Source organism: Symsagittifera roscoffensis, chromosome 7 (assembly GCF_963678635.1).
Source record: "Symsagittifera roscoffensis chromosome 7, txSymRosc1.1, whole genome shotgun sequence".
In the NCBI taxonomy this organism is placed as follows: Eukaryota; Metazoa; Xenacoelomorpha; order Acoela; family Convolutidae; genus Symsagittifera; species Symsagittifera roscoffensis.
In genome coordinates this window covers 26559773-26621720 of record NC_087068.1, presented here as the reverse complement: position 1 = coordinate 26621720, position 61948 = coordinate 26559773, and the positions used below count along the sequence as shown (strand labels likewise).

Below are 61948 nucleotides of genomic sequence, written 5' to 3'. Positions count from 1 at the left end.
TTGCCCAAGGTTTTTCGGAGAGGGATCATTCAAGGTTGATCTTCACCATCTGGGCTATGTCGCCAACCCTGAGGCAGGTGGCAAGAAACTTCGAACTCTCAAATGGGGAAGGGATGGTTTGACAGCAGAATTGATTTCCCCTCACAAAGATAGTGAATGTGAAAAAAGAAAGGCTGCTTCCCCGAACAGCACCAAAGCCTTCAAATGTAATTTGTTATTCTTGAACACAGCGCTTATGGCATGATTATTTAAAAACATTTTGAAAGTCGCAAAATAAAAAGAAACGTTTTTTAAACTGTCAGGCTTCCGTGATTCAAGAAATAACTCCTTGAAATAAGCTCAGCAAACGGCTTCAAAAAGTAACTGTATAAGTGCTTTTTTTGTTTCAGCCAGTATCCGACGCCTTTTCAAAAGCCGTTCGTTTCCCAATGCGTATGAGAGGGCAAGAAAATCAGCTAACAAAGCCGGCATGGATAGATTTCGTAGGATAAAAAAACAGAAAGCGCAGTCTGCAGAGAAACGGAACAAACGAAGGGTAAAATTGAGTACTGCTTCGATCTCTGAAAACTTTGATTAGAGCATAAGCAAAAGTTTACTTTTGAACCGTCTGTTTTTTAATTTGAAAAGTTGAGTGTCTTTTTGTTGACTGATTTTATCGGTTCTGGTTGAATTGAGTTCTTTTAGGATGTTTGTTGTAGCAGTTTCAAAAAATTTTTGCGAGTAAAAACTTGTTCCTGTGTAGTTTGATTCTCAAGATTTTTTTAAGTTTCATACAACTGTTTGGTTTTTCAAAAGCTGAATGTCGTGGAAAGCTAGTAACTGCCCAGTGTTTTTCAAGATAATTTATAATGAATACGTCGCAAAGTTCTAGAACGCGAAGAAACCCGGAAAAAAATTAACGAATCTGACACGGATTTCGAAAACGAAATCATTGTGAAACAGTCGTTAATAAAAGGAAACGTGTTTGGTTCTTCGAGAATAAAGGGTTGTATAAATTGCGTGCTACTGGCGAAGCGTGGGTGGGACAAGTTTTGATGCCCGGAATAATTTGATTCCTGGGGAAAATACTAATTTAAACATTGGAGGAGAGTTATTGAGTGTTCGATTGCTATGCAGAGGGCAAAAAAAAGAAATAGACAGGGCCGAAGCTGGCTATTTGACAGAGTTACAAAGAGGAAGAAAAGCTAGTCAACTCCGTCCGAAGCATTTCAAATCAGAAAAGAAGCGTTTGGTCATAGACGATATTAATTTCCTGAGCAAATCACAGGATGCCGTTACAGAGGAACACGCGGCAATCAAACTTGGAGGAGAAGGCTCTAGCTCCACTCAACGGAACTTACAATCCACGTCTTCGACCGCTCATCTATCACTGCCGGACGCAACAGTTCGCGGGGATCTGAGCCCTACACTGTCGGATTACGCAGTAGAGTCGCCAAATACCAGTGATTATCAACAGGTAACCATAATTTAGGTTAAGTTTTTTATTTAGTGAATTTTTGAATGGGGGTTGTCTGAATATGGATTTTTTGTAGTAAAAAGAGTTGTAAGTTCCCAAGTCAAAGATTGAAATAATGTTTTTTAGTATCAAGTTTTGGAAGTTAAAAGTTATGTTTTTTTATGTTTGAATTTTTTTCGAAAGGAGTCGCAGTTGCCGCCGATGCCGGATTTGACACCAGCCAATTCTCATTTCCCTCCCGTTGCTAACCAAGCGTGCCCAGATAAAGGAGCAAAGTGGTCTGTGTTCCTGAAAGGACACAACATAAGGATGGCTGAAATGAGAAGTGCCATGGAAATAGCCCGCGAGAAAGCCAGGAAAAAAAGACTCAGTCAGCGAAGTCAGCTGAAAATACAGGTAATGATAAGCAATTGCTTGCAAACCAAAAAAATCAGCGTTACACTTTAGGATGAATTTACCAGTTGTTCTTCAACCAAGGTATTAAATAATTTTTTGCAATTTAAAGGTAGTAATCATGAGAATCTATAACTTGTTCAAAAATTTTGATTTCAGCTATGTAATGGAATTTTTTGAAGACATGGTAAACAAAGAGCCTACCTTGATTTTGTGATAGTTAAGTCAAACAAAATTTTCATGCTTCTCAGAAGTTTGAGCTGTGCTTTAGAGAGAGGAAGTAAAGGAGTTGCTCAACTTTGAGCGCGAAGGTTTTCAAAGTGTAGACGACAACCCAAAATGGAATTTATCAGTAACTCCAGTCTGGCACAACGGGGAAGACCTGATGGAGATTTCGGCGGGAAAGCAGCCGAGCAGTTTTGCACTCCAGCTGGCGAAAAAATTGATGGGAGATGAATTAACGGATACCATGCTGTCTCCGGTGAAGGTATCGCAAACTTCAAGGAATCCCGTCTCTGAAGAAATAAGTGCTAAATTTAAAAGTTAGTCTTCTATTTATTTAACTCCAAATTAACAGCTGTTATGAGATACAATCACTCTAACCTTAGTTTTTGCAAAGATAAAAATCAAAAGAACATTTTCACCCAGGAAGGTTTGCTCTCTTAGACATAAGAACCGTGTCTTGGTTGACAATATTTTTTGATAACACTAATTATTGTTGTTGTATTTAGGCGTTGTACAACAAAAGTACCCCCTTACGCCCCTTCTTGCTTACAAGACATGCAGGAAAATAGTTAACCAGAAAGGACGTGATTTGAACCGCTTGGCCCGTCAAAGTGCATCTGTAACCCCGGCCCTTGCAAACCGGCCCTGAGGAAATTTGATGCATCAGTGGACCATTCTTTAGTTCTGTCGAATGCGATGGTTTAGCCAGGATGTCCTGGCTTATGTTGATTGTGATTAAACTTTAAATGTCAATTGTTGATGAAAAGCTTGTCTTTTAGGTTATTTAAATGCTTCAAAAGTTGTGCTTTCTAAAATTGTGCTATCTTCTGCTATCAAATGTTTTCGTTGAAATTCACTTAGAATAGTTTATAAAAGAGCTGCGTTATAATTTAGAACAGTTATTGATTTTTGTTATAGTTGAGTCTCAAAGCACTTTTTTGATTTCTTGTTCTTAATTGAGTTTCTGAGCATTTTTTTGAGCAGTCAGTTGTTCCGCATTTGAGACCACCAGTGAGCTTGTCTTTTTTGAATCCGAAACAACTAAAATCAATTTTTTCCGCTCTTTTCAGACAAACATGGCAAGCGTCCGTGATATTGTTGCATTAGATGGTCTCATCGCAAACAATTTGATAAATGATCGGAGTGATGTTAGCCGAAAACCAGTTCAAATTTTGTTTGACTCTCGTTGGTTAGATCTCGAAGGTCGCTTGAAGTCTTCAAAAACCTTATTGAAAATTCACGAAAAAATTTTGAAGTTGTACGACGACACAATACAGGAAAAACTGCACTAAAGCCTTCAAAGGTAGTATGTTAGCCTTGAACACAGCGCTTATGGCATGATTATTTAAAAACAGCTTGAAAGTAGCAAAATAAAGTGAAACGTTTTTTAAACTGCCGGGCTTCCGTGATTCAAGAAATAACTCTTTGAAATAAGCTCAGCAAACGGCTTTCAAAAGTAACTGTATAAGTGCATTTATTGTTTCAGCCAGTATCCGACGTCTGTTCAAGAGCAGTTCGTTTCCCAATGCGTATGAGAGGGCAAGAAAAGCAGCTAACAAAGCCGGCATGGATAGATTTCGTACGATAAAAAAACAGAAAGCGCAGTCTGCAGAGACACGGAACAAAGGAAGAGTAAAATTGAGTGCCGCTTCGATCTCTGAAAACTTTGATTAGAGCATAAGCAAATGTTTACTTTTGAACCGTCTGTTTTTTTAAGTTGAATAGTTGAGTGTCTTTTTGTTGACTCATTTTATCGGTTCTGGTTGAATTGAGTTCGCTTAGGATGTTTGTTGTAGCAGTTTTAAAAAATGTTTGCGAGTAAATACTTGTTCCTGTGTAGTTTGATTCTCAAGGTTTTTTTTTTAGTTTCATACAACTGTTTGGTTTTTCAAAAGCTGAATGTCGGAAAGCTAGTAACTTCCCAGTGTTTTTTCCAGATTATTTATAATGAATACGTCGCAAAGTTCTAGAACGCGAAGAATTTCGAAAAAAAGAGTTAACGAATCTGACACGGATTTCGAAAACGAAATCATTGTGAAACAGTCGTTAATAAAAGGAAACGTGTTTTGGTTGTTCGAGAATAAAGGGTTGTATAAATTGAGTGCTACTGGCGAAGCGTGGGGTGGGACAAGTTTTGATGCCCGGAATAATTTGATTCCTGGGGAAAATACTAATTTAAACATTGGAGGAGAGTTATTGAGTGTTCGATTGCTATGCAGAGGGCAAAAAAAAGAAATAGACAGGGCCGAAGCTGGCTATTTGACAGAGTTACAAAGAGGAAGAAAAGCTAGTCAACTCCGTCCGAAGCATTTCAAATCAGAAAAGCAGCGTTTGGTCATAGACGATATTAATTTCCTGAGCAAATCACAGGATGCCGTTACAGAGGAACACGCGGCAATCAAACTTGGAGGAGAAGGCTCTAGCTCCACTCAACGGAACTTACAATCCACGTCTTCGACCGCTCATCTATCACTGCCGGACGCAACAGTTCGCGGGGATCTGAGCCCTACACTGTCGGATTACGCAGTAGAGTCGCCAAATACCAGTGATTATCAACAGGTAACCATAATTTAGGTAAAGTTTTTCATTTAGTGAATTTTTGAATGGGGGTTGTCTGAATATGGATTTTTTGTAGTAAAAAGAGTTGTAAGTTCCCAAGTCAAAGATTGAAATAATGTTTTTTAGTATCAAGTTTTGGAAGTTAAAAGTTATGTTTTTTTTATGTTTGAATTTTTTTCGAAAGGAGTCGCAGTTGCCGCCGATGCCGGATTTGACACCAGCCAATTCTCATTTCCCTCCCGTTGCTAACCAAGCGTGCCCAGATAAAGGAGCAAAGTGGTCTGTGTTCCTGAAAGGACACAACATAAGGATGGCTGAAATGAGAAGTGCCATGGAAATAGCCCGCGAGAAAGCCAGGAAAAAAAGACTCAGTCAGCGAAGTCAGCTGAAAATACAGGTAATGATAAGCAATTGCTTGCAAACCAAAAAAATCAGCGTTACACTTTAGGATGAATTTACCAGTTGTTCTTCAACCAAGGTATTAAATAATTTTTTGCAATTTAAAGGTAGTAATCATGAGAATCTATAACTTGTTCAAAAATTTTGATTTCAGCTATGTAATGGAATTTTTTGAAGACATGGTAAACAAAGAGCCTACCTTGATTTTGTGATAGTTAAGTCAAACAAAATTTTCATGCTTCTCAGAAGTTTGAGCTGTGCTTTAGAGAGAGGAAGTAAAGGAGTTGCTCAACTTTGAGCGCGAAGGTTTTCAAAGTGTAGACGACAACCCAAAATGGAATTTATCAGTAACTCCAGTCTGGCACAACGGGGAAGACCTGATGGAGATTTCGGCGGGAAAGCAGCCGAGCAGTTTTGCACTCCAGCTGGCGAAAAAATTGATGGGAGATGAATTAACGGATACCATGCTGTCTCCGGTGAAGGTATCGCAAACTTCAAGGAATCCCGTCTCTGAAGAAATAAGTGCTAAATTTAAAAGTTAGTCTTCTATTTATTTAACTCCAAATTAACAGCTGTTATGAGATACAATAGCTCTAACCTTAGTTTTTGCAAAGATAAAAATCAAAAGAACATTTTCACCCAGGAAGGTTTGCTCTCTTAGACATAAGAACCGTGTCTTGGTTGACAATATTTTTTGATAACACTAATTATTGTTGTTGTATTTAGGCGTTGTACAACAAAAGTACCCCCTTACGCCCCTTCTTGCTTACAAGACATGCAGGAAAATAGTTAACCAGAAAGGACGTGATTTGAACCGCTTGGCCCGTCAAAGTGCATCTGTAACCCCGGCCCTGGAAACCGGCCCTGAGGAAATTTGATGCATCAGTGGACCATTCTTTAGTTCTGTCGAATGCGATGGTTTAGCCAGGATGTCCTGGCTTATGTTGATTGTGATTAAACTTTAAATGTCAATTGTTGATGAAAAGCTTGTCTTTTAGATTATTTAAATGCTTCAAAAGTTGTGCTTTCTAAAATTGTGCTATCTTCTGCTATCAAATGTTTTCGTTGAAATTCACTTAGAATAGTTTATAAAAGAGCTGCGTTATAATTTAGAACAGTTATTGATTTTTGTTATAGTTGAGTCTCAAAGCACTTTTTTGATTTCTTGTTCTTAATTGAGTTTCTGAGCATTTTTTTGAGCAGTCAGTTGTTCCGCATTTGAGACCACCAGTGAGCTTGTCTTTTTTGAATCCGAAACAACTAAAATCAATTTTTTCCGCTCTTTTCAGACAAACATGGCAAGCGTCCGTGATATTGTTGCATTAGATGGTCTCATCGCAAACAATTTGATAAATGATCGGAGTGATGTTAGCCGAAAACCAGTTCAAATTTTGTTTGACTCTCGTTGGTTAGATCTCGAAGGTCGCTTGAAGTCTTCAAAAACCTTATTGAAAATTCACGAAAAAATTTTGAAGTTGTACGACGACACAATACAGGAAAAACTGTCATTCCTACGGGATAACTACGGAGGTTTCGGTTTATTTAACACAAAAGGGAAGGAATTGAAGCCCCGCTCTGAACCACTGTCGTCTCCAATGGGATTTCTTGTAGATATACCTTTGGAATTGGAGAATGAATATCGAGAGTTGTCCATAATGAGGGGTCAGTTGAGTTCAAAAGATGCTTTTTTGCTGGGACCAATTCGCTTTGTGAATCATAGTTGCCAGCCGAACTGCGAATATTTCATGGGTTACAGCTGTGGGCTGAAATATAGAACAGTTTGCTTAAAGGTAATCAGAAACATAGAAGTCAACGAAGAAATTACAGTGAAATACGGCGATGATTTCTTCGGAAACAATGATCAATGCAAATGCCCTAATCATGAAAATCTTTGAACAGTGAGCCGGAACAGAAAAGATCTGAGGAATTCGAAAGCCCCTCAACTCACGGACATCAATCTCCTCAGCCCTGCACTTCAACCTATACAATCGCTAGTGAGTCTGTTCAAAACGAAGCCGGTCCAAAAAAGATTTCCGAAGCTGAATGTTGTGACACACAAATGCAATCGTTTGAAAAAATTGAAAAAAATCGAAAGCGAAAACATATGCTAAATAAAATAGAATCAACTGCAATCTTGCAACATTTTCATCGGCAAACTGTGAATTGCGAAGAAATACCACCATCAGAAGACAACGTTGTCGAAACTCTCGGAAACAGAACGTTTTATGCGCAAAATTTCGAGCCGGAAGAGATAACAGATAATTTTGAGGCTGAAAGTGTCTGCTCTGATATTTTTCCTGTTTCCGAAACTGAGTCAGAAAACTCAGGCACCAATAATAGGGATTTAGCTTTGCAATCATCATCAAAGGGCTTCAAGTTTAGTTCAGGGACTATAAGCGAGACATCAGATGTAACTATTCAAAATTCAACAGTTTCGCTCATGTCGATTGTTGCGAAACATTGTGGGTCAGATCAGTTGCTGCTGGATCTAATCAAGCGCGAGAAATTAATGCACGGAGAAAAAAACGCACCAGCACCAGAACGAATCAAAAGAATGGTGAGTAAAGCCGCCGAAGAACAAATCTTCCTTCACGAAAAAGAGAAATATGCTAATGGTGAGATTATTTTTCTGAAATTTTTCAATAGTCTCGTTCAGCAAGTGCAAGAAAACGTTAATGTTATAATGGCTTACTCGAGCTACAATTCACACACTGATCTCAAACTGGAACCTATAGTGGAAGGAGAAACAATGAGAATTCGTCTCATATTAAACATCGATGGGGCCAAAGTTAGGGCTTCTCACCGTGAGTCTGCCTACCCTGTGTGGATAGCGTGTGCTGACCTGCCACCCAAACTTAGGTCTTCTTTCGCTAATATTACTTTATGTGCCCTATGGTATGGGTTTGAATTTAGTGATTGGGATTTCGTATTTAACTACTTAAAAAACGAAATCAGCCAGCCAGCTCAAATAGTTCACGAGAACCGAAAATATGACCTGAAGTTCATAACAATTATGCTGATAGCTGATCTTACATGCAAGCCGAAATTGCTGAAAATGAAGCAGTTCAATGGATACTATGGTTGCAGCTTGTGTGTTATGAAGGGAACCCACAAAGCATATGTTCACAGTTATTCACACAAAGAAAAAATTGTAATGCGAGATCCCAGCAAACATACACACCACTTATCAAACCCAAATGACCCCGAACTTGAGACTCGTGGTATTCGAGGGGCCTCAACATTGTTTGCGATGATCGAAAATTTGCCTCTAAGTAGCCCAATTGACACGATGCACCAAGCACTGAAAGGTGTTGCCTGCGATTTGCTGAAATTTTTATGTGAAACTTTAAGCTGTGTACCTGAAGTAGACCCTTGGATTAAAGATGTCTCGCTTCCATCTGAATTCACCCGCGCCCTACGTCCTCTTAATAGACTTACTGTTTTCAAGGCCTCTGAGTTGAAAACTTTTTTGCTCTACTTTTCGCCAATAGTTTTCGCGCCTTTCATGACTGAGCATCAAGGAAACCTTCGAGACTTGAGTTACATAGTTTATGCACTCAGGTCTCTTTATGAATCAGACCATCATGCTGATCTTTGTGGTGTTTTATTGGAAGCAGCGTGTCGAAACCTCTCGAACAAGTACCCCATGAGGGGATTTGATTCTATCAATTTCCATCTTCTGAGGCATCTTTCATGGCAATGTAAGACATTTGGTCCTCTTTGGACGACTTCAGCAACCCAGTTTGAGTCCGCCAATCATCATTTGGTTCGACCTTTAACAGGAACTGTTAATACCTGTCGACTTCTAGTGCAACGTTATGTCAGAAATAAACTGTTGCATCAAACTCCGATTGAACGCGATCCCTTGCAGAGTTTCACCAGCGAGCTTTTGAGCAAACCATTCCGAGGCAACGATGCCTACTCCATGAAAGAAACTCCGCTTCTTATTGAGTTGAAAAAAAGTTTTCCTTCAGCCCGTTTCTTCTGTCGCAGCCAGGGTGATTTACATCTCGATAGCATGAGCTATTCAAGATCTCAAGCTAATAGTTTTGTCGAATTAGAAGATGGAAAAGTGGGCCAAGTTCATTGCTTTTTTGACGATGAGGAAGTTAAGTTTGCGTTCGAGGTGTTCGAAATAGTTGATCTTGTCAGATTAAATTTAGATAATACCGTGTATGCAGAACAGGCCAGTAAACTCGAGCCCCTTGCTTATATAGTTGAAAAAACTTCCCGTCGAAAAATAAAGAAACTGGACAGTATTAAATGCAAGTTAATTCGTTTTGTTTTTAAAGATCTGATTTATTTCATTAAAATGATGTCACACTTTGAGCATGATTGAAGTATCAGTTCCTTTCGTAATTGAGTGTTTTTCTTCGTCTTTTCAATTTCTTCGTCTTTTCAACTACAGAAATAATTTTCAATGATAATTTTAAGAGCAACGTGATTTAAAAAATCTAATTTCTTTAAGCACAGCATCAAAAGCGAGGCATCAAACGACTAGTGCTGAGCGAAATTAGACCATTTTGTACTAGAGTGTTTTGCATTCGCTTGCTCTTCTATACTTTTTTCTTGATTAATTCAGTGCGCCTAAAGTTCTAATTAAAAGTTCGAACTTAAAAAAACTGCAGCTTCAAGGTTCTGTTTGATAATCCCGGCTGGGCAATTGACCAATCGGTTTTTTAAACCAAATTTTAGAAGAGCTTTTAAGAGCGTTATTTTAAGCTAATAAAAATGTCGCAGCTAAATAGCAGAAAAATATATCGTCTGTTTCTTAAGGCATGTTGAGCATGTAGCTTTGATCGTAATGTAACTTTTTTATGCATTATTGCTTTTAGCCTGGCATCAAGTTGCTGTAGTTCTAAAAAAATTATGTCGCGCTGTGCTAGAGTGGGCTGCATGCGATTGCTCGCCTATCAAGTTCTTCCTTTTTCAGTCCGCTGAAAATTTTTAAAAATTTTGGAACGTTAAAGAAATTGCTCGACGGTTTTGTTAGAGAATCTTCCATGCCCGCTGTCTTCTCGAGAAGGGATACCAATTTGAGAGTGTTCGCCTCTTTGGAAGCAAGATTTGAGCGGTTTTTTAGACGATTGCGCTCAAAATCGTGCTTCAAAATGAGCGGTTTTTGAGCTATTTAAAAAAAAAACGCTCAAAAAACCGCTCAAGATTTGAGCGGTTTGAGCGGTTTTTTTAGACAATTACGCTCAAAATCTTGCTTCGAAATGAGCGGTTTGAGCGGTTTATCTAAAAAAAACCGCTCAAAAACCGCGCAAGATTTGAGCGGTTTGAGCGGTTTTTTTAGACAATTACGCTCATTATCTTGCTTCGAAATGAGCGGTTTGAGCGGTTTTTGAACGGTTTATCTCAAAAAACCGCTCAAAAACCGCGCAAGATTTGAACGGTTATGAGCGGTTTTTTTAGATAAACCGCTCAAAACCGTTTAAATCTTGCGCGGTTTTTGAGCGGTTTTTTTAGATAAACCGTTCAAAAACCGCTCAAACCGCTCATTTCGAAGCAAGATTTTGAGCGTAATTGTCTAAAAAAACCGCTCAAACCGCTCAAATCTTGCTTCAAATTAGGTGAAAAATCTCGACTCGGGAACCTCTGCTCCTAGTTTTATGCAAAATTTACGTAAAATCTAGTCATGATGAAGTGTACGTTTGGTTGAGCTAGCATAATTTTTGCTGCGTTTTTTCAAGTTACTTGGCTACTTACTTTATACAAAAAAGACCACTGTGTTGTTACATTTCTCTTTTCTATTTTGAGTTATTCTTCAAACGCTTATTTTACACGAAATTTCTTCTGCAATTAGTTTGAGTTGTATTACCTTTTCAGACAATAGAATGAGCTTCGGCTACCCAAAAGTGTTTCTGAGCTACTGCATGCACTCGTCAGGCCTCCCCGCTAAGCAGCTGAGTGAGATATTGCGCAATACAGGTATCTCCACATTCAACGGCGATGAAATGGCTAATTTGAATAGAAGAACAAATACCATTGTAGAAAATTGTGAGGTGATGGTAATATTCCTGGACGAGGAATGGAGCAGGAGGTTAAAATTTTAAAGCTATAATCTATACAAAAAACTCAAAAATTGTACTCTTGTTGATTGTCAGCAGAAGTTTCATATTAATTATAAATTGCACCTTTTACGAGAACACTATTGTTTGAAGTTTTCAGAATTGATATCTGGATTTTTTTGTGATTTTCGTTAAGATTGGGGTATTATGTAAGTACTAATTTTTTCAGACTATAAAATCCCGTCCAGATGGTGCAAACTTCATTAAATGCCTAACTTTGGTGCGACTTGAAAAGTATGTAAGCTAATCACAAAACTAGACCTGAGTAGCGGGTTTCAGCAAAAGATGCGGAATCCAGTTCTAAGTAGTTTTTGAGGCTATACTATCAACTCTGGGATCGGATTTTGGCACCCTATTTGTCCAAAGGCTCCCAACATGTACTAATACACAATCAACACTTTCTGACGACATTTTTTGTATCACATTTTTTAAATTTTAAGACAGGAAAACGGCAATATCGGGCCTGTGGCTGGCTTATTGGAGAAAGTATGGTTGGATTTATTATTAAATGGCGCCTTTTTTCTTAAAAAAATGGCGGATTGATAACCAATTTTGTCGATCCAGCTCAAGTTTTCCAGCTTTCTGTATTCTTTTTAAGATTTTTTTTCAGCGTTGCGAAGGAAATTGAGTGCATTTCTGTCACCACAAGACACAACAAATCGAATTGGCCCAAAATTCTGCCGATTGTCATCGGAGGTTTTGGTTGGATCAACCCTCAACGCGACCTTGTAGCCTTTAGTATGATGAGTAGATTCCAATGTTTGACACTTAAAGGTAAGCCGTTATAATTTTAGCGGATAGTGTTTTTTGCGCACAAAAAAAAATTCCTCTTTAATTTGAGCTTTCAAGTTATAAACGAACAGAGGGTGCTTACAAATCGAAATAGCTAACACGGAAAAGCAGTGTCTCAGTACAGATTTCGGCAGTAAAGTCTACAAATCTCTATAAATCTTCGGCAGTCATCTATAAAGAAATTTTTTGCTTAGATGATGCTTCAACTTGGCCAGAAGTGCTTGAGGATATAGCATTCAGATGTCGTCAATGGATAGAAGTTTCTGCGACCGAAAGCGACAGTAAGTTCGGAACTAATACCGTTTGGTAGCTCTTATCTACAAAAACTCCTAGGTTGCTGCTATAAGGTTGGAAAATGAAGCTTGCTTCGGGCAATTTGCATAAGTCCCATGATCACGAGACTGAATCAGCTATTTCTAGAAATTAGAAATATAGCTTCAACCCTTGACAATCTTGTTCCAGAGTCCACAGTATGAGTATTTTGCTGAATTATGACCAGCATGACGATTGTTTTTCTAAAAAAGAATCTTTAGTCGAAAAGGAAAGAGGTGATCTGAATCAATCTTATAGTTAGATAGGTTAGGTAGAAACAAGCTAACAAATGTAATCTAAGCAATCAGATCTAAGCAATCAAAAATCGAGCAATCAGAGTTTCACCGACAATAAAAATAGGTAGTATCAGAAAAATGCATGTCAGTTAGATATAACTGCAGGCAAAAGAAGTTTAGAACGAGTTTAATACAAAAAATGACTGGATAGTTCTGACTGTAGTTAGACCTAGTAAATTAAAAAAATATATTCGTTTTTTTTTCCAACTGGTTTTTGAGTAGTGTTATATCGTCTCCCAGATTTGAAGAAGGCTCATCCCTAACTGGGTGGGGGTCTTCAAATTAAGCATAATCCTTGGAAGTGGTCTTTAATTGTTTAAAAGACTCACGTTCTAGGATTTTGTAGAAGAAAGAAAAAAACACCCCATAACAAAGGAAAAACGAGAAGTTCGATACGTAAATCCTTCATATTTCATTTTTTCCTGGTCCTAATTATTCATTCTGTTTAATGATATAAAGCAAACTTGTATATTTGTTTTGGACAATTTAATTTTTCAGGAAACTGGTTTGGAGTAATTTTGGCAAGTTATGCAAAAAAAAACTGAAATTCGAGGGAACTTAGAGCACTGAAGATATCGATGAAGAACATTTACAATTTAGAATGTTTTCAAAAACGGACAGAATTTCAAGCTTTGCAAGGAGCAAATTTTGTAACGAAAAAGTCATATTTTCGCAAGGAGCTCTGTGTCGTGTTTCTACAGAGAGCAAACCAATTTGCGGGAAAAAAAGCTTAGTTTTCAGTAAACAACTTCTTGAGTGAGCTTAAATAAATGACATGGTGAAATATTATGAAACAAAAGTGTTTCCGGTGGTTTATTTGGCTTTTTTACCTGGCTCTAGACAATTTGAAATTTCTTTCGCTTGAAACTTAGCATGTTTCATTTGAGTTAGAAATAATTCACAAAAAATATACGTCCTTAAGTAAACTTATCCTGAAAGTTCTTACCGATTAATCTATTAACTAGATGCATGTTCTCTTTTTCTTACTTTTTTATAATTTTAACTATGACTTCTAAGCTCAAAGCTCAAAACGCATAGTGGCTTGATTAGTTTTTACAACTCTTCTTTGGATAAAATTTTGAAGGACTCAAAGATTTTGAGATTGCCTGCTACTTTGTAAGATGCAACCGGGTAGAACATGAGTTTTTTCAAGAGGGACCAGCGAACTGTTACATGTCGCCCACGGGAAAATATCAACAGTATAATGATACATACGAGTAAATAAGTTTTTTTCTTTTCAATAAGCTTAAAAGGTCCAAAAGTCTATCCTTAAAAACTTTGAGAACTACAACTTTATTCAGCTACCTTTTGAACAAAGTCAGTCTGAATATCTGTCTTATTTCGTAGGATACGTAAATCCTTCATATTTCATTTTTACTGGTCCTAATTATTCATTCTGTTTAATGATATAAAGCAAACTTGTATATTTGTTTTGGACAATTTGATTTTTCAGGAAACTGGTTTGGAGTAATTTTGGCAAGTTATGCAAAAAAAACTGAAATTCGAGGGAACTTAGAGCACTGAAGATATCGATGAAGAACATTTACAATTTAGAATGTTTTCAAAAACGGACAGAATTTCAAACTTTGCATGGAGCAAATTTAGTAACGAAAAAGTCATATTTTTGCAAGGAGCTCTGTGTCGTGTTTCTACAGAGAGCAAACCAATTTGCGGGAAAAAAGCTTAGTTTTCAGAAAACAACTTCTTGAGTGAGCTTAAATAAATGACATGGTGAAATATTATGAAACAAAAGTGTTTCCGGTGGTTTATTTGGCTTTTTTACCTGGCTCTAGACAATTTGAAATTTCTTTCGCTTGAAACTTAGCATGTTTCATTTGAGTTAGAAATAATTCACAAAAAATATACGTCCTTAAGTAAACTTATCCTGAAAGTTCTTACCGATTAATCTATTAACTAGATGCATGTTCTCTTTTTCTTACTTTTTTATAATTTTAACTATGACTTCTAAGCTCAAAGCTCAAAACGCATAGTGGCTTGATTAGTTTTTACAACTCTTCTTTGGATAAAATTTTGAAGGACTCAAAGATTTTGAGATTGCCTGCTACTTTGTAAGATGCAACCGGGTAGAACATGAGTTTTTTCAAGAGGGACCAGCGAACTGTTACATGTCGCCCACGGGAAAATATCAACAGTATAATGATACATACGAGTAAATAAGTTTTTTTCTTTTCAATAAGCTTAAAAGGTCCAAAAGTCTATCCTTAAAAACTTTGAGAACTACAACTTTATTCAGCTACCTTTTGAACAAAGTCAGTCTGAATATCTGTCTTATTTCGTAGGATACGTAAATCCTTCATATTTCATTTTTACTGGTCCTAATTATTCATTCTGTTTAATGATATAAAGCAAACTTGTATATTTGTTTTGGACAATTTGATTTTTCAGGAAACTGGTTTGGAGTAATTTTGGCAAGTTATGCAAAAAAAACTGAAATTCGAGGGAACTTAGAGCACTGAAGATATCGATGAAGAAGATTTACAATTTAGAATGTTTTCAAAAACGGACAGAATTTCAAACTTTGCATGGAGCAAATTTTGTAACGAAAAAGTCATATTTTTGCAAGGAGCTCTGTGTCGTGTTTCTACAGAGAGCAAACCAATTTGCGGGAAAAAGCTTAGTTTTCAGAAAACAACTTCTTGAGTGAGCTTAAATAAATGACATGGTGAAATTTTATGAAACAAAAGTGTTTCCGGTGGTTTATTTGGCTTTTTTACTTGGCTCTAGACAATTTGAAATTTCTTTCGCTTGAAACGTAGCATGTTTCATTTGAGTTAGAAATAATTCACAAAAAATATACGTCCTTAAGTAAACTTATCCTGACAGTTCTTACCGATTAATCTATCAACTAGATGCATGTTCTCTTTTTCTTACTTTTTTATAATTTTAACTATGACTTCAAAGCTCAAAACGCATAGTGGCTTGATTAGTTCTTACAACTCTTCTTTGGATAAAAATTTGAAGGACTCAAAGATTTTGAGATTGCCTGCTACTTTGTAAGATGCTACCGGGTAGAACATGAATTTTTTCAAGAGGGACCAATGAACTGTTACATGTCGCCCACGGGAAAATATCAACAGTATAATGATACATACGAGTAAAGTAGTTTTTTTTCTTTCCAATAAGCTTAAAAGGTCCAAAAGTCTATCCTTAGAAATTTTGAGAACTACAACTTTATTCAGCTACCTTTTGAACAAAGTCAGTCTGAATATCTGTCTTATTCAGGCTTTCTTCTGTCACCATACCATCGATGTGGAATTACGTGCCCGCCTGCCAGATGGTTAATTTGAGTTTTGAGACCTATCGGCATTTTTTAAGCAGTGTTTTTGTAGATCATGGCCTTGACAACAGTTTCACGCTTTAATTTGAGGCGCTCAAAATTCTGATGAAGTATTTGGTTGATTGATTGCTTGCTGACTAACCGTTTTACTTTTTTTTACTTACCTTTTGTTTCTACTTACTTACTCATCTTTTGATTACTCGTATCTTGAAATCAATTCTTAAAATGTTTTTACCCTGCTCAATTCGTATTTCTTATTCAAATTTTCTTCAATTGCGTTATTTTATCTTACTTTTTGGTCTACTCATTTTTAAAATTTTTTTTACTAACTTTTACTTTACTTAACTTTTTAAACTCAATCTGTTTTAATTAACCAAATTACTAGATGTTGTGGCTAAAGTTTAGGGATGATGGGGGGGGCTGACTCTATGTATTATGATACATTATAGATTTCTGTTCACCCTTGCTATTTATCAACGTTGGGCATAGAGCCTAAAAAAATTAAAATAGGTAATAGGATTGCTAAGGTTTCACGGTTATTGTGATGGCAAGAGAATGGTAAGAAATTTTTTTTGTGTGTGGAAATAACTAGTTTCTTGGCAAAAGTCTCGGCGCACGTTATGTAATTGGTAAATCTCAATAGTTAATTACGTGTAGATTGTAGAATGAAGATATTGTAATTAATTTTTTGGTTCATGGTTAGACAATGGAAAGAGTTTCGGGAAGAAACTGAGATTTTTTCATCAAAAAAAAATTAAATATTTTCCAAGAACTTTTCAAAACACGATAAGGTTTGGTATAATTCGACATATTTGCAATTTCAATAAATTATTTTCCTTCTTAAAACAGTGCTCTTTCTACCTAAAACCACGCTGAAACCTACTGAAGTTTTGAAAAAAAAACCTGATTTTTTTAGAAAAAAGATGAATTACAAAGAAAGTATATAAATCACTGGGTCGTATTTTAAGTTGACCGCAGTTTTATTGAAAACACCAACAAATCTTTTTGTCTAAATAAATTTAATAAATGGCATCATTTCTCATAAAAACTATTACATTGCATCAGCTTTTAAATGTTCAATGGTTTTGCATGATTTCCATCATTCAGAAACGTAAACCATATGGTGGACACATATGATCAAACAAAAAAAGGACTTAGTTATTTTAATCCAAAAAGACAAGTTGAAGATGATGGAAATCATACAAAACCATTGAACATATAAAAGCTGATGCAATGTAATAGTTTTTATGAGATATGATGCCATTTTTTAAACTTATTTAGACAAAAAGATTTGTTGGTGTTTTCAATAAAATTGCGGTAAACTTAAAATACGACCCAGTGATTTATATACTTTCTTTGTAATTCAATTTTTTTCTAAAAAGTTCAATTTTTTCAAAACTTCAGTAGGTTTCAGCATGGTTTTAGGTAGAAAAAGCACTGTTTTAAGAAGAAAAATCTTCTTTTGAAATTGCAAATTTGTCGAATTATACCAAACCTTATCGTGTTTTGAAAAACTTTTGAAAAATATTCAATTTTTTTGATGAAAAAACCTCAGTTTTTCCCCGAAAACCTTTCCAGTGTCTATTAATGAACCAAAAAATTAATTACAAAATCTTCATTCTACAATCTACGCGTAATTAACTATTGAGATTTACCAATTAGATAACGTGCGCCGAGACTTTTGCCAAGAAACTAGTTATTTCCTGGGTTTGACACTGTCCTGGACTTTGACATGGGTACTACGACTTAAACTATATCTTTTTAAGTTAAAACCCCAGAGCGCATGGTGGCTTTAACTGTGACTTTTAAGTGAAAAGTCCAGAATGCATGGTGGCTTGATTAGTTTTTACAACTCTTCTTTGGATAAAAATTTGAAGGACTCGAATATTTTGAGATTGCTTGCTACTTTGTAAGATGTGACCGGATAGTACATAAGAGGGACTAGCGAACTTTGACATGTCGCTCACGGGAAAATATCAACTGTATATTGGTACATATGAGTAAGGTTGTTTTCTGTCTTTTCAATTAGCTTAAAAATGTCCGAAAGTCTATATTAAAAATTGTTATAAGTACCATTTTATTCAGCTACCTTTTGAACAAAGGCAATCTGAAGCTCTGTCTTATTCAGGCTATCTTCTGTCATCATACCATCGATGTCGAATTACGTGTCCGCTTGCCAGGTGATTAATTTGAGTTTTGAAACCTATCAGCATTTTTTAAGCAATGCTTTTGTAGTTCGCGGCCTTGACAACAATTTCACGCTTCAATTTGAGGCGCTCAAAATTGTGATGAAATATTTGGTTGAAGAAAACTTTTTGAGAGATTATACAACTTACTAGAAGTTCGTTACAAAATTCGTAACATTATCCGTTCTATCGTTAGTTCTTTCAATTGAAGGACTACAACACCTATATCTCATGATCATTCTCCAAGTATTTCACCAAAGTTTTAGTTGGTAAGAAGCAATACTTGCTCCAAGGGAAATTGGAAAAATCATTTTCCCTAAACTCAAGCTTTCTCCACTAAATTCTGGGTAATGCAACTGTTCACCTGCATGCTGGAGCGAAGTCAAGTCTAAATAGTGATTTTGAAAACCTTCAATAGGAAGAGCTGGAAAATCTTCGTTAAACTGCATTGCTTTCGTTGTTGTAACATAGGCTCGACAAGGAGAAGTTGTACCTAATAAAATAATTGCTCTTTCACCCCGAATTGTTTCCATGTAATTGTAGTGAGGAGGTTTCCTTTTCAGGTTCCATTGCAAGTGTTGATAATTAGGTACAGCTACTAAAAACTTCCAGTAAACAGCGAACAATCAATTTTTTTCAGACTATTATTAGGATTATCTGAAATTTTGGTCATGCTCGAATCAGTTCATGTTCCTACCATTCGCACTCCCACATTTCTTCAACCTTGTATCCGTACTCTTTATTGTATTCCGGTCTCATGTCATTTATCTCTCTATTCTGATTACCTCGTTCAATATCCTGATCTTGTAACGGGGACGAGCTTGTTGGCCAGAACAGAAGGTTTAAAAACATCCCATTGCTTCAAACATTGTTTTACAATGATAAAACTAACCGTCCACCTTGAAACAGTCAGTTTTCTTCTGTTTTCCAGATGTGAAAAAGCTCTCATTTTTGTTTTCTGGTCTTGTTTCCTGATAAAAAAAAATAATCATATTCTCAAAGTTGCGAGATCGGTTGTCTAGCTTTAGACTTTTGCATATCGGTGTCAAACTCCCATCTAGTGTACAGTCCTGTTGGCATATATTGACCCATTGAGAAAGGGTAAATCTGGCTTGCATCAATTCGAATGATCGACTTACATATGATCGATGAAGTTTTGATTAGTGTCTCATCAATTACTGCTTTTAGAGGGAATACAATGAAAGTCCACCGGTCAAGTCTTCTCTAAATTTTTTACTTAAACCTTTATCGTTTTCGCAAATAGTAGAAGAGTTAGAGAGAGTAGGGTGGATTGGTTGTAGATTCCCACGTACTAAGATAGTGAATAGAGCAACCGGTCTCCAAGCTATGTATTAAGATAGAGGAAAAATTTCCTATGTTTTACGGTAAGAAATATGTTTCCTAATGTATAATGGGAGTGGTGAATTTTCAGAAATTTTTCTCGGAGCCCGAGTTTTTTGAGCTCAATTTTGCCGATACTTGCGTTTCTTAGCTAACTCCTACGATCTTTGATATGTAAGGGCTATATTTTTTTAAACAAAATTTTGGTTGGTAAGTTTCAGATGTTAAGTTTCGAAAAACATTGAAAAAAAATGACTTCCATTTACATTTTAATGTTGAAAAACCAAGAAAAAAAATTATTGGACTGGTTAGTTTCGGAACAATTTTTGAAAATTTACTAATTATTACTCGCAAATACATTTAATCTTGAAAAAACTTTTTACTTGAAAAAACATTAAAAAAAACATTTTTTGGATGATAAGGTCCAGATGGTAAGTTTCGACAAAAATCAGTTTTGGTTTAAGGTATATGATTATAAACTAATAGATCGGAGAAAAAAATTTTTCTCGAGAGAAATAGTTGATTCATCTTATTTATATCCTCTCAGATTATCAGGGAAAAATTGACGAGAAGGGATTATCTATGACAGGCTATTTATTCCACTCCACCGGATTTCGTGAAAAGTTTGACAGCTCCTCACGGTTGATTTCTATTATATCCCATTTAATCTTTTTCCCCCAGGTTATCTGGAGAAAGGATGACCGCTCCATTATACCTTTTACTTTTATGCCTTATTTTATCCTTCTCCACATGGTTATCCCCAGATCATATGTCAGATGCATATTAGCGTTTCCCCGCGGAGTTTTTGAAACATCAATTGCTTTCTCAATAGATTACAATTTTGAAGTTTTAGAAAATTGAAATATATGCAAACAAAACTGCATGAATTTTTACTTGGAACCGAGATATAAATATGCAAAATTTTTCAAGTTTCGAACATCAGATGTTTTATTCTAGTTCTCATTTTACCTCACCAAGTTATTTCATTCTGGCATATTTCTTGTTATGATTATTTTCAGTTCTCTTTTATCACTTTGTCTTCATTCTTTTAGAAAAAATTTTCTTAAACTTCTGAGAATTTTGAAAAATTATCATCCGAATTTGTCAATTGCTCTGCCCCGGTAAAAGTTTTTACCGAGAAATATATAGTATCAATTTTTTTTCTATCTTTTAGGCTTTTATAATATTATCTATCTTTCTCAGAGAAAAATTTTTGAAAGACTATACAATTTACTAGAAGTTCGTTACAAAATTCGTAATCTTATCCGTTCTTTCAATTGAAAGACTACACCACCGATATCTCATCATCATTCTGCGAGTATTTCACCAAAGATTTAGTTGCTAAGATGAATTACTTGCTCCAAGAGAAATTGGAAAAATCATTTTCCCAAATCTTAAGCATTCTCCACTAAGTTCTGGATAATGCAATTATTCACCTGCATCCTGTAGCGAAGTCAAGTCAAAAACCAGTGTAGAGTGATTTTGGAAATCTTCAATAGGAAGACTGGAAAATCTTCGTTTAACTGCATTGCTTTCGTTGTTGTAACATAGGGTCGACAAGGAGAAGTTGTACCTAATGAAATAAATGCTCTTCCACCCCAAATAACTCTAAGTTCTCCCAAAAAAAATTGCTGATAGTTGAAATGATTTTCATGAAAAGATCCCGCAACAGCTGAATTTGTATTCATTCCAACAGCTATTCTTCTGATTGGAATATTTTTGAAAACACTTTCCTGAATGAGCTGGTTTCGACGGGATGTAATGATAAAGGTTCTAGCTATAGTTTTCATAAAATTGTAGTGAGCAGGTTCCCTTTTAAGGTTTCATCGCAAGTGTTGATAATTAGATTCAGCTACTAAAATTTTCCAGTAAACAGCGAACGATCAATTTTTTTCAGAATAACATTTGGAATATCTGAAAATTTGGTCATGCTTGATTTAGTTCATGTTCCCACCATTCGCACTCCCACATTTCTTCAATCTTGTATCCTTACTCTTTAATGTATTCCGGTCTCATGTCAATTATCTCTCTCTTCTGATTACCTCGGTCAATATCCTGATCTTTTAACGGGGACGACCTTGTTGACCAGGACAGAAGTGGTAAAAACATCCCATTGCTTTGAACATTGTTTTACAATGGTCAAACTAACCGTCCACCTTAAAACAGCCAGTTTTCTTCTGTTTTCCAGATGTGAAAAAGCTCTCAACTTTGTTTTTTGACCTTGTTTCCTGATAGAAAAAAAAAAAACCATATTCTCAAAGTTGCGAGATCGGTTGTCTAGCTTTAAACCTCTGCATATCGGTGTCAAACTCCCATCTAGTGTACAGTCCTGTTGGCATATCTTGACCCATTGAGAAAGGGTAAAGCTGGCTTGCATCAATTCGAATGATCGATTTACATATAATCGATGAAGTTTTGATTAGTGTCTCATCAATTACTGCTTTTCGAGGGAATACAATGAAAGTCCACCAGTCATGTCTTCGTTAAATTTTTTACACAAATCTTTATCATTTTCGCTAGAGGAAAAATTTCCTATGTTTTAAGGTAAGAAATATGTTTCCTAATGTATTAAGGTAGGGAGTGGTGAAGTTTCATTGTGATGATAAGTTTCAGAAATTTTTCTTGGAGCCCGAGTTTATTTTTTGCTCAATGTTGCCGATACTTGCGTTTCTTAGCTTAGTCCTACGATCTGTGATTTGTAAGGGCTATATTTTCTTTTACAAAATTTCGGTATGGTTAGTTTCAGATGGTGAGTTTCGAAAAAAAACTTTGAAAAAAATTGAAGCCTTCTTTTCATTTACATTTTATTGTTGAGAAACCATTAAAACAAAAATTTTTTTGACTGGTTAGTTTCAAAACATTTTTTGAAAATCTACTCATTATTACTCGCAAATACATTCAATCTTGAAAAACCTTTCTAACTTGAAAAACAAAAAGAAAACAATTTTCGGATGGTAAGCTCCAGATAGTAAGTTTCGACAAAATTCAGTTTTAGTTTGAGGTATATGATTATAAACTAATATATCAGAGAAATTTTTTTTTCTCGAAAGAATCCAATAAATACTTATTTCATCTTATTTCTATCCCCTCAGATTATCAGGCAAAAATTTGACAAGGAGAGACTATTTTTGACAGGCTATTCATTGCAAACAACGGAATTTCAGGGAAAATTTGACAGCTCCTCATGGTTGATTTCTATTAGATCCCACTTAATCTTTTATTCTTCTTGTTATCTGGAGAAAGGATGACAGCTCTATTATACCTTATTACTTTTATGCCTAATTTTGTCCTTCTTCACATGGTTATCCCCAGATCATATGTCATATGCATATTAGCAAATCTCCGCAGAGTTACTGAAACGTAAATTGCTTTCTCAAGAGATTAAAGTTTTGAAGTTTTAGAAAATTGAAATAAATCCAATCAAAACTGCATGAATTTTTACTTGGAACCGAGATATAAATAAGCAAAATTTTTCAAGTTTCGACCAATCAGATATTTCATTCTAGTTCTCATTTTTAACTCAGTGTTTTCTTTAATTCTGTCATACTTCTTGCTCTGATTAAGTTCAGTTCTCGTTTACCACTTCGTCTTCATTCTTTTAGAAAAAAAACTTCTGAAAATGTTCTCTGCCCGGTAACAATTTATACTGAGAAAGATATAGTATCATAATTGTTTTTCTATCTAATAAGCTTGTGTAATGTTATCTATCTTGCTAAGAGAAAATTTTTAAATAGACTATAAAATCTACTAGAAGTTTGTTACAATATCTTTGTAATCTCATCCGTTTGTTGTAATCTCATCCGTTCTATCGTTAGTTCTTTCAATTGAAGGACTACAAAACCTATATCTCATCATCATTCTCCGAGTGTTTCACTAAAAATTTAGTTGGTAAGAAGCATTACTTGCTCCAAGGGAAATTGGAAAAATCATTTTCCCTAATTTCAAGCTTTCTCCACTAAACTCTGGATAATGCAACTGCTCACCTGTATCCTGTAGCGAAGTCGAGTCAAAAACCAGTATAGAGTGATTTTGAAAATCTTCAATAGGAAGAGCTGGAAAATCTTCGTTAAACTGCATTGCTTTCGTTGTTGTAACATAGGATCAACAAGGAGAAGTTGTACCTATTGAAATAATTGCTCTTCCACCTTGAATAACTCTAAGCTCTCCCAAAAAGAACTTGCTGATAGTTGAAATGATTTTTTTCAAGAAAAGGTCCCGCAACAGCTGAATTTCTATTCAATTCACAGCCATTCTTCTGGTTGGAGCATTTTGAAAACAGTTTTCTGAATGAACTGGTTTTGACGTGATGTAATGATTCTTGCTATATTTTCCATGTGATTGTAGTGAGCAAGTTCCTGTTTCAGGTTCCATCGCAAGTGTTGATAATTAGGTTCAGCTAGTAAAGTCTTCCAGTAAACAGCGAACAATCAATCATTTTCAGACTAACATTTGAATTAATTGAAATATTGGTCATGCTCGAATTAGTTTTGTTCGAACCTTGATTTTTGGTAGTAATAATTTTTAACAAGTAAGCAAATCAATGTTAAGCCTGCCATAAAGTGAAAAAATTTTCTGTGATCTGTGAATGGATACATATCAAATTCTTCCGGAAATTCTTCAAAGCTATATCCGTGAAAAGCAATTACTCCTTTATTACTCACTGTCGACGCGTTGAGTTTGTTCGATATTCGGCTTTACGAGGATATAAACCATTGGCGTTGTAAATCATTGTATTGTTAAAAAAACTTCACAATTAGAGAAAAATGAATGAAGGAAGTTTTTTTACAAAAGCTAAGTAAGTTTGGGTTTCCTCATATTTTGCTTGATGTTCTGCTTTTTTCTATATAAAAGAATCAAACAAACTTACTTTGAATAATTGCATCTTCAAACTGAGGGGGATATCATGCATATCTAAATAAAGATTACGGTACGTCTCAAATTTAAACTCAATACTTTTTTCATAGAAATACTGGGTAACACTTCTTGTGTTTAAGATAAAATTGTTCTTCCAAATTTGGGACTTTATCAAAAATCTTCAAATAACAATTTGTAAAAGCTCCGTACCGAAAATGACTACTTTGACTTATACTCAATTTGTTTTGTCAAAAAGTCTCTGGGAGAGCGACCGGTTTTCGATCTGGGTTTCGGGAAATGGCTCCTCTTTTTCTACGCTTGGATTTCTTTTTTCCACCTCCCAACTGTTTTCGAACTGTTTTGAGTTGTTTTGTCCACTGAAAACTTTTCCATTCTCACAAAAAAAGGATTTTTTTCACCTGTAGTAAACCTCAGTTCTATTTTTAAGCTATGGAAAGAGTTCTTAAACAATTTTTTCTGGTTGTAAATTCGTTAAGTATTGATAATTCTTGTACTGTCTTGTAGATATTATGTCCACAATTTTTAATTTGTAAATGAAAGGAAAACATTGCTGTAAAGGAGTTTTGTATCAGCTACTTAAATATAATCTATAATATCACTATAAACAATTAGGGAATGTCTTCTTATAATGTCGTAAGAATACTGAAGACCTTTTCCTTTCCTTATAACCCCTATCTGATTTTGTTCTGAAACACAACCAAAATTATGGCTCAAATCAGCCCGTTGAATTATAAACACTGATTGATTCTCATCTAAATAAATGCCGACGCAACCAAAATTCTGGCTCAAATCAGCCCGTTGAATTATAAACCCTGATTGATTCTCAAGTAAATGATTTTTTTGGGTAATATATTGTACTGATACATAAAATTCAATATATTCATAATTATGAGCAAATATACGTTTTTGAACTCTTTCATTCGTGGCTACAACTATATCAACAATACTTGGATACAATCATGAGTCTTTTCATCATTGAGATATTTCGTGATAGAGGGTTTTCATCTACTTCTCTTCTAGCATCACCCACTGATTGAACGTAAATAATGAACTTTTTTGTGGAGTATACTGAAAAAAAAACGGTAAATTTTGATACACTGCAAGCCACGTTCCAAATAAAAGTTGAAGAGATGAGTTATAACAGTTCCATTTTATAGCTTGAAACTAGACATCAGCATTCTCTGAGAACGTTTTAACATTTCGGTCAAGATTTCTTCATGTAGTTTTATTTATCGTTTAGTCCAACTTCGGTGTTTTTGAAAGTTGGAGGATTGGGAGCAAGTTATGATTTTAATCAATCTGGAACAATTAAATTGCACTGAGTATAGCTAAAAAGAAATCCATCTTTTTTTTGCTAAAATTGAGTCTATAAAAAGAAGTATTTTGGAGGCAAAGTGGGTTCTGACGTATCGGTTTTGAAATTAAGTCTTGTCATTAACTCTTGTCATCGGTTTTTAAATTTTCCACCTTTCACACTCCCACAATTCTTCAATCTTGTATCCTTACTCTTTAATGTATTCCGGTCTCATGTCGTTTATCTCTCTCTTTCGATTACCTCGTTCAATATCCTGATCTTTTAACGGGGACGAGCTTGTTGACCAGAACAGAAGAGGTGAAAACATCCCATTGCTTCGAACATTGTTTTACAGTGATCACAAAAACCTTCCACTTCAAATCAGTCAGTTTTCTTCTGTTTTTCAGATGTGAAAAAGCTCTCAATTTTGATTTCTGGTCTTGTTTTCTGATAGAAAAAAAATAATCATTTTCATAAAATTGGAAGATCGATTGTCTTGCTTTAAACTTTTGCATATCGGTGTCAAACTCCCATCTAGTGTACAGTCCTGTTGGCATACCTTGACCCATTGAGAAAGGATAAATCTGGCTTGCATCAATTCCAATGATCGATTTACATGTATTCGATGAAGTTTAGATTAGTGTCTCATCAAACACTGCTTTTCGAGGGAATACAATGGAAGTCCACCATCATGTCTTCTTTAAACTTTTCACATAATTCTTTATCCTTTTCGCAAATAGTAGAAGAGTGAGGGAGAGTGGGGGGATGGGTGTAGATTCCCAAGTACTAAGATAGTGAATAGAGCATCCGGTCTCCAAGCTATGTATTAAGATAGAGAATAGATTTCCTATGTTTTAAAGTAAGGAATAGGTTTACTAATGAATCAAGGTAGGGAGTAGTGAAGTTTCAGTGTGATGATAAGTTTCAGAAAATTTGCTCGGCGCCTGAGTTTTTTGGAGCTCAATTTTGCCGATAATTGCGGTTCTTAGCTAACTCCTACGATCTGTGATGTGTAAGGGCCATATTTTTTTTACAAAATTTCGGTATGGTAAGTTTCAGATGGTAAGTTTCGAGAAAACTTTGAAAAAAAATTTGTAGTTTTACTTTCATTCAAAATTTAATAAATATTACTCGCAAATGCATTTCATTTTGAAAAACTTTTTTAACTTGGAAAAACTAAAAAAAAAAATTTTTGGATGTTAAGTTTCAGATGGTAAGCTTCGACAAAATTCAGTTTTGGTTTCAGGTATATGGTCATAAACTAATGTATGACAGAAAAAAAATTTTCTCGAAAGAATCTATTAAATAATTTTTCCATCTATTTATATCCCCTCAAATTAACTGGGGAAAATTAACAAGAAGGGATGAATGATCTCTGACATGCTATTTATTCCATTCCAAGGGATTTCAGGGAACATTTGACAGCTCCCCATGGTTGATTTCTATAATTTCCCACTTCCCCTGATTATCTGGAAAAAGGACGACAGCTCCGTTATACCTTTTACTTTTATGCCTTGTTTTAATCTTTTTCAAATGGCTATCCCAAGATCATATGTCAGATGCATATTAGCATTTCTCCGCGGAGTGATTGAAGCGTAAATTGCATTCTCAATAGATTAAAATTTTGAAGTTTTAGAAAATTGAAATATATCCAATCGAAACTGCATGAATTTTTATTTGGAACTGGGATAAAAATATGCAAAATATTTTTTGATAATATAATCAGTTTCGACCATCAGATGTTTTTTTCTAGTTCTCATTTTTACATCAACAATTTATTTTATTCTGGCATATTTCTTGCTTTGATTATTTTCAGTTCTCTTTTATCACTTTGTCTTTAGAAAAATTTTTGTAAAACTTCTGAAAATTTTAAAAAATCATCATCCAAATTTGTCAATTGCTCTGTCCCGGTAATAGTTTACACTGAGAAAGATATAGTATCATATTTTTTTCTACTTAATATGCTTGTTTAATATTATCTATCTTTCTCAGAAGCTTTTAACACGATTATACACTTTACTAGAACGTCATTGCAATATTCGTAATCTTATCCGTTCTATCGTTTATTCTTTCAATTGAAGGACTACAAAACCTATATCTCATCATCATTCTCCGAGTGTTTCACTAAATATTTAGTTGGTAAGAAGCATTACTTGCTCCAAGGGAAATTGGAAAAATCATTTTCCCTAATTTCAAGCTTTCTCCACTAAGTTCTGGATAATGTAACTGTTCACCTGCATCCTGTAGCGAAGTCCAGTCAAAAACCAGTATGTTGTGATATTGAAAATCTTCAATCAGAAGAGCTGGAATATCTTCGTTAAACTGCATTGATTTCGTTGTTGTAACATATGGTCGACAAGGAAAGGTTGTACCCAATGAAATATTTGTTCTTCCACCCCGAATAACTCTAAGCTCTCTCTTAAAAAATTGCTGATATTTGAAATAATTTTCTTGAAAAGGTCCCGCAACAGCTGAATTTGTGTTCATTGCAGCAGCACTTCTTCTTCTTCGAGCAGTATTGGATATATTTTCTTGTATGAAATGTTTTTGACGAGATAGAATGATAAAGGTTCTTGCTATAGTTTCCATGTAAATGTAGTGTGCAGGTTCCCTTTTCAAGTTCCACTGCAAGTGTTGATAATTAGGTTCAGCTACTAAAATCTTCCAGTAAACAGCAAACAATCAATGATTTTCAGACTAACATTTGGGTTATCTGAAATATTGGTCATGCTCAAATTAGTTTAAGTCGAACCTTGGTTTTTGGTAGTAATAATTTTTCACAAGTGAGCAAATCAATGTTAAGCCTGCCATAAAGTGAAAAAATTTTCTGTGATCTGTGAATGGATACATATCAAATTCTTCCGGAAATTCTTCAAAACTATATCCGTGAAAAGCAACTACTCCTTTATTACTCACTGCCGACGCGTTCATTTTGTTCGATATTTAGCTTTCTGAGGATATAAACCATTGGCGTTGTAAACCATTGTATTGTTAACATAATCTTCACAATTAGAGAAATTTGAATGAAGGTTTTTTAAAAAAATTTAAATAAAATTGTGTTTATTCATATTTTGATTTGTGTTCTGCCTTTTTTTTTCATTTTAAAGAATCAAATATACTTCCTTTGAGTAATTGCATCATTCAACTGAGGGGGTTATTACGCATATCTAAATGAAGATAACGGTACGTCTCAAACTTAAACTCAATACTGTTTTCATAGAAGTACTGGGAAACACTTCTTGTGTGTAAGATAAAATTATTGTTTCTAAAACAGACTTTATCAAAAATCTCCAAATAACAATTTGTAAAAGCTCCGAACCGAAAATGACTTTTTTGACTTATACTCAATTTGTTTTGTCAAAAAAGTCTTTGCGAGAGCGACTGGTGTTCGAACTAATTTTCGGGAAATGGCTCTTCTGTTTCTATGCTTGGATTTCTTTTTTACACCTCCCAACAGTTTTCGAACTGCTTTGAGTTATTTTCGTCCATTGAAAATTTTTCCAATCTCACAAAAAAGAACATTTATTACCTGTAGTATCCCTCAGTTCTATTTTTAAGCTATGGAAAGAGTTTTTTAACAATTTTTTTGGTTGTAAATTTGTGAAGTATTGACAATTTATGTACTGTCTTGTAGATATTATGTCTCCATTTTTTACTTTGGAAATGAAAGGAATACAACGCAGTAAAGGAGTTTTTGTATCACCTACTATAATATAATCTATAATATCACTATAAATCATTGCGGAATGTCTTCTTATAATGTCGTAAGAGTACTGAGTACATTTTCCTTTCCTTATAACCCCTGGCTGATTTAGTCTTTTCGAGATCTTTGATGATGTATGCAGGAGACTTTTTTGTAGATTTTGCCGAAACTTCAAAAACTTTCTCTATAAACTGTGGCTTGTATCCTTTTCGGTACAGAATATGGTATTCCGAAAAATTCATTCTATTCTAAATTTTAAATTTTCGTTTAGTATACATCATGAACGATTTGTTGTACAAAATAGATAAAATATCATTTTTTTCACTCGGAGGATTTCCAGCAGATCGACTTTTACGACAGTTCAATGAAAAAACGAATTGCTGTAATTTGGGGAAAAGTTTTTACCATGATCCTCAAAGTAACGTTTATTGATTTTTTTAGAGACTACTTTGCTCTCTCTGCAAATGCAGCTTTCGTTGCATTCCCCTCATTGTTGAGTAAACTTCGAAGTATTCCCTTGCAATTTTTTTAAGTTCCCCCATGTTCTGTTCCTTTATCAGCCCAAAATTTTTCAGAAGTGTTTTTTCGATGGAATTTTTTTGAAAACTTGTAATGTGTCGGTGGCATAAAATGTTTTTGTTTTTTGAACCCTGACAAATCTCGAAAAATCATCTACATCAAGTAATAAATACTTGACTCCCTTGATTTGACTAGCTAAATTGTCTACGAAAGCCACGTACTTACACCACTTTTCTTTGATACACTTAAAAAAAGCTTGAAGTCGTCGGAAACGCCTGATTGGTGGGCCAAAATTTATATACGATGTCTCGGTTTTTAAGAATTGTTCTACTTTCTTTTTTGGTAGAGCACTCGCTTTTACTCAAGTTTCGCTTAGAACCGTACGCAACTCTACCCCTAGAATACAATCTGTTAAGTCCTACCTGTTCGAAATTTGAAAGGGATTCAAGTTCTTCTGTTTTTTGCTCTGGCATTCTTGTTAATAACCAATTTAGGTGGAAGTTGAGTTGCTTCCAAATAAGTAAATATCTGAAAAGTTTTTTTTTGCTTCAGATTCTTCTACAATAGATTCTTTTGTATCACGATTATCGAATATGATTTTGAGTGAATAATTGGAATTGATTCGAGGAGAATTCAAAATCAATTCAATAAGAAACTTATTGTTACTCGTTTTCAAGCTCGCAATTACAGTTCTGTAAACAGAATCAACAGTTTTTGGTACAATCTCCTCGTTTTCTTGTTTTTGTTCCAAATTTTGTTTTCTTGGAACGTACTTTGTGATTCATAAACTGAGTGCGGAAGTAAAACAAATTTTCCGTACTATGTCAATCGTTTATAGACAGAAGGGGTGACGATAGATATCAATTGTTACCCTTTAGTTGAACTTAAAATAGTTCTTCTTTTATAGAGACGAGTTCTTTTTTGTTATAGTTTGATATTTTACTACGTCTTTTTTCGGAAGATCTCGAAGCTCCTTTTTTTATAGGTTTACTAAACACTCGCTCAGAAACTGAACGAAATTTTTTTATGGAAAAATGAGAATTAATTGTTTTCGAAGTCTTTGGGAAAGTTAGTGAAATATTGGAAGAATAGAGTCGTATTGTGTACTCATCGTCCAAAAAACTTGTCTCTGTTCAAGCTAGTAAGGAAATTATTGATGGAACTGAGCCACTAATAGAGCAATATCTAAGTGAAACAACTGTTTGTGGGTTTAAATAAACAAGTTAATGACCATAAGCAACAGATTTTGCATCTTGATACCACTCTTTCAATTGAGATCGTAGACCTAGTTGTTGACTTAATGTATTTATTTGCAAACCATCTCACGGCGACATGAAGACTGTATGTGCATTTTGCAACTCTACATCTTTTCTCAATTGCTTTGATGAAATCAATTTTTTCGATGTATAGGCTACCCAGACTCCTGTGTCCCCCTGCAGTGGCGACTTTCACAATCTTTTCACAAGAATCATCAAATATAAGCAGATACTTAATTCTGTTATTGGAAAGATTTTGTACTCCTTGAATAAATTTAAGTTTTTTTTTGTTTGCATTTGACTATGAAGAGGTTGATAAGGTTGATTAAAAAATTTTGCCGAAGGCTAGTTGAAAAATACCAATTTTCAACCAATCAAAAAAAGATGAGATTTCCCAGATCCACTTGGTCCAACTAGAGAATTAAACAATCGTTCTTTGGTAGATATTAACTTTCTCATAGCTTTGGAGAAGGTAGAATATAACCGACTGTGTTGATAAGATAGCTATCCAAGCTGTCGTTTCTTCGAATGTTGTGGATAACATATTTCGAACGATTGCACAAACGATTGCATGTAGGTGCAAACAACTTGCATGATTTTCATTAAGGATTTTTTTCTTCAAAAGGAAAATCCTAGTTTGTCCGTCCTTAGAAATTCCTAATTCTTTAACTACATTGTTTTCAATACATTCAATATCCAAAACAGTCAAACTCACTCTGTTTACTGTTTTCTCTGGAGTTTTTTTTGGTTAAAATGATTAATAATTGAACAATGCAAGATTTAATGAGCCAAATTTTTTAACATACAAACAGAGAAGGTATCTAGTCACATGACCAAGAAAGCATGAACTGGGGAGACTAGGTGCAACATTACAATACCCAGGTTCTTCTTTTGTAGTAGAATTCTCAGATCCAGCAGAGTCATGTAGAATTGCATTTAGTCTAATAATAATGGAGCTTGCACAAAAATAATCCAAACAGGATTTTCCGAATCCAATTTAACTTCCAAAAAGTGATTTTTGGTGTTTTTTTTTCAAATTTATGTTGGGTTCCAAAAAACTACAGGCACAAAGAAATAATTTTTTCATAATGTTTTTTTTAAGAGTTTTCCTTTATAATCTCAAAAAGTCTTCATTCAATTTCTGTACGTTCATTTTCTACCGTGCTTTATCCAATAAGGGTGCAACATTTTTTGAGTGTCTCTACATAACCTAGTATTGAAGAAAGTATATCGAGTAATTTATCATATTCTTCTCTTTGCAGTTGTATATATTGATTTTTTTCCATTGATTTCCATTTTTACGTTATTCAGAAGTTCTATTTTTTTTGGTATCGGATCGGCGTCCTATGTGAACTTTTCTTCTAGGATTATTCACTCAAAATGAGATATTTGTGGTTCTACGTCTAATTTCTGCATGTTTAGTAAACTTTGTGATTCAATAACAGTTACTGAAATTTTTGGGGACTTTTTGTTGTAGAACAATACGGATCAGTCCAAAATATTGTAAAATTTCGAGATTAATTTTTTGCAAAAACCCATATTCCAACTTAAACTGTTCACTGGGAATACTAATTGAAAAGTAATTTTCAGAATAAAAACTTAAATTACGAGACAAAAAAACCTTATGTTTAATATACAGTTAAATAAGTTGTTTATGTTTTTTGTCTCGTAATTTAAGTTTTTATTCTGAAAATTACTTTTCAATTAGTATTCCCGTTGAACAGTTAAAGTTGGAATATGGGTATATCTGATAGAAATAACTTGTTAGTTGAACCTAATAAAACATGACAAAGTCTGACACTCCACCAAGTTATTTCTATCAGATCTGATGAGATTGATGAATAAACCGTTGAATGATGTTGAAGTCTATGGTATTATTCTACTGAGGTCTCGACGTATAAATGTGGTGTATAAAAAGTAGTTAAAAGCTTATTTTTGTTTCTAGCGGAAAAAATTGCAAGCAAATGGCCCAAATGATCAGCCTTTGTGAACGAGAGAATAAGTTAAGCAATATCTCTCTAGCAAATACTGCTGTAAAATCAGTTATTGCATTACTTAATGGTCATAAAGGATTGGGTCATTTCGAAGCTTGATCACGGGTAACACTTTTAAGGAGAGGAATTTTTGTTTGAACCAATTGTATTTGAAGCGAGAACACACGATCACAGCTATTTTTCCAAAAAAGAATGATTGTTTCATACTTGGTTTGATGTAGAATTTAAGTCCTTTAAAAAAATTGTGTTGATGCAAGTTGCAGCTTTTAATTTTTCAAGTGCCAATCGCATATCACTAAACATAACCAGCGAACCGTCAAAATTTAGAATTAACTTTTTCGTGAAATGTTTTTGTTCAATTTGGTTGTTCATTGTAGCTGGACCGATAACCAAAAAGTTGGAGAACGGCAGAACTTCCACAGCAGAACAAGATGGACAAAACATCAATTCAGGGGTCTTTTTTTTCATTTTTCCCTCAATTTTTTGAACCTTAAAATACGGAAAGTGAAACGATTGATTTAAAACACATCAATTTCCTAATTTTAAAAAAATTCTGATAATTTTTTTTACATATAACACTTTTTGTCACCAATCGTTTGTTCAATGGATAGAAAAGACCCCTATTGTAAAAAACAAGATGAATGTCAATGTAGAACCTTCTGCAAACGATTCGAACTCCATTATGATCAGCTACTGCCATGAGCAGAAGCATGTAGTACAGAAACTTCTGAAAGAACTCCGGAGAAGTGGAGTTAAAAATATTTGGATAGATGCAGAAAATATGCATAAAGGCAAGGGAATTATCGAAACGATGACAGAAGCAGTGAATTCAGCAAAACTGCTTATATGCTGCATTTCTAACGATTATAAAGACAGTAGAAATTGCATGAAGGAACTGAAGTATGCAACGACGTTAAATAAAACAATCGTTCCAGTTGTTGTTGAGAAAAACTTCGTACCTGAAGGCGTCCTGCTCATGTGCATTGAAGACAGTTTTCGATTTGATTTATCAACTGACGATACATTTGGTCCCCAATATCAAAAGTTGCTGGAGGCGTTGGCAGACTTGTAATTTACCAGATTGAAACAGTCGCTTAGCCATTTACTATTCATTTTGCCACAGACCATTAAATACAACTTCCTTCTATTTCAACTTGTTCTTTTTTTAGATTTTGTACTAATCAAGCATATATTGTAGATCGACCACCAGATTAACACTTGCAAGTATGTACCACTATTAAAGGAAATTGAATTCATGAAAATATAACGCTTTTGACAACCTCTTCGATCAAACATGACATATTCAAATTGGAATAATCACTTTCAATTTTCTTCACAATGAACGCTGAAGCCTTCCTCTTTTATGGAAAAAATTTTGTAATTAAGAAGACGTTAATGGGAGAAAATTTTGCAATTAAGAAGACGTTAATTCCATTTTAGGGATTTATAACCTTCTCACAAAGAACTCGTTTTTATCTCCGATAATCCCCTGATGAATCTTGAATAAAACTGGTTATACACAATCCCATTTATTGGTAAGAGAAAATCCTTTAAATAAATTATCAAGTTTTTTTCTACGAACAATCATTGTAGCGCCCCTGATTCAGATACTTGGGTTCAACTTCTTTGGCTAAGGATCTAAAGAACAACCTTTCATTTCTCAAGTTCATAATGACCCCACTGTGAAATCACAAGACAAACGATAGAAAAAAAAATGAAAAAATTTGAAAGCAACTGAAAAACCATGGACTGAAAAATTTTATAAACTTAGAAACAAAATTATAAACTTAAAATGTGCAAAATTTAGTTTTGTGATGTATACCAATTCAAGTGTTTATTTAGAACAGAAGTATTTTGAAGATATTGATTCAAGGTATCCGAAAAAAACCTAATTCAAAATCTGAAAAATGAAGGAAACTAGTTGTACAGGTAGGAAAAATATCTTGATGCATTTGCTTGATGAATTTTTTTCAGTTAGTTTTCATTTCAGTCACATCAAAATGACTGCTGCGCATCGCCGTAAGAGTTACTGTCCAGTGCAAAAGAGCCGAAATATCTTTTTTGTTGAACTTAAGAAGAAAAATTCCTTCATTCTAACTTTATCTTAACAACTTGAGCTAGGAAATTAGGTGTCTTTTGTTTTTTGTCTGTTTCGTTAATTCTTGAAAGCAAATTATTTCAACTCAGCTTAAGTTTTTGCACTAGTTTTAAACTGATTTGTTTTGGGGCAATATAGTCAATCTGAATAAAAGCCACCCAAAAATTAGGTTCTTCCTATAAACTTAAAGTGCTGAAATTGACAAAATTATCGAGTTTTTTTTTACTAACATACACGTTTTGTCAAGTAATTTTAATTTTAAATTATCGATCGTTCAACTGTGTAAGAAAAAAGACTATCAAAAGTTCCGCTTGATTTATGGTTTCATCCTAACAAAAGCTGATACTTTTTATCCTCGAAAATGAAAAGTTTCTCGAAAATTCTCTGAGCGTCAAAAAAGTTTTCGAAGAAGAACTTCGGAACAGCAATCTAGTTTATTTGAAAAGGCAAAATAAAGAATTGTTCACAAAAAAAACAAGATAGGTATGAATATCGTGTATATTGACGAGCTGCTTTTGTACTTCTATTTTCAGGTATATTGCAACTAGCTTGATCAATTTCAGCTGTGATACGAGTACTATGGGATGTCTCTAGATTCAAAAATTGACCTTCTTTTGCAAAAAATATTTGCGATCAACAAAACAACTCCGTCTAGAAAAGAAGGAAAAAATAAAAATGACTATTCTAACCAAAACTGAGCATTTTTGTTAGCAAAAGTGAATCGAAGACATCAATTTTGTTATTTTATTCAGAGCTTCTTTGATTTGTTTAAATCAATTTAATTTCAATGTAAAAAAGTGTTTCATTGCATGTTCACAGATAACTGTGTGAATGCGAACCAACAAAAATTTCTTCATTGACATTCAAAACCAATCTTTGTCAGAAATTTTTATTCCTGGTATTAGGTTCAAATTTACTGATGTATCTTTGAAGTTTTTATTCCAAAGTTTTTATTTTTCTTCTAATAACTATCTGGATTTTAGGAAAAATCAGTCACCTTTGAAGTTTTTCACCAAAGTTTTTTTTTCTTCTAATAACTGGCTGGATTTTACGAAAAGTCAGTCCCCTGAAACGCAGTAGCAATCTCAACTTTGCAAGCCTGATTGTATAATTTGGGTAATGAGTTCCTCTCATCTGCACCCCAGCTGATCAAGGCCAGGGGCAATGGTTCTGACTTTATCAAATTATATGAACTAATTCAAACGAAATGAAAGTCAATACCGGGAACCCGTTCTACCTTTCCGAGGTAGCAGTGGTGGTCATGACGCTACAATCTGCACGATTTTGCCTATTGATTGTACACACCGGGACAACGCCAACATGACTTGGCGGCTTGGGCATTGGCCTTGCTTTGACCCACGAGTATCGATGCTTCACATAACAGTGATTGATCATTGACTTTCCAACCGAGCACCTATAGGAGCAGAGCGGACACTTTAGCACCTCAACACCTGTGCTAGTGTCTTGGTTTGATGCGAAGGATTACCGACTCAGTTGAGGTGCTGAGACGGTCGGTTTTGATGCGCTGATCAGTTTTACATGCGGGTGACATTTTTGCATATGCTTTGTCCAACCGCTGACATACACATAAGTCTTGTTCCAGTCGCTGGGTTGCTGGGGGATCTCTACAGTTCTTTCAGTTCCTTTATCAGTTTCAATTTCACTAGCGGAAGTCTGGACGAGGGTTCTGAGTGATTATCTCTGAGATGCCTGTACATCTCTTTTTTGCTATGGAACATTCTGCCACAGTTTTCATTAGCACATGAAATTGTTTGCGATCTTTTGCCGATAGCATTGGCTTTAAAATCCCTTTAAACGCAGTAGCAATCACAGCTTTGCAAGCCTGATTGTATAATTTGGGTAACACCTCTAACACCCCCCCTTGAAATACTCGGCTACACTGTATGTGTATGTCTGTGAATTGTAAAGACAAGCCGTTGAACCGTTTTGAAAATACAGCCAATTCCATCCAAATAAATCTGGAATTCACTAGCAAGTATCTCTTAATATATCATTTTTCAGCACATATCAAGTTTGAGGTATCCGCAATCAGGAATTGTAAGGGTATTCCTCAAACGGATAGCGGATACCGCCGTTTGAGGCTTATTATTTAAGAAAAACTTAATGAAGAAAAGAACACTTGAAAATTCCGCTTAGTTTATGGTTTCAATCTGAAAAGAGCTGTCAATTTTTGTATTTTCGAAATTGAGAAATTTCTTTCACTGAACTATAAAACAAGATATCTCGTAATATATCAATTTTCAGCATATATGATGTTTGCGGTATCCGCAATCAGGAATTGTAAGTCTGTTCCTCAACCAGATAGTGGATTCCGCAAGATGTAACTGGATTCTTCAATTTGGAAGCGCATACCGCAGTTTGAAGGCTTAAGAAAAATTTAGTGATGAAAAAACCATTTTAAGTTCCGCTTAATTATGGTTTCATACTAGCACAAGCTGTCATTTTCATATCTTCAATATTGAAAAATTTCTTTCACTGAACTTTAAAATCGTTATCTAAAGAATAACTTCACAACTGTTTTGTTTGAAAGAAGAACTTCACAAATGCTTTGTTTAAAAAAAAGTAATTTTTTCGCTACAAAAAAGATGAGTATGAATATCTATAACGGCCATGACAAGGTGTATATTGACCAGTGCTACTGTATTTCTAATTTCAGGTATATAGCAATTATAGTGACCAAGTTCAGCTGCTATACGAATACCATGGGATGGTTCTAGACACCAAAAATGACTTTGGGTTGCAAAAAAATTTGCGATCAACGTAAAAACTTTGTTTAGAAATGAAGGAAATAAAACAAGCCTGTCTATCCCAACCCAAGCTGATCATTATTTTACTTAGCAAAAACTAATCAAAATTGTCAGTATATACAGAGCTTCATCGACCTGCACAAACCAATTTAATTTAAATATGAAAAAATGTTTCATTGGATCTTCACAGATAGCTGTGAGAACACAAACCATCAAAAAAATTCTTCAAACTGCATGTGGGTTCCAAAATAAAGATGGGTTAGTAGTATAATGGCTGCATACAATAACATACATTTCGAATTAATTTTCAGCAACATCAGCTAGTTTTTTAACATGAGCAACAACTTTTCAGCTGTTTTTGCTGAAACATAAAAAAAACAAGGTCAAAACCTGTGAAAATGAGCAACTGCGTGATGGTAAAATCATTTTTCAATAATAGCTCACAACTATATCAACAGAAATGTGTCACAAAACTGGAAAGATCACAGTTTTGCTGTTCCTTGGTAAGCTTCACTAACAAAAAACGAGTTCACACTTGTTATGGAAGATCAAAGTGTTTTTTTTGTGTGTGTTTAAAATTTTCAGCTGCGCAAATTTAACTTTTGAAAAAATCTGAAAAAGCGTAACTAAAAATTTTGAACAAAAGAAAGCAGAAAAAGCATGTTGTTAGGTGGTAGTGGTGCTAGCGGCAACGCACTACCAAATATATATTTTCAGAACTTGTTCCAAGATCATCTTGAGTGGCTATTTAGTTTCGGTCCGGGTGGCCTTCTCATAGAGTTATTCGGATAGTTTCCAAAGTCTGCTTGTCACGCTATCTACTTTTGGCCGCTTAGGTTTGTGCATTTCCTCAGTTTAATACCGATCCTATTCTTTTTCCTATTTTTCCTAGTCTCATTAGATCTAGATGTATACTGATTTATTGCAGAGTTACAGGAGATGAGAGCAAAAGAATTATAACTTTTATTCTGAGCTCTCTGAACCACTGGGGTTTCAGTTTTACAAAATTAAAATAAGTTTCAGTCCAGGCTCATGTGGTTAGCATTATTATTTTACAGTGAAGTATTTTCAAACTGGCTCCACTCATTCGGTGTTAAGGAAGCTTCAAAAACCTAAGTCTTTCATTGGGAGAGTTTCGGAATTTCCTGAGTTCCTGAAGGAGCCGCTTGGAGAGTTGTCTGCGTGTGTCTTGGATTTTCGTGAATCGAGAGAAATCGTGATGATGGGCAGAAAATTGATTATAGATTCCTTTCTTCCTTGTCAGTTCCATGCTTTATATCCAGAAAAGGTTGAAACTGCAGCAAGCAAAACAATAGATTTGCCATTCCAGTGATCATCTACATTTTGCTGCTCGTAAAATTTAGTCTTTGAAATCTTTTACAGATTTATTTCCGTACTTAAGTGATTTCAGTTTTAGTTATTACTTATTTAGTTTTTTTGCAGAAGCATTTCCTTTTAGTTTGCTTTTTTTAATTAGTTGCTTACTCATAAGCCACACATAGCAAAAACTGAGTTTAATTGTTCTAAACGTGATGTAGCGGAGGTTGCGAGGCCGGCTATAGAGCATGCTCAAGAAGTCCTTACTAGAGGGTTAGGCCAGTTGCCCAAGCTTATCTGAGAGTGATTTGTTGAGTGGAAAATTCTTTTATATAGAAACTTTTCGCTTCTTTTTACTTGGTACTTTATCGGTTTTGTTTTGTGGTTGTGCCCACTTATTTAAAACTGCAAGTTTTTGATTAGTGGTAGTTTTGAGCTAATTAAAGTAACATGTGGTCATAATTCGAAATCGGTTTTTGGTTCGAAACAAAAGTTTTCTCAGGTTGATCTTGTTTCAAAGGAGTGGAACTTTTGTGTACAGGTTGGAAGTGCGGTGGTTTTAAATAAGCTCCGTTTTCCTTCTCAGCTCTATCCCAACAGAATTGAGGAAAAAATTGGAAGCTCTGAAAGCTGTTTAGAGTTTTTATCAGTGGTCGGTGGAAATTGATTACAATTGAAATTTACAACGATTTGTTAAGCATCGTATAAAGAGTTTTAAACAGTTTAATCAAAAGTGGGCTTATGAAGAGGCGAGGTGGAGAGAAATAAAAATTTCACACATATATTCATTTTTTTATTGGATCTTATAGTCTCAATTGCATAACTTACTGTTTTTTTTCGACAATTTTACTGCTTTTGTTTTACTGCTACTTTTTTTTATTTCACTGAATATTATTGAAGGCACTGCAATATGTTAGCGCCATTTGAAAGATTGAATAAAAAGTTGTTCTGACTTTTAAATTTTTAATCGTTTTTTTTTGTGTTTTAGAAGCTACTGAAGAACATTAAAAGACAATGAATGAAACATTTTTAAAAAGAATTGTGAGTACTTGTTTTAGAGTTAGTTAGTAGTTTAGTAAATTGATACTTGTTGTGTGTCTGCAAAAACAGCATTAGAAAAACATTTGCGGGGGAAGACATTCCTTTCTTTGTTTTTAGTATTTTCCAAAAAGGCTCAAGTGCTCTTATGATATTTTGCTGTACCGTAGAATCTGAGAAGTCAAGATTGGAGCTTTCTATGAGATCACAAAAATTATAACTGAAATTCTTGTCATGAATAAGTGTTAACAGCAAACAGTGGGATTTTTATATGCTTAATCAATTCGTGTGGGTTGATCATTGGTCGGGATTTGTCGGGTTCAAATTGTAGAAGTGGTCATAATTGCGGAGGGTGCCATGCAGATTAGGGCCTTTGATGCAGTAAGTAAAATTTGGAAAAAAGGAGAAGTGTGTTGTACTTGGAAATTATAAATATGTAGCGTTGGTGTGGATTTCGTGATGGCAAATACTGTAAAAAAGATTTTTGGATGAAGCGGTGGAAACTACCCACACCCGTGGGTGTGGGTAATTTTGATGTTTGTCACTGACATTTTTGTTTCAGATGTTAAAACTTAAAAGTTAGTTGGAAACTGTTGAAACGGCTAAATTAAGATGCATGAGCTTTTGTTTTTTTTCCAGTGCATGGTAGATAACGTGCTCTGGTTCGTTATTCTTGCGGTGGATGTCGAAGATGTAATCCATTTTGATGAAAAAAATTTTGGTGATTTTTGGGTTAAGTTCGTGATAAGTTTTGTGCGGTGAGTCTACCATATATCGGCGGGCTTTACCATCCTAGAAAGAACTTAGGAATTGGTTAGATTTACATGCCATGCGTCAAATAATTATCTGTGATAAAGTTTCATTATGGAACTTATCAAGTTGAATCGTGCATTTTAGTTGTCGAAGGATGGTGGCGTTTAGGTGTTCGTTTTCATATGTATTTGTAGGAAGATTGAGAGGGTTAGTGAAATTAAAGAAGCAAAACCAGTAGTGTAGGGTCTAAACTTTTAATATTAAGGTAAAGATTACATTGCCTTTGTGGTTCTGTTTTGTCAAATTAATATTGTGGTAAGCAAGAAATATAGTGAGGTAAAAATTATGCACGTTAGTGTGTTAGGAGTAATCGTTTCTATGTATGCGCGGTGTAGATGTGCGGCCTACTAAATATGTAGGGACGTTTGTTTTTTTTTTGCGATGTTTGTTCAGAACGCGTGCTGCTCTGTGCGGTGTATCAGTGCTAGAAAAAGTACCAGATAAGGGAAGCTGATGGGTCAGTCTGTGAATTGTGATTGGGGCGTTAGCATTTTGATTTAGTGATTATTGGTGTATAAAATTATCAAAATCATGCTCAATTTGGTTGTAAGTGAAAAGGCTGGGTGTATTTTGGGTAAGCTAACTGTGGGACTTTGCTCGGAGTCTAAAATTTTGCTGGGAGTTTCGTTATCGGGAATTTCCAAAAAAATTGGCAGGTGTGAAAATTTTGTTCGAGTGAAATCATCAGGGTTATTTGAAATGAGTTAGATAATATGGTGGAAAAAATTGAAATAGCAACCAGTTGTGGAGAGGATAGTAGGTCCTTGATCGAGGCGAAAGAGTGTGAGCGAGGAAACACAAAGGGTTCATCGTAAATGCTGCATAAAGTGTCATTAGATAAAGCTGTAATAAGTGTGGAAATGGATAATTTTGGTCTTTAACATGCCTTCATGTGTGCAATTGACATCCCTGTTTTCGTATTTTCCGAACAAAAATGTGGGAAGCATGGAGTCGAAACAAGTAAGAAATCATTCGTGTTAGTGTGTCGTGGGTAGTCGCCTCGTTGCAGGCGTGGTGTAGTTGCTAGGCGTACTAAATATCTAGAGACGTTTGTTCTTCTGTTGCTATGTATGTTTAGAACGCGTGCTGCTCACTGCGGTGTAATAGTGCTAGATAAATTGCCAGATGGAGAAGCTGAGTGGGTCAGTCTGTGATTTGTTATAGGTGCGTTACCACTTTGAGTTATTGTTTACTGCGGTATAAAATTATCTAAACCATGCTTAATTTGGTCGTCAGTGCTGAGGCTGAGTGTGTTTGCAGGGGGTTCTGAAACTGGGGATAAAAATGGGGAAACATCGGTATAAGAGTAGCTGGAGTTTCAGGAGAAGGTGATACGAGTGAAGTAATTGGGGAAATGCTGTTGTGGAGAACCTAACTGTGAGACTTTGTTTGGAGTCTAAAAACTCGTCGGGGATTTCGATATTGGGATTTTCTAAAAGCTGTTGAGTGTTATGTGCAGTTTGAGTGGAGTCATCACAGTCCATATGAGATGAGTTGATAATGTGATCAAAAAAATTGAAATGGCTACCGGTTATGGATAGGGTCGTAAAAACTTGTTCAAGGCGAAAAAATTTGAGCGAGGAAAGACATAGGGACGATGGTAAATAATGCATAAAATGATATTGAATTAAGCGGTAAAAAAGTGTGAGTGTGGGTAATTTTGGTCTTTAAAAAGGTTTCATGTGCGCCATTCACAATTTGGAGGTAAAAGTTTAAAAATTAGTTGAAAAATGTCGAAACGGCTAAAACTGATCTACTTCTTTATTCGTGTGGTGGATATCGAAGATGCAATACGATTTGATTAATAACTTCTCGGTGACTTTTGCGTTATTTTAGTGATTCGTGTTTTGCGGTTATTCTTCCATATATCAGTGGACATTATGATTGTAGTCAGAAAATAGGAATTGGTTAGGTTTACGCGCTTTGCACATACTAAGTATTTAGGATAAAAGTCATTAAGGACTTTATCGAGTTGAATTGCGCAAGTTAGCTAGCGAAGGATGACTGCGTTATGGTGTTCGTCGTCGCGTGTTTTTGTAAGAAGATTAAGGCGGTTATTCCAGAAACAAAACCAGGGTTGTTTAGGGACTCAATTTTTTTCATTAACGTAAAGATTACGTTGGTTTTGTGGTTCTGTAATGTCAAAACAAATTGTGGGAAGCATTGAATAGAGTGAAGTAAGAAATCATGCAAGTAAGTGTGTTGTAGGTAATCAACTCGTTGTAAGCGTGGTGCAGATTTGCGGATTACTAAATATCTAGGGACTTCTGTTCTGTTGCGATGTTTGTTGGGAACGCGTTTTGCTCTGTGCGGAGTACCAGTGGTGTAAATTTCATACGGGGAAGCCTATTGGATCAGTCTGTGAATTGTGATGCGTTCTTTACCAATTTGAGTTAATATTTACTGCCGTTTGAAGTTATGCAAATCGTGCTTAGTTTGGTCGTCAGTGATAGGGCTCAGTGTATTTGCAAGGGTTTCTGAAACTGGGGATAGAAATGGGGAGGCGTCGGTATAAGAGTAGCTGGAGTTTGTGGAAAAGGTGATATGGGGGTTGTGAAGTACATGGGGGAACGGAAGTGTGGAGAAGCTAAATGTGAGACTTTGTTCGGAGTCTAAAAATTCGTCGGAGAATTCGATGTCGGGACTTTCTGAAAACTGGCGAGTGTTAACTGCAGTTTGAGTGGAGTCATCTTAGTGCAAGTAAGATGAGTTAAGCGCTGTGATCGGAAAAAAAATTGAATTGGCGACCAAGTGTGGATAGGGTAGTAATGGCTTGTTACATTGGTTTTGCGGTTCCGTATTGTGGAAAGAAAATTGTGGGAAGCATTGAATAGAGTGAAGTAAGAAATCAGGCAAGTTAGTGTGTTGTGCGTAATCAACTCGTTGTAAGCAAGGTGCAGATGTGCGGCTTACTAATTATCTAGGGACTTTTTTTCTGTTGCTAAGTTTGTTCGGAACGCGCGTTGCTCTGTGAGGAGTTTCAGTGCTAGAAGTTCGATATGGGGAAGCCGAGGGGGTCAGTCTTTGAATTGTGATAGGTGCTTTACCTCTTTGAGTTAGTGTTTACTGCTGTACAAAGTTTTCCACATCATGCTTAATTTGGTCGTCAGTGATGAGGCTGAGTGTAGTTGCAAGGATTTCTGAAACTGGGGATAGAAATGGGGAAGCGCCGGCTTGAGAGTAGCAGGATTTTTTGGAAAAGGTGATACGGGGGTTGTGAAGTAATTAGAGGAACGCTAGTGTGGAGAAGCTTACTGTGAGACTTTGTTCGAGGTCCAAAAACTCGTCGGGGAACTGACCAGTTTTAAGAGCAGTTTGAGTGGAGTCATCATGCTGCATGTGAGATGGGTTTTGTGCTGTGATCCGAACAAAATTGACAAAGCTACCGGTTGTGGAGATGGTAGTAGGTCCTTGTTGAATGCGAAAGAATGTGAGCTAGTAAAAACACAGGGATGATGGTGAATATTGCATAAAGCATTTGGTCTTCAACATGGCTTCATGTGTGCAATTGACATCTTTGTTGTCAGAGGTAAAAATGAAAAATTTGTTAAAACTTGTCAAAGCGGCTGAAATATGGTTCAAAATTTTTGTATTTTTCAGTGCAGGATCAATAACGTGATCTGGTTCCTTATTCGTGCGGTGGATTTTGTCGATGAAAAAGTTCTTGGTGACTTTTGGAGTTTACTTCGGGATTAATTTTGTGATGAGTCTTCCGTATGTCGGTGGACGTTATCACCCTAGAAAGAAATTAGAAACTGCTTAGACTCCGTCTACTAATTATCTGGGATAAAGTTTTCAAAAGGGAGCGCATCAAGTTGAGTTGTGCACTTTAGTTGGCGAAGTATGCTGGCGTTTAGGTGTTCCTTTTCGCGTGTATCTGTAGAAAGATTAAGGGAGTGAGTGAAATTAAAGAAGCTTAACCAGGGTAGTATAGGGTCTAAACTTTTTAAATTAATGTGAAGATTACGTTGGCTTTGTGCTTCTGTTTTGTCCAAACAATATAATGGGAAGCAAGGAATAGAGTGAGGTAAGAAATCATGGATGTTAGTTTGAGTGGGTAATCGCTTCTTTGAAATCGAGGCGTAGATGTGCGGCCTACTAAATATCTAGGGACGTTTGTTCTTTTGACCTGTTTGTTTATGATCCATTTGCGCTATTTGTTTTTTGTGCTATTTGTTTAGATTTGCCAGCTTCTTCTAGTTCTGATGTAATCCATTTTGATTAAAAAAAAGTTTCTTGGTGAGCTTTGAGGTTAAATTCGTGTTTAGTTTTGCGCGGTGAGTCTTCCATATATCGGTGGACGTTTCCATTCTATAAAAAATCAACAAATTTGTTCGATTTAAGTGCCATGCGCATACTAATTATGTGGGAAAAAAATTCAATAGGGAGTTTATCGAGTTGAATTATCCATGTTAAATGGCGTTTAGGTGTTCGTCCTCGCGTGTTTTTGTAATTATACTAATGGAATTACTGAAGTTCTAGAAAGAAAATCAGGTAATTTAGGGACTTAACTTTTTTCATAAACGTAAAGATCAAAACAGCTTTGTGGTTCTGTATTGTCCAAACAAAATGTCGGAAGCATTGAGTAGAAAAAAAAGAAATTATGCGTGTTTGTTTGTCGTGGGTAGTCGCTTTAATGTAAGCGTGGTTCAAATGCGCGGCGTAATAAATATCTAGCGACGGTTTTTACTTGCGCCCTGTACGTTTAGAACGCGTGCTGCTGTCTGCGGTGTATTAGTGCTAGAAAAATCGCAAGATGGAGAAGCTGAGTGGGTCGATCTGTGAAATGCGATTGGTGCATTATAACTTTATATTAGTGTTTGTTGTTGTGTAAAAAGATCTAAATCTTGCCCAATTAGGTCTTCAGTGATGAGGCTTGGTGTATTTTCAAGATTTTCTTAAAAGAGGGATAGAAGTGGGGTAGCGTCGGTTTGAAAAAACGCTGCAGATTGAGGAAATGGAGGAACAGTGGTGTGGAGAAGCTAACTCTGGGACTTCGGAGTCCAAATTTTTGCTGAGAGTTTCACTATCGGTATTTTCTAAAAAAAAATGGGGAGTGTTAGAATTTGGTTTCAGTGGAGTCATCAGAAGGCATTTGAGATAAAATAGATGATGTGTTGAAAAAAAAATGAAGTAACTACCGGTTGTGGCGAGGGTAGTAAGTCCTTGATGGATTCGGAAGAAAGTGAGCGAGAAACCACGTAGGAGTCAGAAAGATATCGGTGAAGTGATTCAAGTTGGCGGCTCCTTGTGTGCTCAAACTATTAATAATTTGAGAACGAAACAACTATGAGGTTGATAAACTAATTATTCATAGATGTCATCTATTTTTTCTGGTTGACTAAAATATGAGCTATGGGGCTTTCATTGTTATCAATTTTATGAATAAAGTTTGCTCCTAAGGAAAAATTAGTGATATAGTTTGAACACGTAATCATTTGTGAATGATTTTGATTATTAAACTTTTTCGTGGTAGTGGTACTCTTGGTATAAAAAAAGTATTTTGTGGTTCGTCATTTGTCTTTCGTTTTGTACTTGATTTTTTATTGTATTCACTGATTTGTGCGTCTGAAGAAATTTCAATTATTGAAAATGAGAATTTTCAAAAATTTATATACATCCTTCAGGAAGGAGAATATATATCCTAGGAAGTTAAACATTGCGATAGGATAGTTAATCCTTGTAGATTATAGTAAGGCCATCCTAGTGACAAAATTTTGACTTTTCTGCTTAGAAAACTAAATTATTTATAAGGGTGATATCTCGGGGACGTTAATTTTCTCCGCTTAGTTATATGTAGTCTTGGATATCTTTGGAATGTCCACTGTAGTCTTGTGCATAAATATCCGAGAAGCCCGCTGTTTCAGCAAGTGTGCGAAAGTTCTGATCGATTGATTGACGACGTTAGATTGTGTGCAATTTGGCGGGTAGTTCCAGAAACTTTTGTGTACTAAAATGATGTGGATATCGGATTGTGAGTATATGCTTATTGATTGTAAAACAAAGTTCAATTTCCTAGCTATTGCGCGAGAGTGCTCTGGTAATTTTTTTTTCGACAGTCGACATTAAAGTGAGGAAACGTGTTATTAAATAAGTTTCATTTTATCCGGGAATAATTTGTACTACATTATGGCTATTTTCCGATCCAAAAGGAACGGCGGTATCCCAAAAGTAGTTTCATCTGGATAAGGTGTCTACAAATTGAGCTTTTTTTTCTCTAGAAAAGAGGTGTGCGTTGGTAGCAACGTTTTTCTGCAAATACTATAGGTGTGATACTTTCTCAATAAAAGTAAAGTACCAAATAAAGTTTCCTTCGTAACAACTGAGCGATTTCATGAAAGAAGATAAACTGAATAAAGTAATTTTGTTACTGCTAGTGCGATTGGTTGTAGATTTTGTGTTCTTTCGAATTCAGGTAGATGATGGAGTGTTTTCTTTTCAAATAGTACTAATTTTGTAGTCAAATTTCAAATCTATATGAACAATAGAGTGATGTGCGCCAAAATATGTGTGTTTTTTAAGTTATAGTTTCTGGAGACGTGAGCTATCGCGGTTTTCAGGCAGGAATATTGCAACGAAATTTTCGGCGTTTAATATAGTGAAACGGCTCTGTAGGCTTGTGCAACGTCACGAATTTGACAAATAGTGGCTACAGAATTAATGATTTTTCATGTGTCCATTTTAATTCCTTTTTAAAATATTGCCGAAATTTTTGAATGTATTTTTTTAAATTGTGGCTGTATATATTTGCAAGCATATTTTGTTTCTGGATAAGTTTCAAATCTTATTTTCGATGCCAGGAATTTTCTATAAGGATTTTCCTCAATTTTTGTTTTTTGTGGATTCACCAAATTTTTGATGAAATTTTTCAGGATTGAATTTTTGCTAATCAAGTTGTACATGTATCTACAGGGAACTATACAATCGTTGCTCGTGTACGAGCTGTTGAATCGCAATAAACTTGATTGTTTGCACATAATAGTCGTAACACTTGGCATAGGATAGTGTCAATTTTCAAATCTCCTGTGAATGAAAATATTCAAATCGTATTTTTCCAACCAAAAAACCTTATTTATTATTCTTGTTATCCTGTGCTTTCACTATATTTGCAATTTGAGTGATTAGTCCTCCATGTGCGACATAGTGGAGGTATTTATAAAAAAAATTGTTTGGCTTCAACTGTAGTTCTAGTCTGTGTCAGGAAAGATGTGAAAACTGATAAAATTCTAAGACTGTTATTGTCTTTGGCTTATTTTGTTCATTTTGAGTCTTTTTTCCAGTCTTCAGGATTAGGCTGTAAATTTCATTCAACACTACTTTGATAGTACGATTGATGATCGAGACGGTTTATAGTTCCATTTGACATTGTGAAAAGCGTACGTTTTTTCGGAAAGATTTCGTGTGATTTTCCAGCCTACAGGCGTTGTAGATCTGGCTTTCAAGTATGTTTTTGCAATTATGTTTGATTTTGTTTGCTTGTGGTTTGGATTCCAATTGATTGACTTGAGTTATAGCATGTTTATGTAGTGTTTTCTACTGGTTGTCTCCGCATTCATAACGCGTTACTAAAATCATGTGATCCTGTCCGTGGTAATGCATAGTAATGAGATGGTGGGAATGGTTGCCTTGAGAGAAAAAGATGTTTAATAAAGTTATTATTAAAAATGCATGTGTTTGACAGTCCTGAAAAAGGGTTCTAGAAAGAAGTAAGACCAACTGTTTTCTTCGTGTATCTATCGTATTTTTATATCAATTGGGTGCAAATAAAAGGAAAAGGTTTTGTTTTTACGGTGATCTCTAGTTGAGAAAGTGGTAATGAACGGTGCGCAATGATTTTCCGTTTTTTTTGGCTTTTTCAAAGTTTAAGTTTATGTCCTGTAGAGCTAGTAGTTGTAAATTATGATCTTGTATGTCTCGGAGAAAATCGTGTCTTTAGTGTTAACAGTTTGTAGCTCATTTGTATTGTCGTGTGTTATCTGTGTGTGGTTCGTACGGCAGAGCAGTTGCTACGAAGTTGTTGCAAATAATTCGTAATGGTTCGTTTGAACTTTGGATTTCTTGATATCTGTTATTTAGAATTTGTTGTAATTCTGGTAGAAAGGCATTATATTGTGGAAGATCTGAAACGAAAGGTGTTGAGGGTAGGGAAACCATTGTTGGTAGAGAAGATGATGTTGCTGTTGATGAAAGATCATTTGGGTCATTAACAAATTGGTAACTCTGGGTCATCCAATATGCGAGGCGTTGGGAGGTGTTGGAGGGTCTCATGATTGCGGTGAAGTTGGGAAAGAATCTCTATCTGACGCTATTTGCGGTGTATATGGTGGTCAACTAATAAGATGTTTTGTTGACGTTTCTGATATAGTTTCTGATTGTCGTGTTGATTAAATTAGTGGTTCAGATGGTGAACTTACATTGAAACAAATTTTTGTTGGGGTGAAGTCTCTGATTCGTCTTGATCGAATTATTTGTCTATACATTCTTCCTTATGTTTGGTTGTGACTTTGATGGAAAAACGAATAATAGATGATTTTATGTTGGTTGGTTTTGTGGTTCACGTAATGGTGCCAGTTGACGCGCCGCGGTTAGCGGTCCTGATTGGGGTAGTTGCTGTTCTTCAAGACAATATATATGGGTTTTCTACATAGGAATCTTGAGTTGATATTCGAGTTACTGAGGAGTGTGCTGTCGTTATTGATTATTCGAGGTGTTTGAATTGGTAATTGGTTTCAGGTTTGAGGTTGAGGAATTTGGGTTTCAAATAGAAACATCAATTTTTTTTTATATTTTTTATCAGGCAAATTGTTATTGGCAGTATTCTTGGGCAAAAATTACTAAGAAAATGATTGATATTAAGAACAAAATTACTGCTCAACAAAGACAATGGAAATAAGTTAGGATTAGGGATGCTATCAGATTTCTAAAATTTGATAAAATAATAAGTATTTCGTATTAATTGAAAAGATATCTTAAGGTTACAAGAAAAATGAAATTTATCAATTAAACCTTACTCTATGAAGTGGTCAAGGATTAAGGAAAGTGATAGACATAGTCAAAAATTGTAATCCAAAAATGAAAATTGAAAAAACAAAAGGTTAATATAATTGTTACTGAAAAAGTCTAAAAATTTTGTGAAAAAAAAGTCTAAGAAAAATTGGAAAAACTGTCTAGAGATGTTTGAGAAGAAGCTTAAGATTAGACACAACTTGCTTTTGGTTGAGCTTCCCGATAGTTTTTTCTTTTATGCAAGAGGTCTCAAGTTTTTTATTTTTGTTAGGCAGGGTTCGATTTGCTTATTGAATTCGACGAGGTGATTGGAAAGTGATCGTTATTGATGAAGGGTAGTCTAGAGGAATCAATAAAAAGTTAATATTTCTTTTATTTATTTATTGGTTGAACAAGGGTTGTTGTGAAAAATTTTTGTGTTAGGCAAAGGGATTTTAGAAACGTTAAATTCAGGCTAAATTAACCTTTTTCTTTTGAGAAAAGTGGGGGTGTTATTTATATTAATTTGATGATTTTAACCGGGGCTTGTGGGGAGGGGCCCAAACTTTGCGATGACTTTTTTTATAGTTATCAACAATAATTATTTTGCTAATTTTTGACCGGGGGTCCTGACTTATACTTATAGCTCTAATTCAGAATAGATTGGAATCATTCAAAGATTTAAAATGAGAAAAGTTGAGGTACCGGAATCATATCAAAGTTCACCTAGAATTTCATCATTTAGAATCTTAATAAAGGTTTATTTTGATTTGAAAATCCTTAAATGAAAGGTATTTGTGTAATATGTATCGTCGATTTCTATCTTTTTCAAATTTTCGATTGTGGCATAACTGTTTGATTGTTTTCATAATCTAGAAGATTCCTTGATTTTTTCTTGACTTCTGGGATGTTCTTTTTTTTGGTTCTTTCGTGTTCCTATGGGTCTAGTTTTTGAATGTTGTAATTCTCTCTTTTAATTAGTGGCGTTTTTGTTTTGTTCTACTATTGTCGGATGATCTGCAAATTTTGTATATTTTTTTGTTGATGGTGTTACAATTATATGTGCTCCATTGAATGAGTAAAATTGTGTAAATTCTCGAAAAAAATGATCTTTTTGGTTGATAGGGTAAAAGATTATTTCTGTGTTGTATAATTTGTTTCATTGTTTGATCAATTAATTTGTCTAAAAGTATTGTCGGTTTTTCAATAATTTGGTAGAATCTTTCTTGAATAGCTCTGCCGTTGTTGTTGTTGGCCCTCGTCATATTGCTTTGCTCGAGATGGTGAAATAATCCTTTTTAATTGATAATTGCCTGGTTTATTGCATCCAAAGAAATAAAGGTTTCTGAAAGGAGTCTAATATTTCTCATATTAAAAATGAATACATCTCTTATCCTTTCTTGTTCTGCGTTAATTCCAATCTTCCTAAACCCGATATTGTCCCCCAAATTGATCGTAGAGATCTCTGTCCTTTTGTTTTTGACTCAAAAGGTTGTATCGGTCGAATGTAATGTTTGCTCGTTCCACAAACGCATATTCAAGAAGATCAAAATTTTTTTTGAAAATGACCGATAAAATTTTCACTTTAACCGATAAAATTTCCGCTTAAAAAAGAAAACAGAGTTATCTGGTTGATTATGCGGCAGGAAGCCGACTTATGGGGGGAAATTACGGGGAAGCCCCCCCTCAGTGATTGGAAGCCCTAAACCCCCACTCCGCCAGTATCAACCGAAAGGTCCCCCCTTTGTCATTACTTTTTGACATCAAATTTTGGCCGAACAAAACGAAAAATGTTCTTAACCGCCAAATAAACAAACTTTGAAGAGGAGCGCCAAAATTTGTCTGCAACAGATTTTTTTCGTCAAAATTAGGTATTTTAGCGCTATGGGGGCAATCGATGAATAAAACTAAACAACGTAGACAAAACTTTCATTTTTTTCTTCAATCTCGCCTCGAGAAAAATCCTAGATCCCTGTTGTGCGTAATCTTTCCTTAAAACGTACAATCATCTAACAAACAGAATTGGATTGGATGCTTAGCGGAACTTTAGAACTTTCAGAATAAGGACTACTTTTCATTCCAACCAGTAAGCATGAAAAACGTTCACTCTAAACAGCTGTACGGATGTTTGTGATTGTAGCTCACGTTATTCAAACTTGAGCGCCGAAGTGACGTCGAAATCGGTTGTGCAAAACAAATTATAGCTACAACTGCTTCAATACTGTTTAATATTTTACTATTTTCTGAAAATTGAATCGTTTTGCAATTCAGCTCGCTTCTTCAGTGCATCCAATCTTTAGAAAAGCCGATTGACTCATTCAGATTAGTAGTATAGATATACGACACTGGGATCGGGGGGGGGGGGGGGGTGATCCCTACAGGGATCATTGGGTATAGATTATACCTAATGATCCCTATGTAAATATTTATACCTTATGATCCCTATGTATAATTTTCATAGCAAATGATCCCTATGTAAAATATTTATACCTAATGATCCCTATGTAAAATATTTATACCTAATGATCCCAATGTATAATATTTATACCTAATGATCCCTAAGTATAAATTTTATACTTAATGATCCCTATGTAAAACTTCGGTAAATTATTGAGTATTCCCACTGAACGTTGTGGAAACGGGAGTGGAATTAAGTTTTGGTCGGTGCATGTTTTCCCTTCTAAAGTTTGGCGGTATTGGCTTGTTTACATGTAAAAGGACGTTATATACCTATTATATGTAATAGGAAAGCACCAGATTTTGGCAGCGTAGCTTAACTGTTGGCTGCGGTGAACGATTTCCTTCAAAAATGCATGTTTTATTGCTGAATCTCGAAGAAAGGAAAATTCGTCAATTGCGGCAGCCGCCACCTCTATTTAGGCAAAAGCTAATGATTAATTTGACCGAAATAAGAATGAAAAGTTTCTTTAAGCCAAATGAAGGTAAAAAACAAAGAAAAATTATGGAACACTGAAAACTCTAAAATAATGAAATTGGCTTGAAAATTCGACATTTCCATTTTCCGTGTCTACAGGAGACTGAAAAAAAACGTCTGAAACCTATGACAAAAGCTTTGATTTTATAGAAAGGTTGAAAGAGCTAATAAGTTGAAGTGGGTTAAGATCTTGAAAAACGAGAACACTGATGAAAGCCAAAGGTGCCCAGAAATATTGTCAAAACTTGTACCTAACTTGTTACTATAAAATTGAAGTGGAACAAAATTTCTTGGGGTCCGAGTAAAGGAAAACGCATGGCGCTCGACTCTCAGCCGAAAAGCGGCGTTTCGAAACCCCTCCGGAAATTGTACTGAAAGGAGGCAACAGTTGCTGGTATGGTGATATCCCCCCATAGATCGATTTTGTATTTTTTTATAGTAATATAACTTCTCGGATTACTGCTATTCAGTTAAAAATTGGGTAAAAATGTCAATTACTAAAAAATGTAGTGTTTAAAATGAAATTGAAAAGTGTACAAAACAGGCATATTACATAGTTAGTTAATGGGTAAGCATGTGAGTTAGGAAACGTTTCAAAACATGATCATTTATGTAAGCAGAATCAGAAGCATCACCATTAAAGTTTTTATCATAAATCAAATGTGCAATATAAATGCAAAAAGAACCGCACATGGTAGAGTTTGAGTCTTGCATGTGAAAGTTTGTCATCAATTCAGTCACCTGATGAAAATTCTCGTTCAATCGTTTATATAGATTGGTGTACTGCCAAAGAGGAAGACCGAGAGGATCAGCAAAATATAAAACATTTCTTCTGTTGCAAATTACTATCCAATGTGTCCCCGGAGAATCTGATTTTAAAGTGTTCACAATCATAAAAATTTTGTTTGGGATGTGAGGTGGAAAATTGTCCGCTGCAAATACTCCAAGAAACTTATATTTCAGATGTTTACAGTTCTGAATGAGATCCTGCGACTGGACTTCATCCATTTTTATACGGTCGAAATTGGAAGGACGTTCTTTGTAACTTTGCGGTCGGAGGTAATAAATAAATTGGATGAGCGTATACCCCAAACAAAAATTTCAAGGTTTGCTGTCAACGCGTTTGAGAATTGAAGATCGAGTGAAAATGAGCAGTTAGTAAGTTCTGGATGCAAGAAGTCATGAGCTGCCTGCTGTGTGCTAGTGAGATCAAAACACATAATAAAGTGCTGTTGGTAGTTATCCAGAGTGATTCCCAGCCCGCAGTGCAACAAACCTAGCGCTGATAGTGTGTTGAAGAAGAGACGTTTATGATCTTGTGTACTGATTGATGTACTTGCTATTGGTAAACCGTTCCGTCTCAAGGTAACTTGCTCCAAGCCAAACTTTTGATAATGAAAAGGATTCGTTCGGTTTGTTCCTAGAAATGCGTTATTTGTGTTCAATGTTATTATAATTTGTCTCACCGGTTCACGAGCAAAAATATCTTCCTGTTGCCAGCTGCGCTGACCAGCTGTTGCAAGAAATGTTTTTGTAATTTCTTCTTGATATGGGTAGTTCGCAGGAGTTTTGAGCAAAGTTGATTCAATGGCAGAGAGCACATGGTCGGTCACAGTCATTTTTCTAACATATAGGTTCGCTTCGAGTATTTGCAGCTTGTAATGCTCGGCAGCATCTTCAGAAATAATAAGAAAGTCTTCATGAGAACGTCTGTAGGAAAGTCTGAGGGTGACACCGCTCAACAAATGCTTATCACATGTGAAAAAATCAACTCCAGCGGTTCCATAGAACCAAATTTCCCTCGATTCACGGACCAGTTCTCGTTGAGATGTGAAATCAGCTGCATCTATTGCAGCGGGATTGTTTTCAAAACGATATCCCTGACACTTAAGCCACAAGTCATTGGCTCCTTTGCTGTTAGAAAATTCTGTTCCAATAAAGCTTTTATGCGCAAAATTACTATTGCCATTTGAGATTTTGAGTCTATTAGCAGAGAGGTTACAGTCAGAGAAAAGGGAATACAGGGAGTTGTTTACGAGGAACGGTGAATCAGACACAGTAGGATCAGTGTTGTCGTATCGCAGATCAGCTCCATTTGATTGCGTTACTTTGAATCGTATTTCCAAATAAATTTTTTGCAGGTCAACAAAATTATTACGGTCACCGGTGGTTTCAAATTCAAGCATTGGTTCATTAGGTGAATAGACAGGTCCAATTTTTTGATCGAAAGCGTTTTCAAAAGTAATCAAAAGAGGTTGTTTTTCAAACAAATCCAGAGAGCTATGGGTAGCTTCATTGGGTAACAAATTAGCGATCATTTTTGATGTTTGAGAAAAAATCTGCTCGACTTCTCACTGGTCTGGTTTTTCTTCGAATGGTTGTTTTTCTTTTTCGAGCCCCTACTGACCTTCTTCTTCGTAATCCATTCATTGGTGTCTTTCGACGACGTCTACCACCACCGAGTTGTTTTCTTGCAGTTTTTGTGACAGTGTTTTTCAATGCTTGTTTAGGAGACTTCTTTTTCATAGCGACATCAATCAGTTCTGGCGCTGCGCTCATCAAAAGTTCTCTGCCCAGTTATTTCGCGGCCGGTAGAATAACCCGTCGTGCAAACGGTATAGCAACACGACCAATACCAGCAGCCAAAGCGCCAAATCCACTGCCGCGTTGTCGGTAGTGTCCAGAGAAATGAGGAAGTGAAGCTTGCTCTGAATAATATTGTTCCATTGGTTTTCAATCAAAGCGCTTGAATTTTAGAGTCAACACAACTTTACCAGTTCCTTCAAAGGGCACTAGTCTTCCAGTTTCTGTGCGCAACTGTACCGATATTGATTGTACAGATGAAGTGATTAATTTTTTGAAGTCTAAATTAGTGAAGTTTTTTCGATGATTAGGTTCAATGCTGCAGGCACTACCGTTTTTGATGCGTCTATTTGAATCAATGACCCGTAACGGGGCCTTTGCATCACCAACAGTTTGGTATTGAATAATGTCAATATAGACAAAAATTAGACTCGTCCCACTTGATAAGTCATATGGGAAATGAGATTCGTACAGTTCGTTTCCCTCATAAGATGCATCGAAGGTATCATTTTATAACCAATGTAATATTCACCGTTCTCATCAAGCTTTGCATTGTAGCCTAACAGACTGGGTATTTGGGGACTTGGGAATGAGATTCCTTCATTTGCATTCATCCAAATGCTCATGCTATTCGTGATTTCTTGAGGACTCGCATCAAAATGAATTTTGTCTTTGAGTTTTGTTTTTATCTCATTAATCAATTGTTCTATAAAAGTGTACTCTCCTGATTTGATAAAAATTTTTTCGCCATAGTAGGGTCTGGAAATTGTATTCCCATTGCCAGCGTTGGATTTACTGGTTACTACCTCGGATGCTCTGAAGTACGTAAATTCTTAATCAGTAAAATTGTTTAATTTTGTGGGGAAAATTATTTCTGAGAGAGCAACTCTCCAATCCCCGTCTAAAGCTATTTCTTCTTTACAAAAATTTCTAAAGCTGGCCAAAGTGTTGTCTGGGAAATAATCCATGCTGTTGAAATCAAATGTACAGTAAACTCATCACTGCCCATTTTCGTTATAATCAGCTTTGTTTCCAATTAAACTAAGTTCTTTTTCATAAAATTTTCCGCTGATTTCTTCCTTTTCCGCATCAATGAGACTGTATGTTGGAGGGTTTACAGTAGGAATGGCAACTATTTCAAAAACTTCGTCTGTAAAAATCTGCTTGTAACATTTTCTAAAAGGCAAGTCAGTCTTCGCTATTCGCACATAGTCACCAACATAAAATTTTGGTTTCTGTACCAACTTCGATGAACTGTTTGCAATTAATGAAACTAAAGCAGGTACATGTTTTCTTGTGACCTTGTTTGGAACCAATTTTGTTACTCTATTAACGCGTGAGTTAATCGTTTGAACAAAACTATGTAATTTTTCAATATAACTGTAAGTCCATTCAAACTCCAAGTATTTGTAGATAATACTTTTCAGCGATCGAATGTTTCTTTCGGCAAACGCTGATTTTTTTCACTGTGAGTATTGTATTTGATGATTTCTCGTTTAGTACATAACTTTTCGAATTCTCCTTTAAATTCGGTGCCTTTGTCAACCCAAACTTTTTTGGTTGCTTTGTTTTGATCATTTTTTTGAAAGCTTCGGTTGTTTCCTTAGCATATTTGGTCTTCAGGGGTTCCACTCGTAAGTAGCGAGAGAGACAATTGACAGCAACTAACAAATATCGTACCCCCGGTTATATTTAGCCAATTTATCAACATAAGCCAAGTCAAGAGACCAAATTTCGTTGATATCGTTAACAATCACTTTTAGCCGAGGATATGTTTTACGAAACAACCCATACTTTGTATGTGATGATTGAGATCTCAGAAATTTTTTAACTTTTTTTGGTGAGAGTTGACTAGCATTTGTTAAATTTTTAACGCTACCAAATGCAGCTGGACCTTTCGTGTAATTTGAGTAATTTGAGTTTCTTTTCTTCACTGATAGTAGGATTTCCATTCTTTTGTTGACGTCGTCGCAAACCATTCTTTACTGCTTTCATAGTTTTTATCATCGTCGTCATCCTCGTCGTTGGTGGTGGGGAAAAATTCTTTTTTCTGGGTTTTTCTTTTGTCGGATTGCTTGGTTTTGGGTTTGAGAGTTGTCGATCGAGTCTTCGAAGAGGAGGGTTTTGATCTCTTCGAGTCCTCAGTTGTCGGGTTGTCGGAGACGAAGGAGGAAGAAGTTGAGGGCTTAGCTGCTTCGCTCTTAAGCGAGCGGAGAATCTGTTTGGCATAAGTGTTGGACACTAAGCTAGGATCAAGATTCAGTTATTTCAAAATTTGTGGATAAAAAACACCCTCAAGTTTTTTGTGTTTTGCTGTGTATCGTACAAAAAGGATTCAATTTTAACGAGTGTTGGTTTTCCTTGAATTAGAACATATCCGTCAACGTCTAAAGTCAAGGATTCAACTTTGAACAACTGCTTTAGCACTATGTTTGCCCTTTCCAATTTATTAGCTTCCAATAGCTCTTGAATGGATTTCATAACCTTTCGAAACACTTCAGCGGTTTTTCCATTACTTTTTTCATCGTTTTTTTCTGTTCTCTTTGAGCTTGTCTGCTGCAGTGAATTGTATGATTCAAAGTTTTTTTCTGCTTCATCATCATCATCACTAGTGAAATTAGTAAGTGCAGATAAATTTCTTTTTCGAAGATTTGGTACTACAATACTAGGGGTTAAAGGAATAGGAGATGTTGGGTTTAATGGTGCTGGAGAGTCACGGCTGATATTTCGTTCTCGAAATCGTTGTATGTAATTGAGTTGAGTTGATTTGTCGTTAATTAATGAGTTATGAAGGATTTGAGATTGTGGTGCAGTTTTTTCATCTGGAGCATATGTTTTTTGAGGAATGAGGATGAATTCTTCAGCATACATGCCTGAGGTTCTAGTTTTTCAGGTAAATGTAACACGATTCTCCGATTGATTTAACCAGTGAAATTTTCTTTGCCAAGACTTTTCGTTTTTCTCGGATACTAAACTTAGGGTCAACAATTTTTCCAAATGGTATTTTCTTACTCTCGATGAAACTTTTGTTTGCTGGAACATGTCCCAGAAAAACATTCACAAAACAATCGCAAAGAAATCTAATGAAATTTGAATCAGCTTCTATCAAAATTGATCTACAATGGCGACTATTGAGCATTTGCTTCAATATACATAATTCTTTCTCTTTCATTTTCAAGAGATGTGATAACTGCTTTTGAGGATGGTAAATAGAAAACGGTTGGTGATGGTGGAACTATGTTTGACGAATAACGAAGACATTCTGAAGTTTTGGGATCCAAGTCTATCAACAGATGACCGAAATCTTCTTTCGTTGCCAACGGATACGCATGACGGAGGAATTTTGCATTATTCAACTGTCTGCCTAAATAATCAATTTGTTGAATGCCTCGAGGTGATTTGAACAAAATTAAGTGAGTTGTATTCAAATCTATTGTACGTGATTGCTTACTTTGCTGAAACAAATTGTGCTTGACATAAATAACATGAACATTTTTATGTCGGCCTGCTGTAGCTAATTTAACAAAATCTTTTTCATTAAAAATTTCTTCACAGGTATCATCAAAGACAATCATACAATCCCGTAAGTTATTAACAATTTCAAAGCTGGATAATTTTATAAATTCAATATCAAATTTGTTGTGAGAAACAAAGGAACGGTATTTGGGTTCATCGTGAGGATAAAAATAAAATATCTTGTTATACGATGGCTAGAATGTACCTTTGAGAAGCATTTGAAAAATTAAATCAGTTTTGCCAGATCCCGAGGGACCTGAAACGGACATAAACAGACGATCTTTTGTTGAAATGATCTTATTCATTATTATAACTTGGGATTGGGTAACATGTAACCAACTGTACTGGATAATATTGAAAGCCAAATGGCGGTCTCGTCACAACTAAGATTGTAAAAAGACAATTTTGAAATAGATAAAGAAATGAAACAGACTTGTGTGAAAAAGACAACTTCTGCAGACGGAAGAGAAACAGAATTACAAAATTTCCAAGATCTGTTTTCGTGAGATAAAGACTGTTTGGCACCACCAATGTCTACAAAGTCGCAATCATTGTTCTCGACAGTGGTGGTTTCTTCAATTTCCATGTTTACTGGAAGACTTTTTTTGCTTATTTGTATCAAGGTTGATAGTTACAACTGCATACCAATCGCCTTTTTTTCTCTCTGATCTATTGCCGTTTGGTTTGTATTTTATTATATATCTTGCTATGTTTTTGTCTGTCAAAAGTATCCGAACATTTTTTTCTACGTTTCCGGTACTGATTTCGTCTAATAACTCTTTTGGTAAATTCTCACCTGTTAAACTCACATTTTGTGTGTTTTCTTTTGGCAAAAATTTTTTTTGGAAATTTTGAATTTTCAAACACGACATGCTAGCAACTAGTAATCACACAAGATCAAAAGAAAAAGAAAACAGTCAATAAATATATTTATTATGATTCACAAAACTTGGCATATATATGTGATTCGTCGTTTCGGTTCAACAGGCAAATCAACTCCTCGTTCAATGAAGAAAAACTCATATTTTGTGAATTTGTCATGGTTACAATTAGATTTGAACTTTACAACAAAATGAGCAGCAACTCGGATAGTGGCTTGAACTAAAGGTATTTCCTCAACGTTATTAGTTTTGACTAATTCTTTCAGTTCAGCTGGAAGCTGATGGTCATGCAAATGGATTTGTCTTCTCTCTCCCAGCTGAGGTTGCAGCCTTTCCAGGTTTAGATTGAACAACGGAATTGACTGGCGAAATTCCTGGAGTCTGGACATTGTACAGGTGAAAGTAGTCAAGAACTGTAAAAAATTTCCGTAAACTATCGATTTCGATATCGTTCAGTGTAATTTGTTCGAGTTTTTGCAGGAGAGGTTTTCCTCGACAATCTAATATGCCTGTCCGCGTAAGAGTAACTTTAATTCTTGGTGTTAAACTTTTTTCAGGACTCTGATTAGTCATTGAAGCGTAAACCAACAAATTTGGAGATAAGGTTGTTTGCATCATTGGACAGTTCATTTTGTAACCAATCGAAAAAAACTTTGGATTTTCTACGGGTACAATGCTTTAATAATTGATGCGAGGGAAGTAATTGAGAATGTCGTTTGCAAATATGTTTTTCTTGACCCAACAACTGTTCAATCTTTGGGCAGCCAATATCTTCCAAATTGTCACGGGTAATTTCAAGTATTCAGCTAATAAAACAGATTTTTGTGTACCTTTAGCAAAAAAAAATGGGAACTTGGGTTCCTCAAACGAATGCTGTCGAAAATTTGATCCAAGTATGAGTAAGGGTATTCACCTTCGTCCCAACGAAGCCCGTGTAGAAATTTAGATACCCAATTGTACGCTTTTTTCTCTTCTTTTGATAAATTGTTGAATTGAACTGGTGTTAGAAAATGAATTGTATCAATTGTATTAGCAGAGCAAACGGAAAGTTCCTTTATGATCAAAGGTTTCTTGCCACATTTAAATCCTTCAATATCTAAAATAATGAGATGGTTGAAAAACAATTTTTTAGTTTTCCTTCTTTGGGTTAACATGACTTTCACTCAACATTCCAACAAACGAAATAACTTTGGTTTGAATATTTTAAGAATTAAGCAAATAGCAATACCTGTCACGTGACCCAGTTAACAGTTTTTTATTGAACAAGGCAAAAAATATGTGTACCCAGGACCGGTATGATTTTTTTCTTGCAAATATCCTGCTGCGTCATGCAAAATATCATATATTCTAATAAAATTGAAATGTTTCAAGTGTTTGTCGAGCGACGAATTGTCTATTCCAATTAAACCACCATATGGTCTGTTTTTCAAAACAAAATCCAAATTAATATCAGCATCCAAATACAAACAAGTGGCTAAAAAATACTGAAATTTGCCTGATTTGTCTGGATATTGTGATTTTAAGTCTATAAAAATTTCATGAATGAGTTTTAAATCGAAAGTTGAAATCATGTTTACTGAACTCAATATAATAAAAAAGGAATAATGAAAAGTATCAATTAAAACTTAACTTTCTCTTCAACAATAAATTTCACAAATAGCACATCAGTATCTACATCAAGTTTTCCATATCCACTTGTCAAAATATCCATTATTTTACAAAAAGCGGCAGAATGGGGTCCATTAATTAAACTTTCAAATCTTTTCAAAGTTTCTGTGTTCATCTCATCTGTTTGAACATGTCTGCTTTCTGTATGTTTCTTTGACACTGAAGTTGAAATTCTTACGGATTTGCTTGACGTCGACGATGCAGCAGGCATAACTGTATTATCAATTCGTTTCTGTCCCCCCAACGGCCGGAGATTTCTTGCAAACATTTTGATTTGGTGAAGTTTGTTTGTTAGATGATGTTGCAGAAAGCAATAAATTGGGTAAACGTTTTTTGATTGCAGTGAAATCTAACAACTCGAGATTGGCTGCAAC

The 61948-nt window shown here is 35.2% G+C and overlaps 2 protein-coding genes across 2 annotated transcripts; both read left to right on the top strand.

Annotated features, from left to right (window-relative positions):
- Positions 1-4910: 4910 nt before the first annotated feature.
- Positions 4911-6044, top strand: LOC134852152 (uncharacterized). Its single transcript, XM_063868456.1, has 3 exons — positions 4911-5030; positions 5299-5569; positions 5759-6044. Exons 1-3 carry the CDS (start codon positions 4944-4946, stop codon positions 5908-5910), a joined length of 510 nt encoding a protein of 169 aa, XP_063724526.1. The 5' UTR covers positions 4911-4943; the 3' UTR covers positions 5911-6044.
- Positions 6045-10868: 4824 nt separating this feature from the next.
- On the top strand, positions 10869-34251 carry LOC134851218 (uncharacterized). The gene is made up of 5 exons (XM_063867202.1): positions 10869-11078; positions 11717-11880; positions 12093-12179; positions 33350-33426; positions 33610-34251. The coding sequence occupies exons 1-5, from the start codon at positions 10873-10875 to the stop codon at positions 34042-34044; spliced, it is 969 nt and encodes a 322-aa protein (XP_063723272.1). The 5' UTR covers positions 10869-10872; the 3' UTR covers positions 34045-34251.
- The last annotated feature ends 27697 nt before the right edge of the window (positions 34252-61948 follow it).

Bases quoted from the DNA above. Each gene is read 5' to 3' on its own strand.
- LOC134852152 (XM_063868456.1), top strand. From the start codon at position 4,944: ATGGCTGAAATGAGAAGTGCCATGGAAATAGCCCGCGAGAAAGCCAGG. The intron at 5,031-5,298 runs GTAATGATAAGC...GCTGTGCTTTAG, and splicing joins GAAGTCAGCTGAAAATACAG to AGAGAGGAAGTAAAGGAGTT. The intron at 5,570-5,758 runs GTTAGTCTTCTA...TGTTGTATTTAG, and splicing joins AATAAGTGCTAAATTTAAAA to GCGTTGTACAACAAAAGTAC.
- LOC134851218 (XM_063867202.1), top strand. From the start codon at position 10,873: ATGAGCTTCGGCTACCCAAAAGTGTTTCTGAGCTACTGCATGCACTCG. The intron at 12,180-33,349 runs GTAAGTTCGGAA...TGTTCATTGTAG, and splicing joins TTCTGCGACCGAAAGCGACA to CTGGACCGATAACCAAAAAG. The intron at 33,427-33,609 runs GTCTTTTTTTTC...GTAAAAAACAAG, and splicing joins GACAAAACATCAATTCAGGG to ATGAATGTCAATGTAGAACC.